The sequence below is a fragment of the Scyliorhinus torazame genome, chromosome 5 (assembly GCF_047496885.1).
Source record: "Scyliorhinus torazame isolate Kashiwa2021f chromosome 5, sScyTor2.1, whole genome shotgun sequence".
Classification (NCBI taxonomy): domain Eukaryota; kingdom Metazoa; phylum Chordata; class Chondrichthyes; order Carcharhiniformes; family Scyliorhinidae; genus Scyliorhinus; species Scyliorhinus torazame.
The window spans coordinates 168,596,508-168,668,407 of record NC_092711.1 but is presented as its reverse complement, the minus strand read 5'-3'; the positions used below and the strand labels follow the sequence as shown (position 1 = coordinate 168,668,407).

The following is a 71,900-nucleotide window of genomic DNA, read 5'->3' as shown; positions in this document are numbered from 1 at the left end:
ATGCTGGCTGTACTATAAATTGGATCTTTATCAATGCACAAAACCATGTTCCTTACCGCTTCTATGTTCCAACAGCTCTGGCAAACACCACCGTTAATTTTCACCATGAGAGTTGGTCAGCCCGTCAAACCCAGCACAGCACCTTCACAATTATTTTCCTTACAGTTTACCTCCTGCCTCCACTCTGGCTGGGTTCAGTTCTCAAGCCTCTTTGCAAAGTGAGAATAAAATCAATTAATCACTCATTTTCTGTCCTGGTCACTGGGACCCTGATGCCCGCTTCACTTGGGCACACAAGAAGTAAACAAGCCCCGGGAGCTGCAAACTCGGGACCTGCAGGTTCCTATTGGGGGTTTGGGGCCTCCAGCGGGTGTTTGTGAATCCTCCCCGCCCACCTCCCAGCGTTTCCTTCCTTCCCAGAGATCAGAATCCTCATTGATTTGAGTCCAAAGTGTCAGCTCTTATTTACTGTCCCCCTCCTCTGGTGTGAACCATCCTCCAGTCGCTGAAGTAGGAGGGTTAACCTGGGCCTGTTCCCGGCAGCTGCAAATCAGGGAGCTGACAATGATTCTGAAGGGTTTGCGGATCCTCCCACCCACCGCCTGACGCTGACTCCGCTTCTCCAGGACAAAGGAGTCCCTTCCCGAGGCCTACACTGGAATTGCGCATGCTCCAAACTCCGTTCCCGCGCCTGCGCACTGATGTCGAACTATAGCAGCCACATTGCGCATGCACTGCATCACAATGCCAGGTTGACTGACGGCAGCCCCCGACCAATAGAAAGAGGGGACGGACCTGGATGACTGAACGGGAGCAGCTGGTCCTCCAACCAGTCGGAGTGCGTGAGGGGCGGGGATCAGCTGGAATCTCCCACATTGGCTGAAACTCTGTGTCATTTTAAGCTGATTTGTCTGAAACTTCAGGAGAAAACTGGACCTTCCTGTTTGTGGCTTTAAACAGATGAAACCCTGTGGATCTGGAGCAAATATTTCAATGTTTGTTCCTCAAATGTGGAAATCTGAAACTGTGTCCACACAATTCAGGGGCTGACTTCAAAATAAAGCTGGGTAGACAGGGAATGTCTACAGTACCATAATGTACTGGACAATCTCAGCAGGTCTGACAGCATCTGTGGAGAGAAAAGGGAGCAAATATTTTGTCTGGATGACTCTTTGTCAAAGCCATCCAGACTTGAAACATTAGCTCCCTTTCTCTCCACAGATGCTGTCAGACCTGCTGAGATTGTTGAGTTTTTACTGATTTTGTTTCAGATTCCAGCATCTGCAGTAACTTGCTTTTATCTGAATGTTTACAGTATCTTGTTTTTGGGTCAATGTGTATCAGTTTTCTCCCTCTTACCATTACCTGTTTAAATGTGAAGAAGGAGCTTTTAAAGAATGAGAAACAGTAACTGACACCCTATTCAAAATAAAACTAAACTTGCTGTTTGTCTTTACCAAGGAGATAGATGCTACCCAGGCCATGGAGACAGACTAGCAAACTTTGTCCCTAGATGGGTTCAAAATTGATAAGGTGGAAGTATTAAAGTAAGAATATAAATTACAGGGCAGCTGGCAATAATTTCCCAGTCTTTGCTGAAGGTGCCAGAGCACTGGAGAATTACAAATCTTATGCATTTGTTCAAAAAGGATAGCCCCAGCAATTACAGATCAGTTAGTTTAACATCATTGGTGGGCAAGCTTCAAGAATCAATTATTCCAGATTGAATTAAATGCCACATGGAAAATATGGACTGATTTGCAAGAACCAGTATGGAGTTCTAAAGGGGAAATCGTGTTTAACTGACTTGCTGGATTTTTTAAGGAGGTAACAGAAAGGGTTGATGAGGGTAATGCCGTTGATGTAGTGTACATTGACTTTCAGTGAGCATTCAATGCAATGCAACACAACAGATTTGTGGGAAGAATTATAGCTCATGGAATAAAAGAGACAGTGGTACGGTGGACACAAAAAGTGACAGAATAATAGGAAGCAGAGAATAACAGTCAATGGATATTTTTCAGGCTGGAGGGAGGTTTGTAGTGGTGTCCCCCAGGGGTCAGTATTTGGACCCTTGCTTTTCCTGGTGCATATTAATAATCTAGATCGTGGTTGCAGGGGACAATTTCAAAGTTTGCAGATGACACAAAACTTAGAAGCGGATCTGAATCCATGTTCACCCGTTGCTCAGCAGTCAATGGCTTTTCCCAGCTCAAGTGATGAGTGTTCCTTGTCCAACTCAACCATGAGAGGAAGCTGTAGGAGAGTCAGGCAGAGACTGACAGTTCGTCTGTCGGAGCATAGCTGACAGCCATATTAAACCCAGAAGGACATCTGTTTACATCTGTCAGGATGTCACTATCTGCCAATTTGAGGGAAACAAGTTTGGTGATGGTCAGACACAGAGCCCACTTCCTCCCACCACACACAGCACATAGATTTCCTTTATCACAGGCAGTTTAAAATTATTGATGTCGACTGATCCACTGTTTATTTGCACAGTCTCTCTGTCTGGGGGGGTGAGGGGGGGTGTGGGGGGTGGGTGGGGGGTGGGGGGGGGGGGGGGGGGGGGGGTGGGGGGGGGGTGGGGGGGTTGGGGTGGGGGGGTGGGGGTGGGGGGAGCTGGAGAGTGAAGTTGTTTTGGCGATCGATGGTAGGATTATGGCAGAGAACAAGGAGTCCATGAAAAGGATTAAGACCAAGTGGGAGGAAGGGTTTGGGATGGTGTTGGAGGGAGGACTATGGTGTGAGGTGCTGCAGAGGGTTAACGTCTCAACCTCGTGTGCGAGGCTGGGGGTGATTCAATTGAAAGTTGTGCACAGGGTGCACTTAATGAAGGTGAGGATGAGATGGTTGTTCAAGGAGGTGGGAGGATAGCTGTGAGCAGTGTGGGAGGGGTTCAGCCAATCAAGTCCATATGTTCTGGTCCTGCCCAAAGTTGGAGAAATTTTGGGGGTCAGTGTTCAGCACCATGTCTGAGGTTCTGCATGAGCATTTGGAGCCGGGTCCCTTCGTGATCGTATTTGGGGTGTCAGACCTGCCGGAGCTGCAGATGGGTGAGTGGGCAGATGTTTTAGCCTTCGCCTTGTTGATTGCCTGCAGGCAGGATCTGTTGAGGTGGAGACCAACTTGCTCCCCTCCCGCTGCACCGGTGCCTCGACGTGGCTGGAGGATCCAATGGAGTTCTTGTTCTTGTATTTAGAGAAGGTGAAATTTGCTCTGAGAGGGGCAGATGAGGGGTTCCACCAGAGATGGGTTTTATTTGTGTTATATTTTGGGGATCTGGTGGCCTTCAAAGAGTAGGGGGGCAGTTTGTGGTTGGGGAGAGAGGCGTTGAGGTTTGGGTTTGTTTGTTTGTGTGTTGTACAAATGTTAAAATGTTGAAAACTTGAATAAAAATATTTGTTTTAAAAACAAACTTCACTTCAAAATCTGACAACGTTACTCAATTCATTGAATATCAACGGCTTTTAAATCTAGAAGGAGAAATGTTTGATTGTTCCTTGTGCTTCAAAATGTTTTAAACATCAGTGTGACTGGAAAAGCACAGAGACACACACCCGAGTGAGAGTGTTCCAGTTCACTGACTGTGGAAAGAGCCTGAAAAAGCATTGCACCATTCACAGCGGGCAGAGACCATACACGTATCCTGTGTGAGCCTTCAACTGATTGTCTAACCTGGAGGGACAGCAGGAAACACCCGCACCATGGAGAAACAATGGAAATGCACCAGTGCGTTCACACTGGGGAGAGACCGTTTAGCTGCTCTCACTGCACAAAGAAGTTTAGAAGGTCATCCACACTGCGGAGACACCAGCAAGGTTTAGTTGTCCGTCTACAGTGGAAACTCATTGACACATTCACACTCAGGGTGTGACCATTCTGCTGCTCTGTGTGGGAAAGGTATTCAGTGTTCCATTCAACCTGTGGACATACCAGCAAGTTCATACTGACGAGAGGCCGTTTGCCTGCTCTGACTGTGGGAAGAGATTCAATACTTCATCCCACCTAATAATAAAAATCTTTATTAGTGTCACAAGTAGGCTTACGTTATCAGTGCAATTAAGTTACTGTGAAAATCCCCGAATCGCCACTCTACGGCACCTGTTCGGGTATAGTGAGGGACAATTCAGAATGTCGAATTCACATAACAAGCACGTCTTTCTGCACTTTTGAGAGGAAACTGGAGTGCCTGGAGGAAACCCACGCGGACATGGGGAGAACGTGCAGACTCTGCACAGACAGTGACTCAAGCCGGGAATCAAACCCGGGTCCTTGGCACGAGCCAGCTGACTGGAGAGGACAGGAGCTCCCAGTGTGGTCACTGAATACATTGTGGGAACTGCCCATTTAAAGAGGCTGCCTTGACTCGCTGGTCTGAGAATCCACCCCTTCCCCCTCTGTGTAACGCTGGCTGAGAATAGAGATCGGGGCTGCTCAATGTACTGAAAGCCATTTGCCTCTGTTCTCTGTCTAAAATCAAATTGGAAGGAAAGGGAGACAACTGAAACGGGGAAAGGGGAATTCCAGACATTATTGACATCACTATACATATTGCAGACACACATTTATTCATCTTTGATCACAGAATCTCACCACACAGGTCATTCGGCCCATCGTGCCTGTGCTGGCTCTTTGAAAGAAGTACTCAATTAGTCCCACTATCCTCCCTTTCCCCATGAACCCTGAAAACTAGTCCCTTTCTAATATTTATCCAACTCCTGGTGTTGAATCTGCTTCCACCAGCCTGTCAGATAGTGCATTCCGGATCACAGCACCTCACTGTGTACAGATTCATCGTCCTCATTTCCCCTCTGGCTTTTTTGTGAATAACCTTAAATCTTGTCCTCTGGTTAACAATCCTTTTGTCAGTGGAAACAGTTTCTCTTTATGTACTCTATGCAAACCATTCATGATTTTGTCTGAACTCAGATATTAGAAAGATCCTGAACAGTCCCATTATTCTGCTCCATGGAACAATTTACATCAATGGTTAAATCCAATAAAATTAACCCAGTGACAATCATGACCAATTGTCTGATTACAACAGGTCTTATTCAAGATGAGGTCATGTTAATTCAAGAGGTAAAAGTGGGATTTGTGAGTGATCCTGGGTTTTGTAAGTTGGACTCTAGTCGCGGAGACACTGAGTGCTCCTGGGCAGGAATTTAGGAAATCACTGTTGGTTCAGGAACCTGAAGAAGATTCACACTTCTACCAGAACAGGTCACCCAATTTTGGTGGTGAACGTCACTTGTGTACTTCATCAGTATACTGCTTTAAAAAAATAAACATTGACATTTCAGAGTCCTCTCTTGCCTGATTGTTAAGCCTCTTTCGAATTGAAGCATTTTAGAGGGTCAGTTTGGAACTGAGTAAATAAGGCACCTTCAACCAAATTAAACCAAATCTAAATATTAATTATATACCCTTTAAAACAGAGATAGGGTCTCCAGGATGTGCAAGAAAGATTAACAAGGATGATATCAGAACTGAGAATGTTTAAGTTTCAGGAGATATTGAACAGGTTGGGGATATTTCCCCTGGGGAAGAGAAGGTTGAAGACTGACCTGATAGAGACTTTAATGGGTGTGATAGGATTGACATCATCAGGGTGGCATAGTGGTCAGCACTGCTGCCACACGGTGCTGAGGACCCGGGTTCACTCCCGGCCCTGGGTCACTGTCCATGTGGAGTTTGCACATACTCGCCGTGTCTGCGTGGGTCTCACCCTCACAACCCAAAAAGATGTGTAGGTTAGGTGGATTGGCCATGCTAAATTGCCCCTTAATTGGAAAAAAATAATTAGGTACTCTAAATCTATATTAAAAAATGTTTTTTTTAAAGTCATCGCTGTGATTACAGAATAGAAATTCACAACTGACAATTCTAGTTGTTACGGAAAATCCTTCTTCCTCTCAAACTATAAATATTTGACCCCCACCCATGCTCTCCTCATTATTGATTTTAACACTAATGTATCCTTCTGTCCTCCTGCTTTCCCCCAAGTCTCCTCCCGTGAAGATGCTGACTCTCGGATTCAGTTTCACACTCACCTATTGCCCTCCCCAGGTGCTAAGGGCGAACGTCACAATCAATCCCCGTGACTACTAACATGTACTTTGTGTCAGGGTGAGGTCACTGCCCCTCCTCCACTTTTCATCCCAGTCCCAGGAGTTTGGACAGTGTCGGCCGCAGCTCCCACAATCCCCCGCGCTAGGGAAACCGCTCTATTCACCGCACGGGCGGGTGATCAGGTACTGCGCATGTCCAAGGCTGAGGGGAAGCTGCGCATGTGTGGAGGAAAGCCCGCCCCTGGCCTTCCTGCTGAGGTATTAATCAATGGGAAACTGGGAGGACCGGAAGGACTCTGGTCCTCCAGCCAATCAGAAGGCAGACGTTGTGTTAATGAAGATTGACCATGACACAGACTGAAACCTCTTCCTGTCTCCAACATCTGTGAGTAAAACACTTTCCTTTCTCCCCCTTTCCATTTCTTTTCTCATTCTCACCTTCAATTGGTCACTTGCAGCAACTGAAGGGAAAGGAAGTGAATCCGGGGAGGGTGCAGACTCTGGAAAGCTTGGCCCAGATCTCTCTCTCTCAAAGACATTGACATCCTTTGCTCCCTCAGCTTGACACATCTATTTGTTTGGCTAAAAGGGTGGTTTCTTTCCTAATGTTCACAATTAAAAGGGTTGGTTTCACCAGAGTTCTCCCTGTGTCTATGCGGGTTTCCTGCAAGTGCTCCGGTTTCCTCCCACAAGTCCCGAAAGACGTATGTCTGGTAATTTGGACATTTTGAATTTTCCCTCTGTGTACCGGAACAGCACGGTAGCATAGTGGTTGGCACAATTGCTTCACAGCTCCAGGGTCCCAGGTTCGATTCCCGGCTTGGGTCACTGTCTGTGCGGAGTCTGCACGTTCTCCCCATGTATGCATGGGTTTCCCCTGGGTGCTCCGGTTTCCTCCCACAATCCAAAGATGTGCAAGTTAGGTGGATTGGTAATGCTAAATTGTCCTTAGTGTCCAAAATTTCCCTTAGTGATGGGTGGGGTCACTGGGTTATGGGAATAGGGTGGAGGTATAGCCTTGGGTAGGGTGCTCTTTCCAAGAGCCGGTGCAGACGCGATGGGCCGAATGGCCTCCTTCTGCACTGTAAATTCTATAACAGGCGCCGGAATGTGGCGACTCGGGGCTTTTCACAATAATTTCATTGCAGTGTTAATGTAAGCCTACTTGTGACAATAAAAATTATTATTATTATTGGAGATGGCTAAAATTTAAAGGAACAGTAAATACATGTCGGACAGAGATATGTCGAGTGTTTTTACATGGTACAGATTAGATATATTATGAAAATAAATTACTGTGGATGCTGGAATCGTAAACAAAAACAGAAAATACTGGACAATCTCAGAAGGTTTGACAGCATCTGTGGAGAGAAAAGGGAACTAATGTTTCGAGTCTGGATGACTCTTTGTGACAGTTAGAGAGAACTGGAAATGGGGTCAGATTTGTACTGTAGTGGGGGAGGGGTGGAATGGAGCGGTGGGGGTGGAATGGAGCGGTGGGGGTGGAATGGAGCGGTGGGGGTGGAATAGAGCGGTGGGGCTGGATAAGGACCAGCAATAGGTGGAGATATAGACAAAGATGTCGAGAACAGAAGATAAAAGGAATGCAAATGGTGGTAATTAAGGCTAAGAAGGGTGCTGATAGTGGTACATAAAAAGGTTAGAATGTGTGAATGGCAGAATAAAGGTGAGCAGTGTGTAAAGGGCAACTTGAAATAATTCGAATGGGGGGAGGGGAGGAGAATAATGGGGAGGGAAAAAACGATCAATGGAAGAAATTAAAACAAAAATAAATTGATAGATAAAAATGGGGTAAACGTGGTGGAGAGTCTGAGGTTGTTGAACTCAATGTTAAGTCCGGAAGGGTGGAACATGCCTAATCGGAAGATGAGGTGCTGTTCCTCCAGTTTGCGCTGGGCTTCACCTCAACATTGCAGCAGGCCAAGGACGGACATGTGGACTGAGAGCAGGGCGGTGAGTTGAAATGGCAAACGACAGGAAGGTCTGAGAACTGCTTGCGGATGGACCGGAGGTGTTCTGCAAAGTCTGGAAAAATATATTCATTTTGCTTCGGTTTGCACCCCTCTATCACCTCCACATGGTCTATCTCCGACACTTCCCTTTCCTTCCTTGACCTTTCTATTTCAATTTCTGAGATAAGACAGTCCACTAATATCCACCACAAACCTACCGACTCCCACAGCTACGCCGACTACAGCACTTCACATCCCACATCCTGTAAGGACTTCATCCCATTCTCTCAGTCCCTTCACCTCCATCGCATCTGTTCCGATGATGCCACTTTCCAAAACGGTGCTGCTGACATGTCTTCATTCTTCCTTAACCGTGGCTTCCCACCCACTGTGGTCGACGGGGCTCTCAACCGTGTCCGACCCATCTCCCACACCTCTGCCCTCCCCCTCACTCCTCTCTCCCAGAACCAGGGAGTGAAGGTATCGAGAGATATGGGGGATAGTTTTGGAAAATGATGCTGAGGTAGATCGGCCAATGCTCTCATTGAATGGTTGAGCAGGTTCAAATGGCCGACTGCAGCTCCGATTTGTTGTGGTCCCTGTGTCCAGGCCAGGAAGCAGTGAGCATGGATCTGTCAATCAGCCTGAATCAGCACCTTCAGGAGAATTGGGAGGGTGAATATTAGGTACAGCAGAGTGAGAATGGATGGAGAATGTGTGGGACGGAGATTTACAGATGTTGCGGAATGCAAGAGAAAAGAAAGTTCCAGAGAAACTAGAATAGTTTGTTCTGAATTTCTATCCTGTACTGACAGTGATATCTTTTGTAAATTGTTCAACAGGTGATTCAAAGAGGCCAAATGACAGACAGAAATCTAATACATGTCGTCTGGATCTGACAGTCCCTCAATTCCTTGGGACCTGAATATCATTGGCCTTCGAATCTAAAGGAGAAATGTTTGCCTCATCTGTCAACTTGAAAAGATTTTAAACACCATTGTGACTGGAAAAGCACAGAGACACACACACCCGAGTGAGAGTGTTCCAGAGCACTGACTGTGGAAAGAGCCTTAACCAGTTACACAGCCTGAAAAAACATCGCACCATTCACAGCGGGGAGAGACTGTACACGTGTTCTGTGTGTGGACGAAGCCTCAACTGATTGGCCGAACTGGACAGACATGAGACGACCCAAAACATGGAGAAACCATGGAAATGTGAGGACTGTGGGAAGGGATTCATAGCACCGTCTGTGCTAGAAATTCATCGACGCAGTCACACTGGTGAGAGGCCGTTCACCTGCTCTCAGTGTGGAAAAGGTTTCACTCTATTATCTGACCTGCAGAGACACCAGCGAGTTCACACTGGAGAGAGGCCGTTCACCTGCTCTCAGTGTGGGAAGGGATTCACTCAATTATCTGACCTGCAGAAACATCAGCGAGTTCACACTGGGGAGAGGCCGTTCACCTGCTCTCAGTGCGGGAAGGGATACACTCAGTTATCCCACCTGCGGAGCCACCAGTGGGTTCACACTGGGGAGAGGCCGTTCACCTGCTCTCAGTGTGAGACGGGATTCACTCAATTATCTGACCTGCAGAGACATCAGCGAGTTCACACTGGTGAGAGGCCGTTCACCTGCTCTCAGTGTGGGAAGGGATGCACTCAGTTATCCCACCTGCAGGCACACCAGCGAGTTCACACTGGGGAGAGGCCATTCACCTGCTCTCAGTGTGAGAAGAGATTCTCTCGGTTATTCACCCTGCAGCGCCATCAGCGAGTTCACACTGGGGAGAGGCCATTCATCTGCTCTCATTGTGGGGAGGGATTCACTTGGTTATCCAGCCTGCGGACACACCAGCGAGTTCACACTGGGGAGAGTCCGTTCACCTGCTCTGAGTAGGTGAGATATTCAGTGATCCATCCCAACTATGGAGACACCGCCAAGTTCTCAATGGGGCGAGGCCGTTCTTCTGCTCTCAGTGTGGGAGAGACTTTGTGTTTCATCGCACATGCTCACACACCAAGTTCACAATTGATTACAGGGGTTGGATTCCGCTGGTCTGCTCTCAATCGCATCCAGGACTGCATTTTGTTAATTGTGTCAGTTGATCAATAGGGATGGGCGGAGGGTTTCTTCCTTGCTGGACTGGTTTGTCTCACAAAATTGCCTCCAGTCGGCTGATGATCATTGAGCCATGTTGTGAATTCCTGGCTTCAACTTTCACGAGCATCACAGAGCGAAATAGTGTTTGGTGGTGTAGCCATCTGGGATGGCCACTTACAAAGAAACATGGACATTTGCAAAGCCTCAAGGGAAATATGGCCAATGTAAGATTCAGGCAGGCTCAGAGCCTAAATGTATATTTGTAAGCAGAAGCAGACGGGATCGAAACCGCCAGCCGATTTGCATGCTAATGACCCATTTCCCTAAGATAAAGGAACTGGTACTCAGGTATCCAATACAATTCCAGACATTTCGGTGCCACTCCCTTTACTCGGGAAGCATAAACTCAGGACCCGCCCAGCCATCAAAGAACCCGCCCCTTTATTGGCTCAGATCGAAGGCAGTGATCGAGGACTGCCGAATTATTGGGTCCAAACCGGAGGACCGCCCAAAAGAGTGCGAACCCCCCCCCCCCCCCCCCCCCCCCCCAAGGATAAAGAGAGACACTGCCATGTGTTCGGTCTCTTTTGGACCTGGCGCTCCGGCAACGTCGGACTCCATCTGCAGCACCTCGACCAGAAGCAAGTTCAAGTTCAATGCTCGCTACCATGCGGATGAGCCTAGCTGAACCACAGTTACTTCTCCAGACCCAGCAGATCCAGATTCGAACAAAGACCACTGTTCCTCTGACCTAAGCCGGATGCCTGAAGTTAAGTACAGGTTGTCATAGTGATAGGTGTAATTTAGCTCGTAGTGTTTATGTTGCATGCGTAAGTTAATCTTGTGTGTAAATAAAGTATTATTGATCTTGAACTAACTAACTGGTTGTTTGGGTCTTTGATCGATATCCGATTGAACCTTGTGGCGGTATCATTTGATACCTGGTGACTCTGAAAGCATATCCTATTCATATCTAGATTAAGAAGGGCAACCTTATTAGCTGCCATATTTATAGCAAGTAAATATAGCAACAGTGGTTGGAAGATATTTAGTTCCCATTTCTGTTTGGATCCCCCTAAAGCATGCCACCTTGCCATGGAGATGGGCAATGGAGGGTACATGGATCTTTTGTTTAATTTATCTCGGTGTTTCTCGCAGAAGAAAATTATCAAGCTATGGGGCAGGTTGTCTGACATGGACTGAGAAACAACATTAAATGGTGTGATGGGAGACAGGCAATAACTAATATTACAAGGGATTGGTTAGCTCAGTTGGCTGGATGGCTGGTTTGTGATACTGAGCGACACCAACAGCGTGGGTTCTACTCCATACCAGCTGAGGTCATCCAAGAAGGCCCTGCCTCCTCAACATTGCCCCTCGTCTGAGGTGTGGTGACCCTCAGATTAAATCACCACCAGTCAGCTCTCTCTCTCTTTCTCACAAAGGGGGATGCTCTTACGAAATTCTGACAGTGGTACCAGCCAGTAACAAGGTTAAGATAAGTGAGTTATGTATACTCAAGACCCAAGGACAGTCGATGAGGGGGTCTGGAAGGCATCATGAGTTCATGAGTAACCCCCTAGCTGTCCATGAGCTGATCACTCAGTTCCCTGCTGCCCAGTAACCACTTTCATTGGATCTACCAGTCAATGTGTGCAACCTACAATCATTGTGATTGGATCGTGTCCGGCTGAGTTGGGCTGACTAACTATTTGAAATTGTATAAAAAATGATGATTCCCTTTGTTCAGTGGAGAGGTATCTGCCTTTGCCCAGAGAATTACTCCCCGCCGGCGTTACAACAATAAACTGTGATGTTTGAAGCAGACCTGAATGTCGAGGGATTCTTTTGGATTCATTCATGCGAACAGAAGCATAACCTACTTTTGTATTCAATTCCCCCACAATAAACAATAACATTCTATTAGCTTTCCTAATTACTTGCTGTACCTGTATACTCGCCTTTTGTGATTCATGCTCTTGGACACCCAGATCCCTCTGAATCTCAGAGCTCTGCAATCTCTCACCATTCAGATAATAAGCTTTTTTATTCTTTCTGCCAACATGGACAATTTCACATTTTCCCACAATGTTCTCCATTTCCCAGATCTTTTCCCACTCACTTTCCATCCTAAGTGGCTTCCCCCTTATTTTGAAATTGTGTCCACTGGTTCCAGACTCCCCAACCAGGGGAAACATCTCACCTGCATCTCGCCTGTCTATTCCTTTATGGATTTTGTAGGTTTCATTGTGATCACTTCTCATTATTTGACACTAGAGAACACAGGCCAGGTTTCCCCAATCTCTCCTCAAAGGGCAGTCCTGCCATCCCCGGAACAAGTCTGGTGAACCTTTGTTGCCCTTTCCCTCTGGCGACCAGGGCAGTAAAACTGCACACAGTCCTCCAGCTGCGGTCTGACCAAGGTTCTATACAACAGGTACATTCTGGACAGTCTCATGACTTTGCATTTATTTTATCCTGGATAGTATGGGGGAGGCGGTGGCCTAGTGGTATTGCCGCTGGACGAGTAATCCAGAGACCCAGGTATTATTCTGGGGTTCGAATCCCACCAGGGCAGATGGTGAGATTTGAATTCAATAAAAATTTGGAATTCAAAGTTTAATGATGACCATGAAACTATTATCAATTGTTGTAAAAACCCATCTGTTTTACTAATGTCCTTTAGTGAAGGAAATCTGCCATCCTGACCCGGTCTGGCCCACATGTGACTCCAGAGCCACACAGATGTGGTTGACTTTTAACTGTCCCCCACTGTAATGACCTAGCAAGCCACTCAGTTCAAGGGCAATTATGATTGGGTAACAAATGCTGACCCAGCCAGTGATGCCTACATCCCAAGAATTTTTTAAAATCATACTTCTACAGGTAGATCTAAAATAAATACATTTGTCTCTGTTCCATTGAGTCTACAGCACAGGGCCAGGCCAGTCGGCTCAATTGGTCTCTGTCAGTATTTATGTTCCACATGAGCCTCCACCCAGCCCTCTTCATCTCCCCCCATCAGCATATCCTTCTATTCCTTTCTCCCTTGTCAAGATACAGGAGTATTCATGTTGTTCACCTCAACCACTCGCTGTGGTAGCGAGTTCCACATTCTCACCACTCGCTGGGTAAAGAGGTTTCAGTTGAAATCCCTATTGGATTATTGAACCCCTGAAAATGGATTGAAAATGCACGCAGCATTTGACAGAGTTTGGATGAATTGTCAGCGCAGATGGGGCAGCACGGTGGCGCAGTGGTTAGCAGTGCTGCCTCACGGCGCTGAGGTCCCAGGTTCGATCCTGGCTCTGGGTCACTAACATGTGGAGTTTGCACATTCTCCCCGTGTTTGCATGGGTTTCACCCCCACAATTGAAAGATGTGCAGGCTAGGTGGATTGGCCACGCTAAATTGCTCCTTAATTGGACAAAATGAATTGGGTACTCTAAATTATAAAAAAAGAATTGTCAGCATAGAGAGAGATAAATGTGTGTCCCGATAGACATTACAGAGACTTGTTTGAAAGGTGACCAAGGCTGAATCTAAATGTTGAAGGGTATTTGACATATTGGAATGCATGAAGCTCGGAAAAGATGATGGGATTGCTCCTGTTCATTAAGGATTACATTAGTTCAGTACTGAGAGACCAACTTAGCCTGAAGGTTCAGGGTGTGGAATCAGCTTTGCTCGAGAAAAGAAATAATAAGTTACAAGGTCTCATGTGAGTAGTTAATGGGCCTCCTAACAGTAGTTACATTGTAGCTAGAGTGTACAGGAAGTATTAAATAAGGCTTGTAATTAATGTACCACAATAATCATGGGTGACTTTAATCGAATATAGATTGGGAGAGTCAGATAGGCAGATAGCCTGGAACATCGGTTAATATTTTTGGGGAGAATTTCTTGGAGCAGTTCCTTCTGGAGCCAACCAGGGTGCAGTCTATCCGAGACCTCCGTGTGCAGTGAGACAGGCTTAATCAATAAATATGTGGTGATGGAGCATCTATGTAACAGTGATCATAATATAGAACATAGAACATAGAACAATACAGCGCAGTACAGGCCCTTCGGCCCACGATGTTTCACCGAAACAAAAGCCATCTAACCTACACTATGCCATTATCATCCATTTGTTTATCCAATAAACTTTTAAATGCCCTCAATGTTGGCGAGTTCACTACTGTAGCAGGTAGGGCATTCCACGGCCTCACTACTCTTTGCGTAAAGAACCTACCTCTGACCTCTGTCCTATATCTATTACCCCTCAGTTTAAAGTTATGTCCCCTCGTGCCAGCCATATCCATCCGCGGGAGAAGGCTCTCACTGTCCACCCTATCCAACCCCCTGATCTTTTTGTATGCCTCTATTAAGTCTCCTCTTAACCTTCTTCTCTCCAACGAAAACAACCTCAAGTCCATCAGCCTTTCCTCATAAGATTTTCCCTCCATACCAGGCAACATCCTGGTAAATCTCCTCTGCACCCGCTCCAAAGCCTCCACGTTCCTATAATGCGGTGACCAGAACTGTACGCAATACTCCAAATGCGGCCGTACCAGAGTTCTGTACAGCTGCAACATGACCTCCCGACTCCGGAACTCAATCCCTCTACCAATAAAGGCCAACACTCCATAGGCCTTCTTCACAACCCTATCAAACTGGGTGGCAACTTTCCGGGATCTATGTACATGGACACCTAGATCCCTCTGCTCATCCACACTTTCAAGAACTTTACCATTAGCCAAATATTCCGCATTCCTGTTATTCCTTCCAAAGTGAATCACCTCACACTTCTCTACATTAAACTCCATTTGCCACCTCTCAGCCCAGCTCTGCAGCTTATCTATATCCCTCTGTAACCTGCTACATCCTTCCACACTATCGACAACACCACCGACTTTAATATCGTCTGCAAATTTACTCACCCATCCTTCTGCGCCTTCCTCTAGGTCATTGATAAAAATGACAAACAGCAACGGCCCCAGAACAGATCCTTGTGGTACTCCACTTGTGACTGTACTCCATTCTGAACATTTCCCATCAACCACCACCCTCTGTCTTCTTTCAGCTAGCCAATTTCTGATCCACATCTCTAAATCACCCTCAATCCGCAGCCTCCGTATTTTTTGCAATAGCCTACCGTGGGGAACCTTATCAAACGCTTTACTGAAATCCATATACACCACATCAACTGCTCTACCCTCGTCTACCTGTTCAGTCACCTTCTCAAAGAACTCAATAAGGTTTGTGAGGCATGACCTACCCTTCACAAAGCCATGCTGACTATCCCTGATCATATTATTCCTATCTAGATGATTATAAATCTTGTCTCTTATAATCCCCTCCAAGACTTTACCCACTACAGACGTGAGGCTCACCGGTCTATAGTTGCCGGGGTTGTCTCTGCTCCCCTTTTTGAACAAAGGGACCACATTTGCTGTCCTCCAGTCCTCTGGCACTATTCCTGTAGCCAATGATGACATAAAAATCAAAGCCAAAGGTCCAGCAATCTCTTCCCTGGCCTCCCAGAGAATCCTAGGATAAATCCCATCAGGTCCCGGGTACTTATCTATTTTCAGCCTGTCCAGAATTGCCAACACCTCTTCCCTACGTACCTCAATGCCATCTATTCTATTAGCCTGGGGCTCAGCATTCTCCTCCACAACATTATCTTTTTCCTGAGTGAATACTGACGAAAAATATTCATTTAGTATCTCGCCTATCTCTTCAGACTCCACACACAATTTCCCATCCCTGTCCTTGACTGGTCCTACTCTTTCCCTAGTCATTCGCTTATTCCTGACATACCTATAGAAAGCTTTTGGGTTTTCCTTGATCCTTCCTGCCAAATACTTCTCATGTCCCCTCCTTGCTCGTCTTAGCTCTCTCTTTAGATCCTTCCTCGCTACCTTGTAACTATCTATCGCCCCAACCGAAACTTCACACTTCATCTTCACATAGGCCTCCTTCTTCCTCTTAACAAGAGATTCCACTTCCTTGGTAAACCACGGTTCCCTCGCTCGATGCCTTCCTCCCTGTCTGACCGGTACATACTTATCAAGAACACGCAGTAGCTGATCCTTGAACAAGCCCCACTTATCCAGTGTGCCCAACACTTGCAGCCTACCTCTCCACCTTATCCCCCCCAAGTCACGTCTAATGGCATCATAATTGCCCTTCCCCCAGCTATAACTCTTGCCCTGCGGTGTATACTTATCCCTTTCCATCATTAACGTAAACGTCACCGAATTGTGGTCACTGTCCCCAAAGTGCTCTCCTACCTCCAAATCCAACACCTGGCCTGGTTCATTACCCAAAACCAAATCCAACGTGGCCTCGCCTCTTGTTGGCCTGTCAACATATTGTTTCAGGAAACCCTCCTGCACACACTGTACAAAAAATGACCCATCTATTGTACTCAAACTATATCTTTTCCAGTCAATATTTGGAAAGTTAAAGTCTCCCACAATAACTACCCTGTTACTTTCGCTCATATCCAGAATCATCTTCGCCATCCTTTCCTCTACATCCCTAGAACTATTAGGAGGCCTATAAAAAACTCCCAACAGGGTGACCTCTCGTTTCTGGTTTCTAACTTCAGCTCATACTACCTCGGAAGAAGAGTCCCCATCTAGCATCCTCTCCGCCACTGTAATACTGCTCTTGACTAGCAGCGCCACACCTCCCCCTCTTTTGCCTCCTTCTCTGAGCTTACTAAAACACCTAAACCCCGGAACCTGCAACATCCATTCCTGTCCCTGCTCTATCCATGTCTCCGAAATGGCCACAACATGGAAGTCCCAGGTACCAACCCATGCTGCCAGTTCCCCTGCAATACTGCACATTCTCCCCGTGTCTGCATGGGTTTCGTCCGGGTGCTCCGGTTTCCTCCCACAAGTCCTGAAAGACGTGCTGGTAGGTAATTTGGACATTCTGAATTCTCCCTCTGTGTACCGGAACAGGCGGTGGAATATGGCGACTAGGGGCTTTTCACAGTAACTTCATTGCAGTGTTAATGCAAGCCTACTTGTGACAATAAAGATTATTATGTAAGTCAATGTTTATTCATTTTAATAGTTTTGTTTTAGTTATGTTCAGTTATCACAGAATCAAAGTGTATGAATCAATTCACTCAATACGGTATCTCACTCTGAGTCTCTGTATTCAGGTGCACTCGTCCTTGACAAGTGACTTGTGCCATATTGTCTTCGGCTAAAGTAGGTTTAATTTTATGGTTTTACCACAAGACTAATGATGAATGAGAATCTCTGTTATTGCAGGATTTGACTAAACAGCTGGCTTGTAATGCAGAACAAGACCAGCAGCGCGGGTTCAATTCCCGTAACGGCCTCCCCGAACAGGTGCCGGAATGTGGCGACTAGGGGCTTTTCACAGTAACTTCATTGAAGCCTACTTGTGACAATAAGCGATTATTATTACTACGTGTCGATGCTAGAGAAATGCTGTCTTAAATTGTATTTGCTTTTTAACTTATTGCAAAAGAGTCACTTTCCTTCAAATTGTACAACAGATTTTCTGCATTATTGTGGTTTTATCAGTTTCTGTGATGGTGTTGTAGTTATGTCTTTTCTGTGACTTTTATTTCTTGTGAACATGTAATTTATGAACAGAAAATGATATTTTGTAACGTGTATCTTGCTACATGAACTGTAGCACACCGATCACCGTTACAAATTTATTTTGTGTTCAGTAGGAATTGCTGTATTAGTTTAAGTTTGTGTATCTTGTGGACTTTCAGTTATTTGTATTTAAGTAACTTGCTTCAGTCATTGACAATCACGAAGAAGTTACACATGACACCTGAAGATGTATCATCTCAGCACGGTGACACAATGGCTAGCACAACCTCTTCACAGCACCAGGGACCCGGGTTCAATTCTGGCCTTGCGTCAATGTCTGTGTGGAGTTTACACATTGTCCCTGTGTCTGCGTGGGTTTCTTCTGGGTGCTCCAGTTTCCTCCAACAGTCCAAGATGTGCAGGTTAGGTGGGGTTATGGGGATAGGGTGGGGGAGTGGGCCTAGATAAGGTGCTCTTTCAGAGGGCCGGTGCAGACTTGATGGGCTGAATGGCCTCTTTCTGCACTCTAGAGATTCAGTGGTGCTATGGTATCAGTTAGGACGATGAGCCTGACGAATATTAATCATGAGAAAGTGACACCACAATGAGAAAGTGACATCACACATCAGCAAGGTGACCAATATCCTTCAGAGACCAATCAGACATTGATCGTACCCCATTTAACCAATCAGGGACTGATCATGGGCTACTTGGGCCAATCAGAACCACAGGATACTACCAGCCATGCGTAGAGGTAGGTACTAGAAAGGGTTAATGAGCTACAATTTTCTGGAGCTCGGTGCACAACACAACAAGAAGTAAGAGGATAGACTTCAGCCAATAGAACAAGAGACAGCTCCACAGTCACCTGGAAGCTGAGAGCTGGTGATCCAGAGTGAACGGACTGATCCACTGCCTTTGTTAATTATTGTGATTTTGTACTTATTACAGTTAACTTAATAAATTCTGTGACAATATTCTTGTACCCGGAATGGTCTGCAACTTGTCAGGAGCTGCAGGTAACTTTCACAACACAGTCTGACGTGTAATTGATTTGAGTGTTACAATTCAGATTGGAGCCAAACCCGGATCTTACAATAGGATCGAATTTCACATTCCTGCACTAAGTGATGGCTTTTGTAAATTCCTTTTACAAGATATTAGAAGGGGAGGAGTTACAGACAGAAATTTCACACCAAACATCACATCAAGATGTGACAGAGTCACTCGATTCATGGGAGCTGAATATCATCGACCTTTGAATTTAGAATGAGAAATGTTTGTCTGTTCTTCTGCTGAAAGAGATTTTTAAACATCACTCAGTGTACAGACACTGAGCCAGGCTCATCCGAGTGAGGCATCACTAAAAAAATCCATTTTATATCTTGCAGCTCACCCAAAGATGGAAATTTCAGCACACATTTCTCCATCTTGTATTTTTTAATGTTTTGTTCACCCGTTAAATATCCTCGACCTCTGGATGTTTCATTACAGAACTCAGCTCGAAGACATCAAAACTTGTATCCGGCCTTGCCTGTGTGCCCCATTCGTCAATTCAACTTTGCAGCAGCTCAGTCCCAGCTTTGGAAACACCTTCATCTTTCTGTGAGGCCCCGACCCCATTGACTGTGACAGGGTTCATACTGTCTCCCTGAGATTGTTGATGTAAAGTCACGTCAGACCCACACTGCCCGATTTCCAATCCAATTTATTTAAAGGTCCTAGAAGCCTGACTCCAGCCTTAAGTGTTGTTCTGATCCTGTCAGTAACATTGTTTTGGAACTCACTCGTACCACCACATAGGCAGTCATCAACATGCATCATAAAGATGCCCGAGAGTTTCCTGCCATGGTACCAATAAAGCACGGCAGCTTCTGCCTTCAGGTAGAGACAACCCGACTTGGACAAAACTGATCTAACTGAGAAGTGCCATACACTCTGAAACATTGAACAAAACATCGTTCAAAACATAGACAAACTTATTGAACTTCTTCAGTCTTCCATACATCTGGCACCTTGGGAGGTTGCAGAAACACTGCCCTCTGGAGGTGATCCCCCAGCGCAAATGCAGCTTTTATGTTTCTTGACTGAAAGTTCCGGGAAAATGTCACGAAAAGGGCCAAAGAAATTTCAAAATTACCTTTCCCACTGTGGGTGAGTCCACTCTGACCTCTTTATCTCCCAAAGCTTCTTCAAATCCCTGTGCCACTAACCTCACCTTGGGCCTTATAAGCGCCATCCGGTTGGACCTTTTCTGTGCAGATCCATTGATGTGATGATGCTGGCTGACCCCGATCTGGGACCTCGGAACACACGCCAAACTCTGTCCAACTGCCTAACTCTTTCTGTTTCACCTCCCGTATGGCTTTATCCCCTCATTTTTCAGCAGCTACAAAACCCTCTCGGTCACGGGGACTTCAGTATCGCCCCCAAACACATCCTTGGTGTAAAACCGACAATTTCCTGCCTGAAATGTTCCAGTTATTGAAATTACATTGAATGAATGTCAAAGAAACAGACCAGAAACAGATCCCTGAAGTTCTGAGGTGTCCCCAGTGGTCAGTCTGACTGAACTAAACACGGGTGGTATAAAACAAACAATACTCACCCCGGTATCTGCTGTCCACTCACCCCGGTATCTGCTTTCCACGGGGACTTTCCTTTAATCAGAGCCGTCAGTGGATCCTGTTCCTGACACCAGGTTGTTGTGGGACAAATATCACTCGGAGTCCAGAGTTGGTTAAAGTTTAGGAATCTTTATTACAAACATGCAGGGAATGCTTCAGCGAACTGAAGCATCTCTGGGAGTAGTTACAATAACACACGTTTATACACAGTACAGGTGCTGCTGTTTTGTCTGTAAGTTAGTGGGAAAGTACAGGACGTCAAGGAAACAACTCAAACAGCTCACTTATTGGCTATAGTGACTTCATCTCTCACACAATACATCTCGGGAAACAATAGCCAGACTAGCAATCCAGAGTCCCAGGGTAATGCAATAGGGATCCAGGTTCGGCAGATGGTGAAATTTGAATTAATTAAAAATCTGGAATTAAAAGTCATCGCTGACCATGAAAGCATTGTCGATAGTTGTAAAAACCCATCTGGTTTCTTTTAGATCCACCTGTAGTGGGGGAATAACACTATTTACCATCCAGGATAAAATAAATGTACTTCAGCCTTTGTGGATCATTCCAGTGGAAACGTGCTCTCCCCCAGGCTCAAAGAGCATCAGCCCACTGGAAGCAAAGTCGTGAGACCGGCCAATCCAGCAGAAAGAAACCCTCCGACCCTCCCACTTCACCAAGTGTCAGAATGAACAAAGTTTGATTTGATTAAATTTATTCACATGCACCGAGGTACAGTGAAACGTATTGTTCTGTGTACAATACAGACAGATAATTTTATGCATGAAAAAACATGGGACATATGATAAATACACAATTTAAATACATAGACATCGGGTGAAGCATACGGGTCATTCAGGAGTCAGGTAACAGCGGAAAGAAGCTGTTTAGAATCTGTTATTACGTGTTCTCAGACTTTTGTATCACCTGCCCAAGGAAGAGATTGGAAAAGAGAATAACCTCGGTGGAAGGGTCTTTGATTTTGCTGCCCGCTTTCCCAAAGCAGCGGGAGGTATTGACAGAGTCAATGGATGGGAGGCGGGTTTGTGTGAGGGACTGGGCTGTGTTCACAACTCTCTGTAGTTTCTTAGTCTTGGGCTGAGCAGTTGCCATACCAAGTGTCATGAGAGTCCCTTTAAGAAATGTTTTTGTCTTATCACATGGCTTCAGTGATGTCATTGTGTGGGTGGAGCTGGGCTGTGGCTCTGGGAGTTGGTTTTACTTTCACTTTGGTTTGGGGCTGTTTTGTGACTCTGTGTTTTTTGCTTTCGCTTTCACATTTTTGGCTGCTGTACTCAGAAAGAGGAGTATTTTGGCCTCTCTCTCTATCTTCATTTTAAAAGCTGTTTCCAGACTGCTTGATAACTTGAAAAGAAATAATTGTTTTCTGGAAGGAATTCAAACCTGCTGTTTTGGAAAGGAAACAAGAGCATCCAAACCAGGTCTTGAGTGCTGTGTGCTGGGCCACACCTTTGAAAAGGAGGTACTGGTTTATGGGATTTTGTTATTAAATTGGAACAGTTAAAGGGGGGAATTTATTAAGGGTTATACATAGATTACTGTAGCTGTGTGGGGTATTTATCTTTGTAATTTATAAAAATGCTTACTGTGTGTGTTTATAAAAATGTTAACTAAATTCGTCGAATAAAGCTTGTTTTGATTAAAAGTGCTTGAGGCTTCTGTTGAATAACACCTGAAAGGCAGCCCTTGTGCTCATCGGAACCAAAATCAATAAACAATTGTAGGTCAGGTGAACCCCATGATATACTTTGGAGTTTTCTAAACTCTGGCCCATAACACAAGCTGTGATGCAGCCAGATAAGATGTTTTCTATGGTGCTCCTGTAAAAGTTGGTGCACCTGTAATAATTGGTAAAAGTCAATGATAATAATCTTTATAATTATCACAAGTAGGCTTACGTTAACGCTGCAATGAAGTTTCTGCGAAAATCCCCTAGTCGCCACACTCTGGCTCCTGTTCGGGTTCACGGAGGGAGAATTCAGAACGTCCAATTCACCTAACAAGCACGTCCTTCGGGACTTGTGGGAGGAAAATGGAGCACCCGGAGGAAACCCACGCAGACAAGGGGAGAACATGCATACTCCACACAGACAGTGACCCAAGCGGGAATCGAACCTGGGTCGCTGGCGCTGTGAAGCAACAATGTGTTACCGTGCTGCCCATGTGGCAATCAATGTGGGCATGCTGAATTTCCTTAGTTTCCTGAGGAAGTATATGTTTCTTGGTCATAGCGTCGATGTGGGTAGACCAGGACAGAATGCTGGTGATGTGCACACCTCGGAATTTGAAGCTAACCATCTCCACCTCGGCCCCATTAATGCAGAAAGGGGTGTGTACAATGCTTTGCTTCCTGAAGTCAATGACCAGCTCCTTACTTTTGCTGACATTGACGAAGAAATTGTTGTCATTACACCATGCCACTAGGTTCTCCATCTCCCTCCTGGACTTTGACTCATCGTTGTTTGATATCCGACTCATTACGGTCGTGTCTTCAGCAAACTAGTAGATGGAGCGGGAGCCAAATTTTGCCACAGTCTTGTGTTTATCATGAGTGTAGTAGGGGGCTAAGTACGCAGCCTTGTGGGGCCCCGGTATTGAGGACTATCATGAAGGAGGTGTTGTTTATCCTTACTGATTGTGGCTATGGGTCAGGAAGTCAAGGATCCAGTTGCAGAGGGAGGAGCCAAGCCCTAAGTTTTGGAGTTTTGATATGAGCTTGGCTGGGATTATGGTGTTGAAGGCGGAGCTGTAGTCAATCAATAAGAGTCTGATGTAGGAGTGCTTGTTTTCGAGATGATCCAGGGGTGAGTATAGGGTCAGGGAGTTGGCAGCTGCTGTGGACCGGTTGTGGCGGTGTGCGAATTTCAGTGGATCAAGGAATGCTGGGAGTATGGAGTTGATGTCTCCAACATCTCGAAGCAATTCATAATGATCGATGTCAAGGCACGTTGACTGCTTCTTCTTTGGCACCGGTATGATGGTGGTCTTCTTGAAGCAGGTAGGAACCTCGGAGTAGGGAGAGGTTGAGGATTCCGCAAAGCCAGTGGGTCAACGCAGGATCTGGGTTCATGACCTGGGTTCTCGTCTGGACCCATCGCTTTACGAGGGTTCACTTTCAAGAAGGCCAATCTGACTTTGGAGGCTGACGGTGGGTATGGGTGTGTCCAAGGCTGCTGGTACAGTTGACAACAGTTTGTTGGTTTCCTGCTCAAAACAAGCATCGAATGCATTGAGTTTGTCGGGGAGGGATGCGCTGTTGCTGAAGATTCTACTCAGCTTTACTTTGTAGCCTGTTATGTTGTTTAAGCCCTGCCACAACCGACGAGAGAGTCCACGTCATTAGTCTGTGACTCTAGCTTAGTCTGGTATTGTCTCTTGGAGTCCCTGATGGCTTTGCGGAGGTCGTATCTAGATTTCTGTATAGATCCGGGTTGCCTGAGTTGAACGCCTCAGACCTGGCGCCCTTGATGTTTGTGTCGCAGTGGTCAAGGATGTTAAGGATGTTGGGGTCCCTTTCGGGACAGGAGATGTGTTGGTGGAATTTTGCCAGCACACTCTTGAGGTTGGCCTGGTTAAAGTCCCCGGCCACTATGCACAAGGCCTTCGGGTATTCTGTTTCACTGTTATTTATAGTGGTGTACAATTGATCAAGCGCCTTCTTCTAATCAAAGCCCCCTCCCTCCCGGCTTACTCACTCTTCCAACTTCTTCCATCGGGCAGGAGATACAGAAGTCTGAGAACACGCACAAACAGACTCTAAAACAGCTTTTTTCCTGCTGTTACCAGACTCCTAAATGACGCTCTTATGGACTGACCTCATTAACACTACACCCTGTATGCTTCATCCGATGCCGGTGCTTATGTATTACATTGCATACCTTGTGTTGCCCTATTATGTATTTTCTTTTATTCCCTTTTCTTCCCATGTACTTAATGATCTGTCGAGCTGCTCGCAGGTAAATACTTTTCACTGTACCTCGGTACACGTGACAATAATCAAATCCAATCCAATCCACTTCACTTCCGCCTGGGGTGGGATGTAGACCGCCATGATGATGGCAGAAGTGAACTCCGTGGAAGGCAGTATGGACGGCACTTCACAGTCGGGTATTCCAGGTCCAGGCAGCAGTACTTCGCCAGGGTCGCCACATCCGAGCACCAGGAGTTGACGAGGAGACAAACCCCTCCACCCACTCCAGGTTCAGTCCTGGATGTGGTTAACAGCAGGAAAAACAGCAGAATCTAACCCAACATCACTTGTGAACCCTTTGGTGTCTCAGCATGTTGGACGACTGAGTGAATCCCTCCCCACAGTGAGAGCAGGTGAATGGCTTCTTTCCAGTGTGAACTCGCTGGTGTCTCCGCAATGTGGATGATGTTCTAAACCTCTTTGTACAGTGAATGCGCTGGTGTTCCATCAGTACCGGAGAGCTTTTTGAAACCCACTCCCACAGTCAGAGCATTTAAAGGGTCTCTCATTGGTGTGAGTGACATTGTGGCTCAGCAAGTGATGACCGAGTGAATCTTTTCCCAGTCGGAGAGGTGAACGGGCTCTGCCCGGTGTGACCTTGCTCGTGTTTCATCAGGTTGGATGAGGTTCTAAAGCTCTTTGCGCAGTGAGAGCAGCTGAACGGTCTCTCCTCAGTGTGAATGCGCTGGTGGGACATCAGTAGCTGTGAGCTTTTGAAACCCCTCCTGCAGACAGAGCATTTAAAGGGCCTGCTCTTGGTGTGAGTGACATTGTGGCTACGCAGGCCGGATAATTGAGCAAATCCCTTATCACACACAGTGCAGATGAAGGGCTTCTCCCCGGTGTGAAGTCGCTGGTGTGCCTGCAGGTTGGAAAACTGAGTGAATCCCATATCACACACAGTGCAGATGAATGGCCTCTCCCCGGTGTGAACACGTTGATGTGTCTGCAGGTGGCATAACCGAGTGAATTCCTTCTCACATACAGTGCAGGTGAATGGCCTCTCCCCGGTGTGAACTCTCTGGTGTCTCTGCAGGTGGGATAACTGAATGAATTCCTTCACACAGTCAGAGCAGGTGAATGGCTTCTCTCCAGTGTGAACTCGTTCGTGTCTCCGCAAGTTACCAATGTCAGTGAATCCCTTTTCACACTGAGAGCAGGTGAAAGGCTTCTCTCCAGTGTGACTGCGTTGATGCCTTTCCAACCTGCATGGGGCTGTGAATCCCTTCGCACACACAGAGCAGGTGAATGGCCTCTCTCCAGTGTGACTGCGTTGATGCCTTTCCAGCCCGTACGGGCCTTTGAATCCCTTCCCACAGTCCTCACATTTCCATGGTTTCTCCATGGTCCGGGTGATCTTGCGTCTCACCACGCTGGACGATCAGTCGAAGTCTCGTCCGCACACATAACACCTATACAGTCTCTCCCTGCTGTGAATGGTATAGTATTTTTTCAGGCTGTGTAACTGGTTAAAGCTCTTTCCACAGTCAGTGCACTGGAACAATCTCACGTGGGTTTGTGTGTGTCTCAGTGCTTTTCCAAACAAACTGATGTTTAAAATCTCTTGAAGCAGACAGAATAGACAAACATTTCTCCTTCTAGATTCAAAGGTCGATGATATTTGGTTCCCAGTTCTTGACAGGATATTTAGTTTGAGATATCCACCTCAAACTCCTCTCGTTCTAACTTCCTGCAAAAAGATTTTACAAAAATCATCACTGTCAGTACAGGATAGAAATTCAGAACAGACAATTCTAGTTTCTATCAAACATTGTTAGCTCTCTCTCTTTCCCTCAAATGCTCTAAATCTCGATTCCACACACTCTCCCTCCAGTCTCACTCTGCTGTATCTAATATTCACCCTCCCAATTCTCCTGAAGGCACTGATTCAGGCTGATCGATCTCTCCAAGCTCACTGCTTCCTGTCCTGGACACAGAGGCTGCCAGACAGATATATGTCTCTGTTACTGGATGATAAATGTGTGCAATATACAGACTGGATTCACTTCCTTCCCCTCCCAATTGTTATGAAGGTGCTGATTGGTGCTGATCAACAAATCTAAACTCACAAACAACCTGTACAAGAGTAGAGACTCTCCATTTAAGTATATTTACTGATTAGAGATGGGGTGATTCTGAGGAAGAATTTGATTTAGTCATGGAGTGGGCATGATCAGGAACCCACTGCCCACAAGGATTGTGGAAGTCGAGATGATCAATAATTCAAAATAAAATATGAAGAAAATAAGCTTTCAGGGGAACAGGGATATCGAAGGGGAATGGGACTGACTGGATTGCTGTACAGAGAGTCAGCATTGACTTGAGCTACCAAATGGATTCTGTCAGTGCTGCAATGACTGTATGACTGGAAATATATAATGTAGGTACAGTACTATATTACAAAACTAGAAATAATAATACATGTATTTTGTTACAGAACCATCAATAATATATATAATACATTCCATATAACACTAGATATATCTCTGTCCGATATAAAAAAATTTAAAATTCATTTACGGGGTGTGGATGTCGATGATGAGGCCAACATTTATTGCCCATCCCCAGTTGCCCTTCAGAAGGTGGTGATGAGTTGCCTTCTTGAACCGCTGCAGTCCTTGAGTTGTAGGTACATCCCCTGTGCTGTCAGGGAAGGAGTTCCAGGATGTCGCCCCAGCAACAATGAAGGAAGGGTGATATATTTCCAAGTCTGTCTGGTGAGTGACTTGGAGGTGAACCTCCAGGTAGTGGGGTTCCCAGTTATCTGCTGCTCTTGTCCTTCTAGATAGTAGTGGTCATGGGTTTGGAAGGTGCTGTCGGAGGAACCTTGGTGAGTTACTGCAGTTCACATTGTAGATGGTATACATGGCTGCCACTGTTCGTTGGTGGTTCGGAATGGGGAGCAGTCAAGCAGGCTGCTTTGTTCTGGATGGTGTAGAGCAGCATCTTGAGTGTTGTTGGAGCTGCACTCAACCAGGCAAGTGGTGATTATTCTATTACACGCCTGACATGTGCCTGGTATATGGTGGACTGGCTTTGGGGGTCAGGAGGTGCGTAACTCGCTGTAGTCTTTGGCCTGCCCTGGTGGTGACCATATTAATATGGCTAGTCCAGTTCAGTTTCTAATCAATGGTAACCCTCAGGATGTTGGTTGTGGAGGATTCAGCGATGCTAATACCACTGAAGGAGATGGTCATTGTCTGGCACTTGGTGCAGCACAAATGGAACTTGCCACTTATCAGCCAACATCTGGACACTGTGCAGGACATGCTGCATTTGGACATGGACTGCTTCATTATCTGAGGAGTCACGAATGGTGCTGAACATTGTGCAGTCATCCACAAACCCACTTCTCATCTTATGATGAAAGGGAGGTCATTGATGAAGCAGCTAAAGATGGTTGGGCCTAGGAGTGTGCCCTGAGGAACACCTGGAGCAGAGATGATTGACCTCCAACCACCACAACCATCTTCCTTTGTGCCAGGTATGACTCCAACCACTGGAGAGTTTTCCCCGATTCCCATTAACTTCAGTTTAGGTGGGGCTCTTTGATGCCATAGTCGGTCAAATGCTGCCTTGATACCAAGGGCAGTCACTCTCACCTCACCTCTGGCATTCAGCTCTTTTGTCCATATTTGAACCAAGGCTGTAATGAGGTCAGGAGCTGAGTGACCCTGGTTGGACCCAAGCTGAGCATCTGTGAGCGGGTTTTGCTGAGCAAGTACCACTTGATAACGCTGTTAATGACTCCTTCCATCACTTTGCTGTTGGTGGAGTATTCCGACAGGGAAGTAATTGGTTGGGTTTGATTTGTCCTGTTTACTGTTCCCTTTAATGTCAGCCATCTCCTGGGGAAACCAGCCCTTTAAATGTGAACATTAGGAAACAGACCATCATTTTCGCCAGACAAATAAATGTGTCAAGCCCAGGGAGCAAAGGATGTCAATGTCTTTCAGACAGCCAGAGAGAGAGAGACCGCCACGCTCTCCAGAGTCTGCACCCTCCCTGGATTCACTTCCTTTCCCTTCAGTTGCTGCAAGTGACCAATTGAAGGTCAGAATGAGACAATAAATGGTAAGAGGAAGAAAAGAAAGTGTTTTACTCACAGATGTTGCAGACAGGAGGAAGGTTCAGTCTGTGTGCAGCTCAAGCTCACCCAGGGTTGGCGGAACAACAGCTTTGCACGGCAGAAACCTCCATGTCCAGCTTCCGCATTGAGACAATGGGGGAGCTCTGATTGGTGGAGGAGCAGAATCTTTCCGGTCCTCCCATCTTCCTATTGGTCAACACCTCAGCAGTAAGGTCAGCGGAAGTGAGCTCCACTTCACATGCGCAGCGTCCCCTTCCCTTAGACATGCGCAGTCCCGGGTTAGAGGACGGGTGGATCATCGACGGCCGGAACTGTCAGCCGGTTGCCTGGAAACCTTGTCTCGAGGATATGTGGGGGAAGGGGAACAATGGGTGGGGGCGGGACTCCCGCCTCTGCGCGCTGGGCAGTGACGTCACCTCGGAGCAGACTTATTGATTAAGAGGACGTACTCCTTTGTAATGTCACAATGTGGAGGTTGGACAATGTGTTTCAGACTAAAACTTCCTCCTCTGGGCAACATCTGGGAGCAAATCAATGTCTCCCCCTTTCATAAGGTCATAAAATATAGGAGCAGAATTAGGCCATTCAACCCGATGAAAAATCTGTCTAACTCCTTCCTAAATGTACTCACTGTCCCAGCTCCACCGCACTCTGGGGTAGTGAATTCCACAGATTCACAGCCCTTTGGGAGAAGCAGCTTCTCCTCAACTCTTCAGATTTTCCTCCCTCTTTTTTAAAATAATCTTTATTGTCACAAATAGGCTTACATTAACACTGCAATGAAGTTACTCTGAAAAGCCCAACTTCCTTTTCGACCACACACGGAGAATTCAGAATGTCCAAATTATCTAACAGCATGTCTTTCGGGGCTTGTGGGAGGAAATTGAAACACCCGGTGGAATCATAGAATTTACAGTGCAGAAGGAGGACATTCAGCCCATCGAATCGGCACCAGCCCCTGGAAAGAGCACCCCAGCCCAGCCCACGCCTCCACCCCAACCCCGTAACCCAATCAACGCACCTAACCTTTTTGGACACTAAGGGGAATTTATCATGGCCAATCTACCTTTTATCATGGCCAATCCACCTAACCTGCACATCTTTGGACTGTGGGAGGAAACTGGAGCACCCGTACAAAACCTACGAAGACACAGGGAGAACATGCAGACTCCACACAGCCAGTGACCCAAGCCGGAATCGAACCTGGGACCCTGGAGATCTGAAGCAACTGTGCTAACCACTGTGCTACCATGCCGGCCATCTTATCCTAAGACTTATCCTTATCCTAAAGTTCTTATCCTAAGAACCTCTTGTTCTGGAATGCCTGAAAGACGTGCTGTTAGGTGAATTGAACATTCTGAATTCTCGTTCAGTGTACCCTAACAGGCGCCAGAATGATGCGACTTGTAACTTCATTGCCGTGGTTTAAAAAAAAATTTAAAGTACCCAATTCATATTTTTCAATTAAAGGGTAATTTAGCATGGCCTGCATATCTTTGGGTTGTGGGGGCGAAACCCATGCAAACACGGGGAGAATGTGCAAACTCTGCATGGACAGTGACCCAGATCCAGGATCGAACCTGGTACCTCTGACCTGGGCTTGCAGAATTCTACCAATTGTCCTGGCTTGAGACAATTCACACCTCTTTAACCTGTGATTATCCCTCTCTCCAGTCACTCAGTCTGGACCTGTAAAGATTAATTACCTGCAAAGACTCGCATTCAAAAGTAACGTCTTGTATCATTGACTTTCTCTATGTATATGTTTCTGGAACCCACCTCTTCATTCACCGGAGGAAGGAGCTGTGGTCCGAAAGCTAGTGATTCGAAACAAACCTGTTGGACTTTAACCTGGTGTTGTAAGACTTCATACTGTGCTCACCCCAGTCCAATGTCGGCATTACCATATTAAAGTAAAGGGGCAAAGTGGCAGCCCGGTGGCACAGTGGTTAGTGCTGCTGCCTCACGGCGCCGAGGTCCCAGGTTCGTTCCCGGCTCCGTATGGAGTTTGCACATTCTCCCTGTGTTTGCGTGGGTTTCACCCCCACAACCCAAAGATGTGCAGGGTATGTGAACTGGTAATGCTAAATTGCCCCTTAATTGGAAAAAATAAATTGGGTACTCTAAAAAAAAAATTTAAAGTAAAAGGGCAAAGTCTATTTATTGTTTAAGGGATACATTCCTAATAAAAATAGTGTTTATCCATTATTGCTTCTAGTTTTTTGCAGTAAAAGATATAAAACCTGAAGTTTTTGCCTGATGACTCTTTAATTTGTTCACTGGGTTTAGAATTTATTTAAAGTTACTTATCTTTTCAGAAATCTTAAACAGTTGATTTAGAGCTACAAGTTTCAACTTCCCATTAAGCCTAAGGCAACTTCTGTCTCTCTATTGCCCATGTCAATGACAGCCCAGTAACAGAGCGGAGGACTGGATATGCCGTCACTCCCTGTAGGAGCTGGAATCAGTAGAAAGAAGAACCATAGTTTCTGGTTGAGCTTTGTGTTATCTGTCTGACCATGATGACCATATATAAATAGCTAACCAGGTAATATGTTGTGATGAGGGTTTAGAAACAAACCCTGGGTAGACCAGTTCATTGAAGCTGTGGGCTTGTCAGCTGTACAGTGAAACCAGGCATCCAACAGCCACAGAGACCTCTAATATTGGACACTGGGTTTAACCCTGTTCTGTATTAAACAGACCTATCTGATACTGGCGGTGATATAGTTAATCTGACCCTTCATTCAATTCCAAAAGTGAATAACATTGATTCAAGCACAGTGATTACTCTGTTAATCTGTGAACAAAGTGGTGTCAGTTCATGCAGATCTCTGTCTGAACTCAATTTCATTACTTATTTTTGTTACTGACTGGTCTAGTGTCCAATCTAAAAGGACGGTAGCACAGTGGTTAGCACAGTCACTTCACAGCTCCAGGTTCAATTCCCGGCTTGGGTCACTGTCAGTGTGGAGCCTGCACGTTCTCCCCGTGTCTGCGTGGGTTTCCATCGGGTGCTCCAGTTTCCTCCCACAGTACAAAGATGTGCAGGTTAGGTGGATTGGTCGTGATAAATTGCCCTTAGTGTCCAAAAAAGATTAGCTGGGGTTACTGGGTTACGGGGGTAGGGTGGAGGCATGGGCTTAAGTAGGGTCTCCTTCCAAGAGCCAGTGCAGACTCGATGGGCCAAATGGCCTCCTTCTGCACTGTAAATTCCATGATTCCTTCTCTGACACAGCTCAGAATAAGGATGTTTGATTTGTGTTTCCTGTCTGCAAAGCCTCTCTGCTCATCGCCTGGGAAAGGTGATTACAAAGGACATCGCTGTAAGTAAAGGGTAGAAATCCAGAACTGACAATTCTAGTCATCAGAGAACATACTTTTCCCTCTCAAACTATAAATCGCTGTTCCCCACACACTCCCTATTGATCATTGATCGAATACATCCTCCTATCACATTACCATGGGCACCTCACCAACAGAGAGACAGGAAGGTGCTGGAGGATGGACTGGAAATGGGGCTCTACCAATCAGGGCATGAGGTTTGGGACGATGTGTGGGGATGGGGGGGTTATGGTATCGTGACCCACAGGGTTCAGCTCTCATGTCCAAAGCAAGGAGTCATGGGAACAGGGTACAAAGAGAAACAATTTGGATCCTGAACATTGTGAACATCCTTTTACTCTGGCTGTCTTTGACCCTCAAGTCATTCTGTCTTTATCATCTTGTTTGTTTCATTAATTAATATTTATTATAAAAATTTTGATTTTTCGGACTTTTCATGATTAGATTGATGCACTTTCGGGAAAGTGGGTGAGAGGGGTTGACAGGCTCTTATTAAAAATAAACTTAGAGTAGCGAATTATGTTTTATCCAATTAAGGGGCAATTTAGGAGAGCCAATCCATCAATCCTGCACATCTTTGGGTTGTGGGGGTGAGACCCACGCAGACACGGGGAGAATGTGCAAACTCCACACGGTCAGTGACCTGGGGCTGGGATTGAACCCGGGGCCTCAGCGCCATGAGGCAGCGGTGCTAACCACTGCGCCATCCCTGACAGACTCTTTTATCAGAAAGTGAGTCCCTCCAATGTAATTGGCAAAGGAGCCAGAGAGAGAGATGAGATTTTATTTTTGACACATTAAGTGTGTGTGATTCTCTAATTTTGGAGATGCACTCATCCAGGTAACTGGAGAGTGATCCATCACACTCCTGACCTCTGGATAATGGATAGGCTTTCAGGAGTTCGGAGGTGAGTGACTCACAACAGGATTCCCAGCCTCTGACCCATCCTTGTAGCCACAGTATTTATATGGCTAGTCCAGTTCAGTTTCTGGTCAATGGTAACCCCCAAGATGTTGATAGTGGGGTAAATGGGGTGATTAGATTCTCATGAGGGAGGTGGTCATTGCCTGCCATTTGTGTGGCTCAAAGTTACTTGCAGGACTGCAGAGCTCAGATCTGATCCATTGGTTGTTGGATTGTTTAGCTCTGTCTGTTGATTGCTGCTTTTGATGTTTGACATGCAAATAGTCCGGTTTCATTCTTAATAACACTCCTGCCTCGCAGTGCCAGGAACCCGGATTCAATTCCAGCCTTGGGTGACTGTCTGTGTGGTGTTTGCACATTCTCCCCGTGTTTGCATGGGTTTCCTCCATCGCTCTGGAGTCCTCCCATAGTCCAAAGATATACAGGTTAAGTGAGGTTATGGGGATATGGCGGGGGAATAGACTGAGGTAGCTGCTCTGGGTATGGTTGGTGCAGTCTCGATGGGCCGATTGGTCCCCTTCTGTACTGTAGAATTCCATTCTATGGAATAAACATCCTTGCAGATTCTTACAGCTTTGTGGCTGGGCCATTTCAGAGTCAACCACATTGTTGTGGATCTGGAGTCACATGTAGTCCAGACCAGGGAAGGAGGCAGATTTCCTTCCCGAAAGGGCATTAGTAAACCAGATGGGTTTTTTCACCAACAATGGAGAAGATCATTAGACTTTTAGTTCGTGTTTTTAATGTATGTATTTTATACCAAATACAATCAATTATACAAACAACAACCAAATACCGTTGGCTTTCAAACAGTTTCTCATTTTCCCCCTTTTCCTCCCTAAACTACCCCAACATCCCTTTCACAACTGACCAGCCCCCCCCCCCCCCCCCACCGGGCGACAAACATCCTTAAATAGAGACAGAAAGACCCTCCGTCTTACGCAGAACCCTCTTCACCCTCGGAGAACCCTTCCCCAACTGCAGAAATTCCGCCAAATCCCCCAACCATGCCGATACCTTCGGTGGGGCGACCGACCTCCAACCCAGTGAGATTCGCCGCCGTGCAATCATAGTGGTGAAGACCCACTTCCCCTCCAGCAGCTCTGGCTGATCCGAAACACCAGAAAGCCCCACCTCGGAAATCAATGGCCAGAATCCCCCAACTTCGGGCACACCCAAAACATGTGAACATGATTGACAGGCCCCCTCCTGTACCTCTCACATCTGTCCTCAACCTCAGGGAAGAACCCATCCATACCAGCCCGAGTCACAAATGCAAAAAACAACATAACATTTACAAAACTTGTATATACACGTCGAGACAGAAATTTAGAAGGATTCCCAAGGCAGCGGGAGGTGTTGACAGTCAATGGATGGGAGGCGGGTTTGTGTGATGGACTGGGCGGTGTTCACGACTCTCTGAAATTTCTTGCAGTCTTGGACCGAGCAGTTGCCAGGCAAGGCTGTGATGCAATCAGATAAGATGCTTTCTATAGTACATCTGTTAAAGTTGGTAAGAGTCAATGTGGACGTGCCGAATTTCCTTAGTTTCCTGAGGAAGTATAGGCGCAGTTGTGCTTACAGCAGAAGCCATCCCCTGTCATCACTCGTGAACTTGCTGGTGCCTCACCAGGTATGTTGACCGAGTGAATCCTTTCTCACACACGGTGCAGCTTAATGGCCTCTCCCCGGTATGAAGACACTGGAGTGCCTGCAACGTGGCTAACTGAGCGAATCCCTTCCCACAGACCGAGCAGGTGAATGGTCTCTTCCCAGTGTGAACTCGCTGGTGTGCCTGCAGATTGGGTAACTTAGTGAATTCCTTTCCACACACAGTGCAGGGGAACGGCCTCTCCCCGGTGTGAATTTGTTGGTGTACCTGTAGGTGGGATAACTGAGTGAATGCTGTCCCACACTGAGAGCAGGTGAATGGCCTCTCCCCAGTGTGAACTCGCTGATGTGCCTGCAGGTTGGATAACCGAGTGAATCCTGTCCCACAATCAGAGCAGGTGAATGGCCTCTCCCCAGTGTGAATTCGCTGGTGCGTCAGCAAATAGGCTCAGGTTCGAAATCTCTTTGTGCAGTGAGAGCAGCTAAACGGTCTCTCCTCAGTGTGAATTTGTTGGTGTGTCAGCAGTTGGGATGAATAACTGAACTCCTTTCCACACGTGGAGCAGGTGAATAGCCTCTCCGTGTCGTGGACTGGCTGGTGCCTGTGTAGGTTGGATAACAGAGCAAATCCCTTCCCACACATGGAGCAGGTGAATGGCTTCTCCCTGACGTGGACTGACTGGTGTGTGTGCAGGTTGGATAACAGCGCAAATCCCTTCCCACATGTGGAGCAGGTGAAAGGCCTCTCTCCAGTGTGACTGCGCCGATGAGTTTCCAGTGCAGATGGGAATCTGAATCCCTTCCCGCAGTCCCCACATTGCCACCGTTTCTCCATGGTCCAGTCACGCTTATGATTAAAACCTTCTGAAGCAGAAAGAAGATAAACCTTTATCCTTCTCGATTCAAAGGCCGATGATATTCAAGTCCCGGTGAATTGAGTGACTCAGTCAGATGGAGACGTGAGGTTTGGTTTGAGATTGCTGTCTGGAATTCTTCCTCTTCTAATATCCTGTAATGGAATTTACAAATGTCATCACTGTCAGTACATGCTAGAAATTCAGAACAGACAATTCTAGTTTCTCTGGAATATTCTTTCCTCTCTCATTCCCCAAAAGGTGTAAATCTCCATCCCACACACTCTCCCTGCATTCTCACTCTGCTGTGTCTAGTATTCACCCTCCCAATTCTCCTGAAGGTGCTGATTCAGGCTGATTGACAGATCCATGCTCACTGCTTCCTGTCCAGGACACAGACATCTGAAAATATTTGTGCAGGCTGCCAGCCTAACGGAAATATGTAACTGGACTAAAATTGTGTTTAATGTACAGGATTGTTTCAGATGGTTAAGATACAGGGGGCTGTGATTGATCACGATCTTGAACTTGCTGCCAGTGAGGGACCTCAAGCAGAGCTGATCAATAATTTCTAACTGAAATTGGATGGATGCTGCAGGGTTACAGAATGGGACCCACTCCAGACTGACAGAATTGGTCGACATCAACTCGAGTTGTCCTTCTGTGCCACAACGACGTTATGACTGGAAATCTGTTGGGTGAAAATATTCACGAATAGACCTTTCTGGTGAGCAAGAGAAGCAATGTATTGTTACAGAGCTCTGGGAGAAGAGTCCCAGAACCCGTGGAAACTTCTTCCCGTTCGAGCCAGGGCTTACGCTGGTTTAATATACAGTTTCAAAAAGCGGAATTAGTTTGTGTACTCATTTACATGTAGCCAATCGATTCCCCTATTAACACATTCAGATCACATTTCTCCAATCAGGTCCTTACACATTAGGTTTGTAATTGATAATGTGGAAAGATGTGTCATTTGAAACATGGAAGTCTGACAATACCTGATTTAAGAAACATAAGAGGATGCAGGGAAAGACCCCACGAATGGTTAATAGCAGCTGCAAAGAGCAGGATTATAAAATGCAGATTCCTTCTTCCAAACAGACTTAGCAAACAGACAGGATTTTTGTAAGCATCTGGAAAAGCATGGATGAGGGTTTCACTTGAGTTAGGTGATAAATGTAAACCTTTCAAGTTATAACCAAGTGGATTTTTAGCATACAGCTAAAAGCAATGTTTCACACCTTCATTGAAATTAACTATCTTAGTAAGCAGCTGGAAAGGAAAGGATGAGATTCAGTTGAATTTGGTGACAATACCGTGTGAAATGTTGCTAATATCAGGTAAATTAAAGAAAATTGGAGACTATCAGTCTACGAGAAACATAATTTAAAGCTAAAATCAAAGTGAAAATTATGAAAATTATGGGGACACAATTGGAAAATAAAACTATAGAAATGACAGGGACCAAGATTCACACCCCTCTTGAAATCAAAGCATTTTGAATATCACAAAGGAACTTTGAACATCACAAAGGAACTTTGAACATCACAAAAGACGATGTAATCAGATCTGAGGGCTGAGGCCATGCCCAAAATGAATACTTAGTCGTGTGTTAGAAAAATTCAGATTAAAGGTACCTTTTACAATCCAAGTGAAATAAAAGTTACTTTACAATAAAGACATAAAAACTTAATAACTGTTTGAAAAATATATAAACCCAGAGACCAGAGCAGGAACTACAAGAACCAGAGGGAGAGAGAGAGAGAAGGGACAAGAGAAGCAAGCAGAGTCAGCTTACAGTCAGCTCGGTCATGGGGCAAAGCAAGGTAGCCGAGCTAAAACAGCTAATACATCTAAGGAAGACTAGAATTTAAAGAGGAGGCAGAGTCAGCTCAGAGACAGCCAGCAGAGCCAGCTCTCACAGCTCGGTACATGGGAAAGATAGGACATAGCAACCGAGCTAACCAGCGAATACATCTAAAGAAGACCAGATTTTAAAAAGATTGATTGTCAAGTTGGGCCTGAAGGTCCCTTCAACCAACCAAAAGGATCCAGAAGAAAGATCTTTTTACTTTTCTGTAAAGACAGTGATTGCATCTTTTAAAAGAAAAAAATATATAATAATAAATTAACTTAAAAGTTTTAACCTGAAATAGTGGTTATTCCAAAGTCTACTTTACTTACTTTACAATGCGTGACCCAGGATCGATACTACTAAGTGGTAAGTAAATGAAATCTTCAGTGAAGGTATGGGTTATACCGGGGGATAACTTGAAAATATAGTTTGACCTGACTTCCGGGTGCGGCGATGACCAGCTGAGTCGCACGTTTCGGCAGCTCCCTGTGAAACGGACTTTTGGGCTCTTGATAGGAGCCCCAACGGCAATTTTAAGGGCTAAAAACACCGTGCGGTAAACCAGGAGGGTGTTCCCCCTGGACACGGATGGAAAAAGGAGAGGAAAGTGGCCGGATTGCAGCGGATCCTTTGGAACAACGGCAAGGAAGGCAAGCAAAAACCAAGATGGCGTCGGAAGGTGGCAGTTTCATATGGGGCCCTGAACAACAAGAGTTCTTGAAATGCTGCGTGGAGGAGATAAAAAAGGAAATGAAGAAAGAGTTGTTGGCCCCAATACTACAGGCGATCGAAGGGCTAAAGGAGGAACAAAAGACCCAGGAGCAGGAGCTTCGGGTCGTGAAGGCGAAAGCAGCCGAGAATGAGAACGATATACAGGGCCTGGTGGTGAAGTCGGAGATACAGGAGGCACACCAGAAACGATGTGTGGAGAGGTTGGAGGCACTGGAAAACAACGCAAGGAGGAACAACCTGAGGATTCTTGGCCTTCCTGAAGGTGTGGAGGGGGCGGACGTCGGGGCATATGTGAGCACGATGCTGCATTCGTTAATGGGTGCGGAGGCCCCGACGGGTCCGTTGGAGGTGGAGGGAGCGTACCGAGTTATGGTGCGAGGATCGAGAGCAGGAGAAACTCCCAGAGCCATAGTGGTGAGATTCCTCCGTTTTAAGGATAGAGAAATGGTCCTTAGATGGGCGAAGAAAACTCGGTGCAGGAAATGGGAGAACGCGGTGATCCGCGTTTATCAAGACTGGAGTGCGGAGGTGGCGAGAAGGACGGCGAGCTTTAATCGGGCCAAGGCGGTACTTCACAAAAGGAAGATAAAATTTGGAATGCTGCAACCGGCAAGACTGTGGGTCACATATCAAGGGAGGCACCACTACTTTGAGACGGCGGATGAAGCGTGGACTTTTATTGTAGAAGAAAAACTGGAATGAGTGGAGTATGAAAAAGAACGTTTGGACAAAGTGGTGGGGCGAATGGGGGGGGCGAAGAGGGGTTTTATGTTCTAATCCTGCGGTATGGTAACTTTTCTTTGTCCCACAGGTGGTGATGGGGGGAGGTGGGGAGGGAGAGGAGATGAGGCGTTGGCCATGGGAGGCGGGGCCGAGGGAGAGGCGCGGGCTTGGTTCCCGCGCTATGATAATTATGGCGGGAATAGAGAAGCAGGAAGGAGGGGGCGTCGCACGGTGCGAGCCGTGGTCACGGGGGGAAGCCGAGGTCAGCCAGAGTTTGCTGACTTCTGGGAGCAACATGGGGGGAGTAATTACGCTAGCGGGGGGTCTAGCGGGGGGGGTGGGAGGGGGGAATTACTGGGTTGCTGCTGCTGGGGAAAGGGGGGAGTGGGTACAGGAGAGGATGGGCGGGGGGGCACCGCCTGGGGGTGATACAGCTGCGTGGGAACTGGGTGAGAAGCTGGAAAAAGATGATGGCTAACCGGCAAGGGGGGGGGGGGGTGGGAAGCCCCCCAACTCGGCTGATCACGTGGAACGTGAGAGGGCTCAACGGGCCGATAAAGAGGGCACGAGTACTCGCACACCTTAAGAAACCTAAAGCAGATGTGGTTATGTTACAGGAAACGCACCTGAAACTGATAGACCAGGTTAGGCTGCGTAAAGGATGGGTGGGGCAGGTGTTCCATTCGGGGCTGGATGCGAAAAACAGGGGGGTGGCTATATTAGTGGGGAAGCGGGTAATGTTCGAGGCAAAGACTATAGTGGTGGATAACGGGGGCAGATACGTGATGGTGAGTGGCAAATTACAGGGAGAGATGGTGGTTTTGGTAAACGTGTATGCCCCGAACTGGGATGATGCCAACTTTATGAGGCGAATGCTAGGACGCATCCCGGACCTAGAGACGGGAAAGCTGATAATGGGGGGAGACTTTAACACGGTGTTGGAACCAAGGCTGGATAGGTCGAAGTCCAGGACTGGTAGGAGGCCGGCAGCAGCCAAGGTGCTTAAGGATTTTATGGAGCAGATGGGAGGTGTGGACCCGTGGAGATTCAGTAGACCTAGGAGTAAGGAGTTCTCGTTTTTCTCCTATGTCCATAAAGTCTATTCGCGCATAGACTTTTTTGTGTTGGGTAGGGCATTGATCCCGAAGGTGAGGGGAACGGAATATACGGCTATAGCCATTTCGGATCATGCCCCATACTGGGTAGACTTGGAGATAGGGGAGGAAACAGGAGGGCGCCCACCCTGGAGAATGGACATGGGACTAATGGCGGATGAGGGGGTGTGCCTAAGGGTGAGGGGATGTATTGAAAAGTACTTGGAACTCAATGACAATGGGGAGGTTCAGGTGGGAGTGGTCTGGGAGGCGTTGAAGGCGGTGGTTAGGGGGGAGCTGATATCAATAAGGGCACATAAAGGGAAGCAGGAGAATAAGGAACGGGAGCGGTTGCTGCAAGAACTTTTGAGGGTGGACAGACAATATGCGGAAGCACCGGAGGAGGGACTGTACAGGGAAAGGCAAAGGCTGCATGTGGAATTTGACTTGCTGACTACAGGCACTGCAGAGGCACAATGGAGGAAGGCGCAGGGTGTACAGTATGAATATGGGGAGAAGGCGAGCAGATTGCTGGCACACCAATTGAGGAAAAGGGGAGCAGCGAGGGAAATAGGGTGAGTGAGGGATGAGGAAGGAGAGATGGAGCGGGGGGCGGAGAGAGTGAATGAAGTGTTCAAGACATTTTATAAAAAATTGTATGAAGCTCAACCCCCGGATGGGAAGGAGAGAATGATGGATTTTTTGGATCGGCTGGAAATTCCCAAGGTGGAAGAGCAGGAAAGGGTGGAACTGGGAGCACAGATTACGGTAGAAGAAGTGGTGAAAGGAATTAGGAACATGCAGACGGGAAAGGCCCCGGGACCGGACGGATTCCCAGTTGAATTTTACAGAAAGTATTTGGACTTGCTCGCCCCGGTACTGACGAGGACCTTTAACGAGGCAAAGGAAAGGGGACAACTGCCCCCGACTATGTCTGAAGCAACGATATCGCTTCTCTTAAAGAAGGAAAAGGATCCGCTACAATGCGGGTCCTACAGACCAATTTCCCTCCTAAATGTGGATGCCAAGGTCCTGGCCAAGGTAATGGCAATGAGAATAGAGGAATGTGTCCCGGGGGTGGTTCACGAGGACCAAACTGGGTTTGTGAAGGGGAGACAGCTGAACACGAATATACGGAGGCTGTTAGGGGTAATGATGATGGCCCCACCAGAGGGTGAAACGGAGATAGTAGTGTCGATGGATGCCGAGAAAGCATTTGATAGAGTGGAATGGGATTATCTGTGGGAGGTGTTGAGGAGATTTGGTTTTGGAGAGGGGTATGTTAGATGGGTGCAGCTGTTGTATAGGGCCCCAGTGGCGAGTGTGGTCACGAATGGACGGGGATCGGCATATTTTCGGCTCCATAGAGGGACAAGGCAGGGATGTCCTCTGTCCCCATTACTGTTTGCACTGGCGATTGAGCCCCTGGCGATAGCGCTGAGAGGTTCCAAGAGATGGAGGGGAATACTTAGGGGAGGAGAAGAACACCGGGTATCTTTATATGCGGATGATCTGCTACTATATGTGGCGGATCCGGCGGAGGGGATGCCAGAAATAATGCGGATACTTGGGGAGTTTGGGGATTTTTCAGGGTATAAATTGAACATGGGGAAGAGTGAGCTGTTTGTGGTGCATCCAGGGGAGCAGAGTAGAGAAATAGAAGACCTACCGTTGAGGAAGGTAACAAGAGACTTTCGTTACCTGGGGATCCAGATAGCTAAGAATTGGGGCACATTGCACAGGCTAAATTTAACGCGGTTGGTGGAACAGATGGAGGAAGATTTCAAGAGATGGGATATGGTAGCACTGTCAATGGCAGGGAGGGTGCAGGCGGTTAAGATGGTGGTCCTCCCGAGATTCCTCTTTGTGTTTCAGTGCCTCCCGGTGGTGATCACGAAGGCTTTTTTTAAAAGGATAGAAAAGAGCATCATGGGTTTTGTTTGGGCCGGGAAGACTCCGAGAGTGAGGAAGGGATTCTTACAGCGTAGTAGGGATAGGGGGGGGCTGGCATTACCGAGCCTAAGTGAGTATTATTGGGCCGCTAATATTTCAATGGTGAGTAAGTGGATGGGAGAGGAGGAGGGAGCGGCGTGGAAGAGATTAGAGAGGGCGTCCTGTAGGGGGACCAGCCTGCAGGCTATGGTGACAGCCCCATTGCCGTTCTCACCGAGGAACTACACCACGAGCCCGGTGGTGGTAGCTACACTGAAGATTTGGGGACAGTGGAGATGACATAGGGGAAAGACCGGAGCATTGGGGGGGTCCCCGATAAGAAACAACCATAGGTTTGCCCCGGGGGGAATGGATGGGGGATATGGAATGTGGCAAAGAGCAGGAATAACGCAACTGAAAGATCTATTTGTGGACGGGAAGTTCGCAAGTCTGGGAGCGCTGACCGAGAAATATGGGTTGCCCCAAGGGAATGCATTCAGGTACATGCAATTGAGGGCTTTTGCGAGGCAACAGGTGAGGGAATTCCCGCAGCTCCCGACACAAGAGGTGCAGGACAGAGTCATCTCAAAGAAATGGGTGGGGGATGGTAAGGTGTCGGATATATATAGGGAAATGAGGGACGAAGGGGAGACTATGGTGGACGAACTAAAAGGGAAATGGGAAGAAGAGCTAGGGGAGGAGATCGAGGAGGGGATGTGGGCAGATGCCCTAAACAGGGTAAACTCGTCGTCCTCGTGCGCCAGGCTAAGCCTGATTCAGTTTAAGGTATTACACAGGGCACATATGACTGGAACACGGCTCAGTAAATTTTTTGGGGTGGAGGATAGGTGTGCGAGGTGCTCGAGAAGCCCAGCGAATCATACCCATATGTTTTGGTCATGCCCGGCACTACAGGGGTTTTGGGTGGGGGTGACAAAGGCGCTTTCAAAAGTAGTAGGAGTCCGGGTCGAACCAAGCTGGGGGTTGGCTATATTTGGGGTTGCACAAGAGCCGGGAGTGCAGGAGGCGAGAGAGGCCGATGTTTTGGCCTTTGCGTCCCTAGTAGCCCGGCGCAGGATATTGCTAATGTGGAAAGAAGCCAAGCCCCCGGGGGTGGAGACCTGGATAAATGATATGGCGGGGTTCATAAAGCTAGAGCGGATTAAGTTCGTCCTCAGGGGGTCGGCTCAAGGGTTCACCAGGCGGTGGCAACCGTTCGTCGAATATCTTGCGGAAAGATAGATGGGGGAAAAAAGAAGGCAGCAGCAGCAGCCCAGGACTTGGGGGGGGGGGGGGGGGGGGGAGGGGAGGGATGGGGTGGGGGGGGGTATAGCCTGTGACAAGGCAGTTGCCAATTAGGGCTAGTTTTCATTTTTGTTATTTAATATTTATTTATTTGTTGTTTTTTGTTGATATAAAAAAGGTCATTATTATCTGTATTGTTATAATGTTGTGTAAAGGATGCACAATGTACTGTGTTGGTTGACCAAAAATTTTCAATAAAATATTTATTTAAAAAAATATATATATAGTTTGACCTGAATAGCACCCACCGAATCCCTGTTCACTATTTAGAATGTCGGCCCTTTTTGGTATAGGGGGACTTCGAAGAATAGTGGTGAGTTTTCAACAACAGGTTACATTGTTCCAATCAGCTCTTTACATTTGTGATTACATATTGGTCATGGTGTCTCAGGTAGTGATGCACAAAGAGGGCCTCTTCCTCTTTTGGTTGCTATTTTGAGTTTGGTCACTCGCTCCTGTGGTTGTGGAGCAATGGGTCAGTTACATACACAGGATGCACCTGGTCAGGGGACACTTGTTTTCATCAAAGTTTGTGTTCAGCAGAATTCAGTGTTCATACATTCGAAGGTGACAGGGTGTGTATTATACGGCCTTTGGGGCATGCGGCTTCACAGATGTTCCGTATCTACACCTTACCTGTAGCTCATCAACTACCCTTCACATGAAGTCCTCCGCACATTGCTCGATATTTCTGTCATCTTTGTTGTTGCCAGGTGCACATATCAAAGGGTTCAATGTTCCAGTCTCATCGTCTGTCACTGCGCTAGCAACAGGCATCATCTGAGCCACCATGACTTTACAGCAAGTATTAAAACATCCAATAATTAAACAACATATTACAAGGATTATGGCTCGCCCATGTGTCAGGTATGATCACAAGGATCCTCCCAGTAACCAATCTAACCATCCATTCCCCGGTGATTCGTGTAACTTTTTAACCTCCTGGTGGATACGATCCGCAAGGTTAGTGATGTTCTCCGAACTGTCAGGAATATAGGTACAACATTTGGAGCCAATTCTGGTACAAGTCCCACCCTCACTAAGCAGGAGGTAATTTAGGGCCATTCGGTTTTGCAGGGTCACTGTCCTTATTGCTACCATTTCGGTGCTTATCTCGATCAGTGCCTCGGTAGTATCGTTTGCCACTTCTTCCAGAATGTTAGCAACCTTTCGTAGTTCTTTTATGGCAAAGGCCACTCCTATGGTGGTGGTGGTGGTGGTGGTGGTGGGGGGGGGGGGGGAGTAAAATTCCAAAGTATCGCTGTGTCTCGGTCTCTTTTCTGTAAGGCCTGGGTTCTCTCTCAGGGTCCGTATGTGGTGTACATAGGGAACAACATATCCTAAGTAGCAGGATCCTGTCCACTTACTGGGAGCCATGGGTAAGCTTTGTGTCCACAAATAAAGTGGACATTATAATGTACCGTTATATGCTGTGTATTGCATCGGATTAGTTCCCATTGTCACTACCCAGATCCACTCTCTTGCCCCTGGGTATGTGTTATTGGGCAACTCTTTCAGCTATGCATATCCCTTGGAGATGTCATATGTCCATCGGCATGTGCTGTGTCCCACGCTAATCACCCCGGGCCATCCCGTTGGGGTTCTTTGCAGACATAACACCTCATTAGTCCACCTCATATCAGTGATTGCGAACCATGGTGGAGCTTGGGTGAAATTATACCGGGGTTGGTAAAACCCGGTGAACACCCCTGAGATGGTACCCTGCCTTCTTCCATTGTTCTAGATGTATGGCGTATATATCTATCCCCGCGATATCGTCCATCGATTTCCCCCCCGTCTCGTTCTGCTTAATTATTCACGCTGCCACCTCCGTTATATTAAAGGGCACTGATCTCAGGGGTATTCCCCCTTTTGCATGGATTGGCACATGGGCACACACCCAACAGCTAGAGACATCTATGCCTTTCGCATATAAACATGACATGTACAAGTAGGTATTTACATGCAAGTCCCGTTAATTCTGCGTTGGGAGTCTACTCCCGGTTACTACCATCAAACATATTATCATTCTTACAGCAAACATCATGGGTCTTCTGCAGTTTTTCGGAATTTTGGTTGTGTGGAGTTACCTGATTTGAACATAAATACATATTTTTACTCTCGGTATACTTTTAATTGTGCCCAATGTTTCCATCGTCCCATACCCTTTATGTTCACACATACACAGGTATCCCCACTGATCAGGACTTGATACGGTCCTGTCCATCGGGGGCAAACCCAGGCTTTACCATCACCTTTGTCTCTGCTGTAGGGACATCAGGGAATGCAGTCCAAAATAAGTCCAGATTTTTCTCCTTTGTCTCCTGCCCAGTCCACACTGGCTGCCGCATTTCCTTTAACTGATTACTGAGCTCTAATATGTATCTACGCGTCCTGTCCCTTATCGGACTATTTCTTCTCCCCGTTATTATCCCCTGCACAGTTGCATAGCTCATCCCGTCGTCACCTCATAGGATGATAATCCAGTTGTTCGGTTTGGGCTCGCTCTTAACTTCATTAGGACAATGAGCAGCACATCTACCCATTGCTGCCGATTCTCCCCTAGAGCCTTTGTCAGGGCAGGTTTTTAGGGTCCTATTCATCTGCTCTACCATTCCTGAGCTTTGGGGATGGTCAGGGATGTGGAATTTTTGTTCGATCCCCATCGACTCACATGTTTTCTTCATTACTGTTCCAGTAAAGTGTGTTCCTTGGTCCGAATCTAGTTGCAAAGGTATCCCCCAGCGAGGAATCGCATCCTTGTCTAATATTCGTGCCACGGTTGTGGCTGTGCAGTCGCGGGTTTGGAATGCCTCCACCCATCTGGTAAATTGGTTAATTATTACTAGGCAGTATCGTTCTCCCTGGCTCGGGGGTTGTGATCCGGTAAAGTCAATTTGGAGATTCTCCCAGGGTCCCTTTGGTCTCGGCTGATGTGCCACCCAGATCTTTACGGGGCACCCCGGGTTGTACTGCGCACATGGGATGCATCTCTGACAGTGCTTAGCTATATCTCTCCCCATTCCTGGCCACCACCATTAAGTAAGTAGTCTTACAACATCAGGTTAAAGTCCAAAAGATTTGTTTCAAATCACCAGCTTTCGGAGCACAGCTCCTTCCTCAGGTGACGGAGCTGAATTTTCCTCAGCTGAAGGTGAACTTTCACCTGAGGAAGGAGCTGAGCTCCGAAAGCTAGTTGGACTTTAACCAGGGGTTGTAAGACTTCTTACTGTGCCCACCCCAGTCCAACACCGTCATCTCCACATCATTAGGAATTAACACTGTTTCCCAGTGGGCCTGTTGTAGGTTTGAGACTGATCTGAGCTTACTGTTGTTCAACATTTCTACAATGGTATGCCTGGTGTGCAAGATAATATCTCCGTTCATTACTGTAGGTTCGCTGACTCTGACCGCCCATGCTGCGCAGTCCAGAACTGCCACGCAGCGAGCCAAGCCCGTCTTGTTGAGTAATATGCCACTGGTCTTCGCCTGTCCCCGTGGACTTCGGTCACTACTGCGGCATGGAACTCACCTTCGTTCCTGCAATGTATGTAGGTCGGCTTTCTCAGGTCTGGTGGACCGAGGCCGGGGGCAGAAGTCAATGCTTGTTTTAACTTCCCGTGTGCTTCTTCCTGTTCCGGTCCTCAGTCTATGGAGCAGACTGATTCCTATTGGCTGATTGCGGCAAGGCTCCCCGTGACGTCACAATGCGGAAGTGACATTTTGAGCCTCACAGTTATTCCTATTGGACAAGTGATCCACTGTGACGTCTAAAGGACGGAAGTGACATTTTGAGCTTCAGAGTGATTTCTATTCAGAGTGATTCGTACAGGATTGCATTGTGACGTCACAGGAATGGAGGGGCGTTCGCAGTCAGTTTGGGACAAACAAAATGCTGCAGATTGGAAATGAGCTCAGTGCGTCCGGCGGTGAAAGCCCCGCCCACTCCCACGTGAGGCCCGAATCCACCCTCTATTGGCTACAGGAACAATGGAAACCTGGGGAGGACCGGAAATACGCTGGGCCTGCAGCAGATCAGTGTCCGGTCTTTGTGTCAATGGCTGCACGGAGCTTCCTCCACTGGTCTGCCCAGCAAAGCTGCTGCTCCTCTGTCTGAGTGAATATCGATCTTCACACAGACTGAAACTTCCTCCTGTCTCCAACATCTGGGAGTAAAACACTTTCTTTTCTTCCCCTGTCCATTTCTTTTCAAATTCTGACCTTCAATTGCTTTTTAAAAAAAATAAATTTAAAGTATCCAATTATTTCTTTATTCCAATTAAGGGGCAATTTGGCATGGCCAATTCACCTACCCTGCATATCTTTGGGCTGTGGGGGTGAGACCCACGCAGACATGGAGAGAATGTGCAAACCCCACAAGTATAGTGACCTGAGGCCAGGATCAAACCTGGGACCTCAGCGCTGTGAGGCAGCCATGCGATCCATTGTCACCGTGTCACCCCTGACCTTCAATTGTTGACTTATTTAAATCCCCAGGCCTCCATGGGAGGCAAGGGAGGAGATTGAAGAGGATCTGACAATTTCAAATCTTCTCTGGTCACAGGAGCGGAGCTAGAGGACAGGAGGACAGATAATGTAGTACCATTATTCAAAAGAAGTAAGAAAATACCAGGAAATTACAGACCAGTGAGTCTAACTTCAGTGTGTGGAGATGCCGGCGTTGGACTGGGGTGAGCACAGTAAGAAGTCTTACAATACCAGGTTAAAGTCCAACAGGTTTGTTTCAAATCACTAGCTTTCGGAGCACTGCTCCTTCCTCAGGTGAACGAAGAGGTGGGTTCCAGAAACATATATATAGACAAAGTCTAAGCTGCAATACGATGCTTTGAATACAAGTTTTTGCAGGTAATTAAGTCTGCAGGTCCAGACGGAACAAACTGGGGAGAGGGAGAATTACAGGTTAAAGAGGTGTGAATTGTCTCAGGCCAGGAGAGTTGGTAGGATTTTGTTTCGATTTGGATTTTGGTCTGACATCAGTGGTCGTTAACTATTGGAAAAAAAACTCTGGGGCAGAATTGATCAAGGATAGTCAATATGGTTTTGTCAGGGGGAGATCGGGTCTTTCAAATTTGATCTGAATTTTTTGAGGAGGTGACTAGGTGATGAAGGCTGTACAGTTAATGTAGTTTAAGTGGACTTCTGTGAGCCTTTTGATAAAGCCTGACACAGAAGACTAGTCAGGAAGATAAAAGCCCTGGGGATACAGGGCAATTTGTCAAATTGAATCCAAAATTGGCTTTGTGGCAGGAGGCAGAGGGTGATGGTCGAAGATTGTCTTTGTCACTGGAAGTCTGTGTCCAGTGATATTCCGATGGGATCAGTACTGGGTCCCTTGTTGTTTGTAGTGTACATTAATGATCGGGTGTGAACGTAGGAAGTAAGTACGTTTGCAGATGACACAGAAATTGGTGGTGTGGGAAATAGTGAGGAGGAAAGCCTTAGATTACAGGATGATGTGGACGGACTGGTTAGATGGACAGAACAGTGGCAAATGGAATTTAACTCTGAAAAGTGTGAGGTCATGAATTTTGGGAGGATTAACAAGGCAAGAGAATATACAATGAATGGTCGGACCCTAGGAAGTACAGAGGACCAGAGGGACCTTGGTGTGCATGTCCATAGGTCCCTGAAGACAGCAGGACAGGTAGATAAGGTGGTCACGAGGGGATATAAGAGTATAGGTCAAGAGGAGCAGAATTAGGCCATTCAATCAATCGGGTTATGGGATTCATGCTTCTATTGGCTGAGGTATAGAATATAAGAGCAGGGAGCATTTGATCGGCCAAAGCATACAAGGCTGTGGACCAAGTGGTGGGAAATGGGATAAGAATAGATAGGTAATAGATAGCTGATGCTGAAATGATGGGCTGGAGGGCTTCTTGTTCTGCTGTAAAACTCTGATTCTATGAGGACAGAGAGATGTCTGGTGTTGTTTTATTGCACAGATTAGATATATTATTGGTTGTTCTGGAATAAAGTACATTGATTATTCTGGTTTTGTAATATAGTCCTGTAGCTACGTTATATATTTCCAGTCAGATTTATAACAGAAGACGAGGAGTCCATTGGACGTTTCAAGTCGATGCCCACTCTGTTGAGCAATTCTGTCAGTGTCGAGTGGGTCCCATTCTGTGACCCTGCATTGCCCATCCAATTTCAGTCAGAAATTATTCATCATCTTTGCTTTAAAAATAAAGTTTTTCAGTTTTACAAATTCTTACAGAACATGCAAATTTTTATAAAACCCCAAAACATCCACCAAGAAAAAAAGAAACAAAACACAATCCGACACAAGACAACTCCACCCCCCCACCTCCCAATCCCCCCCACCTCCCAATCTCTTCCTCCCCCCCCCCCCCCCCCCCCCCCCGCTACAGCAACTGATAGTGACCAACTCCTTGAAGTAAGTAATAGAAGGCCACTACCTTGAGTAAAACTCTGGACTGATTCCCTCACGGTGTATTTAATCTTTTCAGTATAAAAATTTCATTAGATCCCCACACCATGCTGGGGCAATTGGTGGGGTTGGAGACCTCCACTGAGCAGGACTCACCTCTGGGTGATCAACGAAGGGAAGGCAAGGACATCGGCCTCCGCTCCCCCGTCTGCAGCCCCAGCGAGTCCGACACCCCAAATATGGCAACCAAAGGCCAGGGCTCCAGTTCGATATTGATAATCGCCGACATGGTACGAAAGAAGGAGACCTGAAAGCTCACTAGTTTGGGACAGGACCAGGACATGTGTGTGTGGTTGGCCGGCCGGACCTCTGGAACACCGCTCACACCTATTGTCCACATCCAGGAAAAAACTGCCCATCCTCTCCTTGGTTAGCTGTCCCCTAAACACTACCTTTAGCTGGACCAAGCCCAGTCTCGCACACGATGACGTGGAGTTCACCCTGTCAAGGACTTCACTCCACACCCCATCATCTCCTACAGGCCCCACATCCTCCTCCCACTTTCACTTTCACTCCATCCACTGAGCTTACTTCTTCTGAAAGGATCCGCCCATAGATTCCAGACGTGTTACCCTCCTGCGATCCCGCAAGTAAAAGGATTCTTTCCATTAGAGATGCTGGCAGAGCTTGCCCTTGTTTCTCAAAGTACTTCCCAACCTGCTTCTCAAACTCCGACGCCAGTGCCCCCACCAGCATATCCACCGTGATAGGAACGGCTGCACCCACTGGAGTCAATTCCACCAACCTCCCTCCTGGTGAGCCACACGCACTCACCAAATCCGTCGAAGGGTTTCCTCTCGTAACTTCCTTCCATCAGACTTTTTTAAATTTTCAGCATGATTTTGTCGACGTGTTCACTGAACCTTCAGCTTGACCCAAGTTTGTTCACATAAATTCCCCGGGAATTGGGCAAAAAGGACGAAAAAAACCAACCATCCTGATGGTGCGACGTAGTGTGTGACCTTCTCCAACATACAGCCACCGGAGATCTGACAGGAAGCAGTGAGCATGGATCTGTCAGTCAGCCTGAATCAGCACCTTCAGGAGAATTGGGAGGGTGAATATTAGATACAGCAGAGTGAGAATGGAGGGTGTGTGTGGGATGGAGAGTTACAGCTTGTGGGGGATGAGAGAGGAAAGAATGTTCCAGAGAAACTAGAATTGTCTGTTTTGAATTTCTATCCTGCACTGACAGTGATGTCTTTTGTTAACTCCTAGTCCAGAATATTCAACAGTGAGGATTTACAGAAAGAAATCTCAAACCAAACATCACATCAAGATCTGACCGAGTCACTCGGTTCATTAGGTCCTGAATATCATCGGCCTTTGAATCTGGAAAGAGAAATGTTTCCCTGATTTGTCAGCTTCAAAAGATTTTAACCATCAGTGTGACTGGAAAAGCACCAAGACACACACACCCGAGTGAGAGTGTTCCAGAGCATTGACTGTGGAAAGAGCTTTAACCAGTTACACAGCCTGAAAACACATCACACCATTCACAGCGGGGAGAGACCGTACACGTGTTCTGTTTCAACTGATTGTCCGACCTGGAGAGACACGAGGAGACCCAAAACATGGAGAAACCATGGAAATGTGGGGACTGTGGGAAGGGATTCAGGGCCCCATCAAAGCTCGAAGCTCATAGACGCATTCACAGTGGGGAGAGGCCGTTCACCTGCTCTCAGTGTGGAAAGGGATTCATTCAGTTATCCAACCTGCAGAGACATCAGCGGGGTAACACTGGGGAGAAACCTTTTACCTGTTCTCAGTTTGGGAAGAGATTCACTCAGTTATCCAGCCTGAACTCACACCATCGAGTTCACACTGGGGTGACGCCATTCACCTGCTCTGAGTGTGGGAAAAGATTCACTCGGTTATCCAGCCTGAAGTCACACCAGCGAGTTCACACTGGGGAGAGGCCATTCACCTGCTCTCAGTGTGGGAAGAGATTCACTCACTTATCCAGCATGCGGAGACATCAGCGAGTTCACACTGGTGAGAGGCCATTCACCTGCTCTCAGTGTGGGAAGGGATTCACTCACTTATTCAATCTGCAGACACACCACCGACTTCACACCGGGGAGAGGCCATTCACCTGCTCTGACTGTGGAAAGGAATTCTCTCGACTATCCCACCTGCAAACACACCAGCGAATTCACACTGGGGAAAAGCCATTTAGTTGCTCTCAATGTGGGAAACGATTCAATGATTCATCCGCCCTGCGGAAACATCAGCGAGTTCACACTGGGGAGAGGCTGTTCACCTGCTCTGTGTGTGGGCGGGGATTCACTCAGTTATCCATCCTGCAGACACACCAGCAAGTACACACTGGGGAGAGGCCATTCACCTGCTCTGGCTGTGGGCAGAAATTCTCTCGGTTATCCAGCCTGCAGAGACACCAGCGAGTTCACACTGGGGAGAAGCTATTCACCTGTTCTCAGTGTGGGAAGGAATTCACTCGGTTATCCAGCCTGCAGACACACCAGAGAGTTCACACTGGGGAGAGGCTGTTCACCTGCTCTGACTGTGGGAAGGGATTTACTCAGTTATCCACACTGCGAGTACACGAGCGAGTTCACACTGGAGAGAGGCCCTTCACCTGCTCAGTGTGTGGGAAAGGATTCAGTCAGTCATCAGACCTGCTGAGACACCAGCGAGTTCACAAGTGATGACAGGGGTTGGATTCTGCTGTTATTGCTGCTGTTAATCACACCCAGGACTGAACCGTGTTGATTCTGACACTTGGTGCAGTGGGAGGGTGGGAGGGTTTCTTTCTGCTGGATTGGCCATGACTTTGCTTCCAGTGGGCTGATGATCATTGAGCCTGAGAGAGCACATTTCCACTGAAATAATCCACAAAAGCTGATGGAAGGACATTTATTTTATCATGCAAAGTAAATAATGTTTTTCCTACCACTACAGGCAGATCTAATATAAATACATTTGTCTCTTTGGGAAGGATGCATCATCAATGGGTGCACACTCTCCCCGTGTCTGCGTGGGTTTCCTCCGGGTGCTCCGGTTTCCTCCCACAAGTCCCGAAAGATGTGCTTGTTAGGTGAATTGGACATTCTGAATTCTCCCTCCGTGACCTGAACAGGCGCCGGAATGTGGCGACTAGGGGCTTTTCACAGTAACTTCATTGCAGTGTTAATATAAGCCTACTTGTGACACTAATAGAGATTATTATTAAAGAAGGAAGTAAAGGATTAAACTGAAAGTGCTGCACAAATTTGAAAAGGTTTGTGTTCGGTCAAAGGTGGGACCGATTTTAAGAAGCAGCAAAAAATGAACAAAAATATAATAAAGAGGTAGGAAGGAAGTAGAGTCTGAGGGTAAACTAGCTCGAATATATAAATAGATAGAATCAGATGTGGCATGATTTATACAGTTGGGAGTTAAGGTCAGAACTTCAGCTTGGAACTGCCAACAAACAGCCTCGTCCATAGTACTTGAGGAAAAGGACAGTCACATTGCTGGGTGTTTATTGTAGACCCCCAGATAGTCAGCGGGAAATTGAGGAGCAAATATGTGCGCAAATCATGGAGGTGTGTAATAATAATAATAGGGTAATTATCTAAGGTGATTTCAACTTTCCCAACATTAATTGGAATAGTCATCAATAGTCATCATGTTAAGAGTTTAGTTAATAATCTTTATTAATGTCACAAGTAGGCTTACATTAACACTGCAATGACGTTACTGTGAAAATCCCCCAGTCGCCACATTCCGGCTCCTGTTCAGGTACACTGAGAGAGAATTCAGAATTTCCAATCCACCCAACAAGCAGATGGAGTAGAGTTCTGAAAATGTATGCAGGAGAACGTTTTAGCTCAATATGTAGAGGGTCCAACAAGGGATGGTGCAGAGCTGGACCTAATTCTGGGGAATGAAGCCGGCAGGTGGTTGATGTGTTGGTGGGGGAGCATTTTAGTGATGGCGACCACAACATGGCACAAAATAAAATGGACAAGTTGCAAAAAAAGGTTGTGTATTGGGAGAGAGCGGATTTTAGTAAAATAAGACCATGGAAGTACAAGAGTTACTTGTGGGAAAATCTACAGAAGAGCACTGGGGTCATTCAAAAAGGAAATGGGGAGGGTATAGGCCCAACATGTTCCCTCGAGGGTAATAGGAAGGAATAACAAGCACAGAGAACCATGGATGGCCAGAGACATTCAGGATAAGATGAGAAGGAAAAGAGAGTCTTTTAGCAAGTACAAAGGGAGCAATCAACAAAGGCATTAGTGGAGTATAGAAAGTGCAGGGTGGAGTTTAAGAAAGCAATTAGGAGAGCAAAGAAAGGACATGAGAAAGTTCTGGCTGGTAAAAGTAGGGAAAATCTCAAGATATTCTCTAAGTATATCAATAACCGGGGAAAGAGTCGGGCCCATTCGGGATGAGGGGGAGTCTGTGGGTGGAGCCAGAGGACATTGGCAGGATGTTGAACAAATTCTTCACATCTGTCTTCACCCAAGAGAATGAGGAGGTAGATATGGAACTCGGGGAGAGAGACTGTGAGGTTCTTGAGCAAATAGGGAATGACAAGGTATTGGAGGTGTTGGCAGGCTTAAAAGTGGACAAATCTCCATATGCAGATGATGTATGTCCCAGGATGCTGTGGGAGGGAAGGGAGGAGATTGCACGGACTCTGCCCCAAATTTTTAACTGCTCTCTGGCCACAGAGGACTGGAGAATAGCTAATATGGTCCCACTATTTAAGAAAGGTTGTAGAGATAAGCCAGGGAACTACAGAGCAGTGAGTCTCATGTCAGTGGTAGATAAACTGTTGGCGAAAATTCTGAATGAGAGAATCTATTTCCACTTGGAGAGGCAAGGATTGATCAGGATTTGTCAGCATGACTTTGTCAGAGGGAGGTAATGCCTAACAAATTTGATTGAATTTTTTGAGCATGTGACCAAGTGTGCAGATGAGGGTAGTGCAGTTGATGGTGGTTAGGGGCTGTTTAGCACAGGGCTAAATCGCTGGGTTTGAAAGCAGACCAAGGCAGGCCAGCAGCACGGTTCAATTCCCGTAACAGCCTCGCCGAAATGTGGCGACTAGGGGCTTTTCACAGTAACTTCATTGAAGCCTACTTGTGACAATAAGCGATTTTCATTTCATTTTATATGGATTTCTGCAAAGCCTTTGACAAGGTCCCACATGGGAAACATATTACAAAGACAAATGCACATGGGATACAGGGTAACTTGATACGGTGGATTCAAAATTGACTTGGCTGTAGGAGACCAAGGGTGATGACAGATGGCTGCTTTAGTGACTGGAAGCCAGTATCCAGTGGTGTCCCACAGGGATCTGAGCCGGGTCCCCTATTGTTCATCATTTATATAAACAACATAGATGACGATGTGGGGGGTACGATCAGTAGGTTTACAGATGACACAACGATTGGCCGGGTGGTTAACAGTGAGGTGGAGTGTCTTGGGTTGCAGGAAGATACAGACGGGATGGTCAAGTGGGCAGAAAAAAGGAGATGGAATTGAACCCTGAAGTGTGAGGTGATACACTTTGGAAGTTGAAATTTGACTGGGAAGTATTCACTGAATGGCCTGACAGTGGGAAGTTCCAAGGAACAAGGGGACATTGGCGTGCTGTCCATAGATTTCTGAAGGCAGAAGGGCAGGTTAATAGGGTGGTGAAAAGAGGCATATGGGACACTCGCTTTTATTAATTGGGGCATAGATTACAAAAGCAGGGAGGTCATGTTGGAGTCGTGTAGAGGTTTGGTGAGACCACAGCTGGAGTACTGTGTACAATTCTGGTCACCACATTATAGGAAGAATGTGGTTGTACCGGAAAGTGGAGCTGAGTCCACAAAAGATCAGCCATGATCTCATTGAATGGTGGAGCAGGCTCGAGGGGCCAGATGGCCTACTCCTAGTTCTTATGTACTGGAGGGGTGCAGAGGTGATTCACCAGGATGTTGCCTGGGATGGAACATTTTAAGTTGTGAACAGAGGTTGGATAGGCTTGGGTTGTTTTCGTTGGAGCAGAAAAGACTGAAGGGCAGCATGATTGCACAGTGGTTAGCACTGTTGCCACACAGCGCCAGAGACCTGGGTTCGACTGTGTGGAGTTTGCACGTTCTCCCTGTGTCTGCGTGGGTTTCCCTCGTGTGCTCCAGTTTCCTCCCACAGTCCGAAGATGTGCAGGTTAGATGGATTGGCCATGCTAAATTGCCTCGAGGTGGGGAATTGGGCCGAGATAAGGTGCTCTTTCAGAGGGCCGGTGCAGACTCGATGAACTGAATGGCCTCCTTCTGCACTGTAGGGATTCTATGACCTGATCAAGGTGGACAAAATTATGAGTGGCATGGACAGGGTGGATCCAGGGTGGACAGCAGCTGTTCCCTTTAGTTCAAAGGTCAGCTACGAGGGGACAGAAGTTCAAGGTGAGGAGCAAGAGGCTTAGGGGGATTTGAGGAATAACATTTTTACCCAGAGGGTGCTGACAGTTTGGAATGCACTGCCAGGGAGGGTAGGAGAGGCGGGTTGCCTCACAGCCTTTAAAAAGTATCTGGATGAATACTTGGCATGTTCTAACATTGAAGGACCAGGTGCTGGCAAATGGGATTGGGGAGGCAGGTCAGGTGTCTTTCATGCTTCGGTGCAGACTCTGATGGGCTGAAGAGCCTCTTCTGCACTGTATTATTCTGTAAAGATCTGGATGAAGGTTTTGAACTTCAATCGCTTTAATTGATGGGCGGGGGGGGGGGGGGGGGGGGCTGGAAAGGACTCTCGCTGGAAATCACATGAGAGAGGAAAAAAAGACCAGTCGTCAACCTGCTAGTTGTGAAGGCAGTCTCATTGGGGAACAAGCTGAGGAAGGAAGGCTATGTTTGCTGGCTCTCTCTCTCTGCCTTGTCTAAAATTGTGTGTGGCTCTCACCCTGCAGTCAGAGAACTCTCAGTGTGACTGGTCTGCATTTAAACCTGCAAAGCTGGGACCAGTTGGTGATAAATCCCAGATTTATCCACCTGGACCAGCTTTACATGGGAAACTCCAGGTCAACAACCTGGAGACCCTGCAAACTTTATCCTTTGTTTTGTAACAGCCTCTGAAGCGAGACTCTATCTGTTTGTTGTTTGTTTGTCTATGCGTGTACTCGAGGAATTCTTCAGGAAGACATTGATAGTTTTACTTCCCAATTACAACCGTGCGTTTATCAATGCTTGCAACTTGTTAAAAGTACTTTGTTATATAATAAACAGTAGTTTATTGAAAGAAGCCTTGATAAAGACCTTTTTTGGGGAGATTGGGAGAGAAGTTGAACCGTTGGCCATTTTGGTGAGTAAATTGAAGCTTTAGGTGAATGGTACAACCTGCGGAGTTGTGGGGCGAGATACTACTCACACTCCTCCCATCCCGATTGGAACAATTTGAAGAGGAAAAGAGTAACTAAAGCTGGCATTTGTCCTCTGGAGAGTGAGTCTGGGGAATTGATAGTGGAAAACAACAAAATGGAGGAGGCTTTAAACGGGTATTTTGTGTCTATCTTCATGGTAGAAGCCTTAAAAAAATTCAGAAAGGTAATTGAAAATCAAGAGATGATAGAGAAGGATGAACATCGAACAATCACTGAGAAAAGTTCCAAGGAAACTATTGGACCCAAAGGCTGACAAGTCCCCAGGGCCAGATGACTTGTATCCTAGGGTTTTAAAAGTAGTGGAGGCACAGAGAGTAGATGCATTGGTTATAATCTCCCAAAATTCCTCAGATTCTGGAAGGGTCCCAGTGGATTGGAAAATAGAGAATGTAACACTTTTGTTCAGGAAAGAAGGGAGGAGAAAGCCGGAAACCATAGGCCAGTTAGCCTAACATGTGTGTCATAGAATCATAGAACATACAGTGCAGAAGGAGGCCATTCGGCCCATTGAGTCTGCACCGACCCACTTAAGCCCTCTCTTCCACCGTATCCCCATAACCCAATTACCCCTCATAGAAATGATGTAGAGATGCCGGCGTTGGACTGGGATGAGCACAATAAGAAGTCTTACAACACCAGGTTAAAGTCCAACAGGTTTGTTTCGATGTCACTAGCTTTCGGAGCGCTGCTCCTTCCTCAGGTGAATGAAGAGGTATGTTCCAGAAACATATGTATAGACCGATTCAAAGATGCCAGACAATGCTTGGAATACGAGCATTAGCAGGTGATTAAATCTTTACAGATCCAGAGACGGGGTAACCCCAGGTTAAAGAGGTATGAATTGTGTCAAGCAGGACAGTTGGTAGGATTTCGCAGGCCAGATGGTGGGGGATGAATGTAATGCGACATGAATCCCAGGTCCCGGTTGAGGCCGCACTCATGTGTGCAGAACTTGGCTATAACTTTCTGCTCGGCGATTCTGCGTTGTCGCGCGTCTTGAAGGCCGCCTTGGAGAACGCTTACCCGGAGATCAGAGGCTGAATGCCCTTGACTGCTGAAGTGTTGCCCGACTGGAAGGGAACATTCCTGCCTGGTGATTGTCGCGCAATGTCCGTTCATTCATTGTCGCAGCGTCCGCATGGTCTCGCCAATGTACCACGCTTCGGGACATCCTTTCCTGCAACGTATGAGGTAGACAATGTTGGCCGAGTTGCACGCGTATGTACCGCGTACCTGGTGGGTGGTGTTCTCACGTGTAATGGTGGTATCCATGTCGATGATCTGGCACGTCTTGCAGAGATTGCCATGGCAGGGTTGTGTGGTGTCGTGGTCACTGTTCTGAAGGCTGGGTAGTTTGCTGCAAACAATGGTTTGTTTGAGGTTGCGCAGTTGTTTGAAGGCAAGTAGTGGGGGTGTGGGGGTGATTCCCAAGATGTTCATCTTCATCGATGATGTGGTAAACACTGTGAAGAAGATGTCGCAGTTTCTCCGCTCCGGGAAGGTACTGGACGACGAAAGGTATTCGGTCGGTTGTGTCCCTTGTTTGCCTTCTGAGGAGGTCGGTGCGGTTTTTTGCTGTGGCGCATTGGAACTGTCGATCGATGAGTCGAGCGCCATATCCCGTTCGTACGAGGGCATCTTTCAACGTCTGTAGATGTCTGTTACGCTCCTCCTCGTCTGAGCAGATCCTGTGTATACGGAGAGCTTGTCCATAGGGGATCGCTTCTTTAATGTGTTGAGGGTGGAAGCTGGAGAAGTGGAGCATCGTGAGGTTATCAGTGTGTTTGCGGTAAAGCGAAGTGCTGAGGTGACCGTCCTTGATGGAGACGAGTGTGTCCAAGAATGCAACTGAATTTGGAGAGTAGTCCATGGTGAATCTGATGGTTGAATGGAACTTATTGATGTCATCGTGTAGTCGTTTCAGTGATTCTACACCGTGGGTCCGAAGGAAAAAAATGTCATCGATGTATCTGGTGTATAACGCCCTCATAGAAATGTTCCAGCACAGAAGGCCATTCAAACCATCTTGTCCGTGCCAGCCCGAGGACTCCCAGGTGCCCTTTCTAATCCAACCTTCCTGCACCCGGTCCATAGCCCTGTAGCTCAGAGCACTTAAGGTGCAAGGCCAGGTACTAACAGTTTAGGGTCTCTGCCTCCTCAAACTCGTGCAGCGAATTCCAGATTCCTACTAACTACCCTCTGCATAAAAAAGTTCTTCCTCATGTCCCCTCGACACTTTCTGCTTCTTATCTTGAATCTATGTCCCCTGGTTCTAGAATTCTCCACCAAGGGAAACAATTTTATCCTGTCCACTCTATCTCTCCCCCTCATAATTTTGTACGCCTCAATTAAGTCATCCATCAGCCTTCGTTGTTCCAAGGAAAATAACCCCAACCTAGCCAATCTCTCCCCGTAGCTACAAGTTTTTCTAGGCCCAACAATATGCGTACTTGTACACCAAGATCTCTCACTTCATCTACCCCTCTTCATACATTCCCATTTATTGTGTACTCCCTACAACTGTTTGACATCCCTAAATGCATGACCTCACACATCTCTGTGTTAAATTCCATCGGCCACTTTATCACCCACTCCACCAATTCATCTTCATTCAGGAGATTGTATCTGTCCTCTACACAGTCCACCACTCGGTCAATCTTTGTGTCGACTGCACATTTCCCAATCGTGTTTCCACGTTCACGTCCAAATCGTTAATCTATAACACAAACAGTAAGGGTCCTAAAATCGAACCGTGTGGAACATCACTTGAAACAACTTTCTAATTGCAAGGGAAGCCATTACCCTTTGTTTCCTGTTCCTAAGCCAACTTTTTATCCAGTTTGCCACATACCTCTATATCCCATGGGCTTTCACTTTCTTGACCAATCTGCCAACTGGGACTTTGTCACACGCCTTGCTAAAATCCATGCATACCGCATCCACTGCACTACCTCTATCAACCTTTCTTGTTTGTCACTTGCTCAAAGAATTCAATCAAATTTGTGAGGCAAGACCTTCCTGTAACAAATCCATGCTGACTATCCTTGACTAGTCCATGCCTTTCTATGTGACAGTCAATCCTATCTCTCAGGATTGATTCTAGTAATTTGCCCACCAATACACAAGACTAACTGGCCTATAATTGTTTGACTTTGTGATAGGGAAAGTCTGAGAATCCATTATTAAGGTTACAGTAGGTTACTTATAAAATCATAATGTGATCAGGCAGAGCCAACATGGCTTTGTGAAAGGGAAATTGTGTATAACTAATCTGTTAGAGTTTTTGTGGCGCACAAAGACTCCGTGAGACAAACAGAGTGAAGTCGATGAGGCTTTATTAAGCGTGTCTGTTCCCCAGCAGCCCGATAGTAAACTGGCATGCGGGGGAAGGCACCGGCTTCTTATACTTCGCCTTCAGGGCGGAGTATGAGGTCAACGGCCAACCAGGACCCGGGATCTGTCAGCCAATGACATTAGGGCTTCCAGTCCCACATGACCCCCAATACATACTACCACAGTTTTTTCATGCAATAACATTCAAGGTGGATAAAGGGGAACCGGTAGATGTGGCAGACTTTAAATTCCAGAAAGCATTTGATAAGGTGTCACATCAAAGGTTACTGCACAAGATAAGATGCCATGGTGCGGGGGGGGTGGGGGGGACGTATTTACACGGATAAAGGATTTGTTAGCTAACAGGAAGAAGAGTAGGGATAAATAGATCCCTTTCTGATTGTCAAGCTGTAACTGGCGGAGTGACACCGGGATCAGTGCTGGTTCCTCAAATATTTACAATCTACATCAATGAGTTAGATGAAGAGATCAAATATATGAAAGTTAAATTGAGCAATGACACCAGGGTAGAGAGGAAAGATGTCAACAGGAGGTGGAGATTCTGCAAATGGATGGGGCCAGGTTCAGTGAGTGAGCAGACATCTGGCAGATGGAGAATAACGGGAGTAAATGTGACCTTGTCTGTTTTGGCAGGAGGAATGGAAAAGCTGTATATTAGTCAAATGGAGCGAGATTGCAGAACTCTGAGGTACAGAGGGATCTGGGTGTCCTGGTACAGGAATCACAAAAGCTTAGTGTGCAGGCACAGCAGGTGATTGGGAAGGGAAATGGAATATGGACATTTATTGCAAAGGGAAAGGATTACAAAAGAGGGGAGTTTCACTGCAGCTGTACAGGGCCTTGGTGAGACCACATCTGGAATACGGTATACAGATTCAGTTTCCGTATTTGGGAATAAAGATATAATTGCTTTAGAATCAGTTCAGAGAAGGTTCACTTGACCCAATCCTGGGATGAGGGGCTGATTGGATGAAGAAGTTGAATAGGTTGGGCCCAATCCCACTGGAGTTTGGAAGAATGGGAGGTGATCTTATTGAAACATGGAATATTCTGAGGGGACTGGACAAGGTGGATACCCAGAAGATGTTTCCCCTTGTGGGGGACAAGGGAACTCAGAGGCAGATTTTAAGAATAAGAGGTTTCCCGTTAAAGACAGAGATGATGATTTTTATTTTGTGCCTCAAGAGGGTGATGAGAGTGGAATTCTCTTCCCAGACAGCAGTGGATCATTGGCTCACTGAATCTACTCAGGGCTGAGTTCCACAGATTGTTGACAGACGAGTCCAGGGTTATGGGGGTGGGAGCAGACAGGAAGGTGGAGCCAAGACCACAGTCAGATCAGCCACAATCTTATTGAATGGTGCAGCAGGCTTGAGGGGCCGAATGGCCTACTCCTGCTCCGAAGTCCAATGTTCCCCTGTTGCTTTGCAAACTTCAAACTACCATCAGGTCACCCTTCAGTCTTCTCTATTCTAGGGAAAAGCCCCAGCTTTTCCTGAGGGTGAAATGCTCTCAGTTCTGCTATTATTCTTGTGAATCTTTGTTACACCTTCTCCAGTGCCTCGATTTCCTTTTTCTGAATGGAAATCATAAATGTTGTCAGTGCTCCCAGTGTAATCTAACCCTGGTTCTAAACAACATAACCCTGCTTTTCAATTCTCTCCCTCCAGAATGGAACCCTATATATGGGCCCCACATCGCAGGAAAGATGTGAAGTTCTCAGAGAGATTGCAGGGAAGATTGACGAGAATGGCACCAGGGATGAGGGACTTCAGTGAATTGGAAAGACTATAGAGGCTGAAATTTTCTCTTTAGATCAGAGCCATAAGGACAGAGAAGGAGGCCATTTGGCCCATCGAGTCAATGCCAAATTTCTGTAGAGCCAACCAGTCGGTCCCACTGCTCTATTCTCTCCCCCAGCCCCACAAAGTGAAATTGAGTGAGGGGTCGGAGAGAGTTTCCCTCCCGCTCGAGGTGTGGGCTGGAAAAACCCTGGGGGAAGCCCTACTTCAGGTTTTCTTGCTAATTAGTGAACATTCAATTAAATTCAATGACTGGCTGGGAATTATTTTGAATTTGATTGTTACACTTCTCCTGTTTTTATTCCTGTTGTGATTACGCTCTGGGTAAGGATGGTTGACAGGTGACAGGATGGGAAATTGTGGTTTGGGTCTTCACTGACCAAATGTTTTATTGATCTGAACTGTGTAAAAGGGACCAAACTGCAGCAGAAATCGAGCAGAGCTGAGAACAGACGACTTGCTCTGTGGGAACAGGGAGATAAACAGCTCCCAGAGGACAGAGAAAACAAGAGTGCCTGGAATCCTAGACAACACCTGGGTATCAAGGCCATCATGTTTTCACTGCTTGGCATGGGAATGCTGACTCCCCGTACCGGGGACGGAGCGTGGGGAAGACAATTGTTTGCGAGTTTGACGTGGTTTGGGCGGGTACAGACGGTTCAATGACAGGCTTTATAATTGGTCCGTTCAAATGTTAGCTCAGCAATGATTGGGTTAAATCTGTCTCCATAGACTTTGTGATGTAATAAAGTATAAGAAGGGATTCCCCGAGCACAGAGATTTGTTGAGGTTTTACATATTCCACTGGCTGGGACCATGGCATCTGGGGCAGAACAGGGAGCATTAACCTGGAGATGGTGCTTCCACCCAGAGTGTAATGGGAATGCTGCTGCACTTTGATACTACTGCTCAGACATTAGCATGTGTCAGCTCTTATTTATACTGAATAACATCTAACCACTGTCACCAATAAGGGTTATCACTGTGAATCATTTCAGAGTTTGGGGAAGCGGGTGTTAAGGGTCGATACATACAAATTAGGAGAAGTGGGCCATTCGGCCCCTCAAGCCTGCTCCACCATTCAATAAGATCAGGGCTGATCTGATTGTGGTCCCAACTCCACTTTTCTTCCTTCACCCTTTCACTCCCTCGTCAATCAAGAATTTATCAAACTCAGCCTTAAAACCTATTCACTGCCCCTGCCCCTCCACTCTCTTGGGAAGAGAGATCCACAGTACCAGGGCCCTTAGGAGAACAAATATCCTCATCAGCATCTTAAATGGGAACCCCCTTGGGCTGGATTCTCCGCCTTGCCAGCAGCGCACCCATGCTGGGGATTTCCTGGCGGCATGGGGCTGCCCACAATGGGAAACCCCATTGACCGGCTGGTGAGACGGAGAATCCCGCAGCCAGCGGGGCGCACTGCACCAGAAAACTGAATCACAGCCCCGGTTTTTAAACAGTATCCCCGAGTTCTAGTCTCTGCCACAAGGGGAAACATCCTCCCAGCATTCTCTCTGTCAATTCCACTCAGGACCTCGTGTTTCAATAAGATCCTCTCTCATTCTTCTCAACTGCAATGGATACAGTCCCAACCTGTCAAACCTGAGGATAACCCCCTCATTCCAGAATCTGGGGGTCAACCTCTTATGAACTGCTTCTAATGCAACTATCTCATTTCTGAAATAAGGAGACCCAAACTGTACGCAGTGCTCCAAATATGGTCTCACCAAGGCCCTGTACAACTGCAGCAAAACATCCCGACTTTTATGTTCCAGTCCCCTTGCAATAAACAACAATATTCCATTGTGCTTCCCAATCACTGGCTGTACCTGCAAACTAATTTACTGAGATTCCTGTATCAGGACACCCAGATCCCCCTGTACCTCAGAGTTCTGAACTCTTTCTCCATTTCTATAATATGGTGTTTTATTTAATCCTTCCTGCCAAAGTGGATACGTTCACATTTTTCCACATTATGCTCCATCCTTAACATTTTTGTCCATTCACTTAACCTATTTGTTGTCCTTTGCAGACTCCTTAAGTCCACGTCACAAATTACTTTCTGACCTATCTTTGTGTCATCAGCAAATTTCGCTGTCAAGGACGTCATGGTGGTGCAGTGGTTAGCACTGCTGCCTCACAGCTCTGAGGACCCAGGTTTGATCCAGGCCGGGTCACTGTCCATGTGGAGTTTGCACATTATCCCCGTAATTGTGCGAGTCTCACCCCCACAACCTAAAGGTGTGCAGGATAGGTGAACTGGCCACACTAAATTGCCCCTTATGTGGAAAAAAAAGAGAATTGGGTACTTTAACTTTATTTTTGTATAAATTAGCCGCCATGCATTTGGTTCCATCATCCAACTCATTATTATCGATTGTAAATAGTTGTCAATAGCACTGATCCTTGTGACACTCCACTTGTCACATCTTCCCACCCCAAACATGACCCTTTATACCTACTGTCTGCTTCCTGTCAGCAACCAATCCTCTATCCATCCTGAAACGTCAACCCCTACACCAGGGTTTCTCAAAACCTTTTTGCCCGGGACCATTTTTACTAACCGACCATCCTTCGGGACCCACGCTGGCCGACCTTTTTTCTTACCTTTAATGCGAGAGGTGAGCCTGGGCTTATATTCTATACTCTAGATTTCATTGAATTTACAGCTCAGAAGGAGGCCATTCGACCTATCGAGTCTGCACCGGCCCTTGTAAAGGGTAGCGAAGAATGAGAAATGACCTCATCGAAACAGGCATTATTCTCTCAGGACTCTACAGAGCAGATGCAGGATGTAAGTTTTCCTCACACAAGTGGTTTACAGCCTGGGGATATAGTCTGCAAATTACAATGCGACTATTTTAGATATAGATGAGGAGGAATTACAACTCAAAGTATTGTGAAACTTTTTAATCTCTAAAATTCACTATCAAAGAGAGTTCTGCATGCTCAGCCCTTGAGCATGTTCAAGACCAATCCAGGAAGACTGAATTGAATTTAAAAAAAAAAATCTTCTCCTGGGTCAGGAGGAGGCGGTGTTTCTCTCTGGGCTCCGCGTGCCCGTATTTCTAAAGCCTCTTGCAGCCGCCATTTTTAAAAGCTGGACGCTGCGGCTGTTGCGCCTGAATTAACGCAATCGGGAACGCCGCGATTGATGGCTCCGTGACCCTCCCGATACCCGCCTGTGACCTACCTGCAGGTTGCGATCTCCACTTTGAAAATTCCTGCCCTATACCATGAGCTCTTATTTTGTGCAGTAACCTTTGATGTGGCACCTTGAGAAATACCTCCTGGAAATCTAGATAAACCACATCTACAGGTACCCCTTTATTGACATCCCTTGTTATTCCCTCAAAGAACCTTGATAAATTGGTCAATCATGATTGGCTCCCTGAACCCCATTTTCAAACACTATGTGTCAAAAGAAAATCTCATCTCCCCCTCTGGCTCCTTTATCCATTACCTTTGAGGGACTCACTTTCTGTTAAAGAGCCTGCCAACTCCTCTCACCCACTTTCCCTTAAGTGAATGAATTTGAAAAGACCAGAAAAAAAATCAAATATTTTTAACAAAACAAGTTTATTAATGAAACAGAACATGGTTTAAAAAAACAATACTTGTTGATCAAAGACAACCAGAGTAAAAGAGTAACCAGAGTAAAAGGATGTTCACAATGTTCTGGACCCAAATGGTTTCTCTTTGGCGCCTCTGTTCCTGTGACTCCCCGCTTTGGCACAGGGGTACTGAACTCCGGGGGTCACGGAACCATTAGCCCTGGTCACCCGCTCCAATTCCCAGTCCATCCTCCAAGCACCTTCCTGTTTCTCTGTCAGTGTGATGCCCACGGCAGTTTCCCAACTAGGGCACATTATTCCAGCTAAGGATCACACAACAGGATTTCAAGTTTTATGCTACAAGTGTGAAGTGATGCACTTGGGCAGGTCAAACAAGGCAAGGGAATACATGATAAACGGCAGGACCCTGGGAAGCACCGAGGATCAGAGGGACTTGATGTGCATGTACACCAGCCCATTAAGGTGGCAGAGCAGGAGGATCCAGTGGTTAAGAAGGCATATGGCATACTTGTCTTTATTAGCTGAGGCAGAGAGTTTAAGAGCAGGGAGGTTATGCTTGAACTGTATTAAACATTGGTTAGGCCACAGCTAGAGTATTGTGTGCAGTTCTGGAATCCACATTATAGGAGGGTTGGGATAGCACTGGAAAGGGTGCAGAGGAGATTTACCAGGATGTTTCCTGGGTTGGAGAGTTTTAGTTATGAAGAGAGATTGGATAGACTTGGATTGTTTTCCTTGGAGCAGCGGAGACTGAGGGGGACATGACTGAGATGTAAAAAATTATGAGAGACATAAATAGAGTAGACAGGAAAAAACCTTTCCCTTTCCTGGAGGGATCAGTGACCAGGGGGCACAGATTTAAGGTTAAGAGGCAGGAGGTTTAGAGGGGATGTGAGGAAAAGCTTTTTTACCCAGAGGGTGGTGGGAGTTTGGAACTCACTGCCTGAAAGGCTGGTGGAAGCAGAAACCCTCATAACATTTAAGAAGCATTTAGATCGGCACTTGCGATGCCCAGGCTATAGGCCAAGTGCTGGGAAATGGGATTGGAATAGTTAAGAGGTTGTTTTGGACTGGCGCAGACTCGATGGGCCGAAAGGCCTTTACTGTGCTGCATGACTCTATGACCCATGTGAAGTTGAAGTTACAAGCAGATCAACTGGTGTCTCTGATGGATAATCGAGTGATTCACTTCTCACATTGAGAGCAGGTGAACGGCCTCTCCCCAGTGTGAATTCGCTGATGTTTCCGCAGGATGAATAAATGTCTGCATCCATTCCCACATTGAGAGCAGGTAAACGGCCTCTCCCCAGTGTGAATCCGCCGGTGTCTCTGCAGGCTGGATAATTGAGTGAATCCCTTCTCACACTGAGAGCAGGTGAACGGTTTCCCCCCAGTGTGAACTTGCTGATGTCTCTGCAGGGTGGATGAATGTCTGAATCCCTTCCCACACTGAGAACAGGTGAATGGCTTCTCCCCAGTGTGAAGTCGCTGGTGTGTCTGTAGGTGGGATAACTCAGTGAATCCCTTCCCACACTGAGAGCAGGTGAATGGCCTCTCCCCAGTGTGAACTCGCTGGTGTGTCCACAGGTTGGACGAACAACTGAATCCCTTCCCACACTGAGAGCAGGTGAACGGCCTCTCCCCAGTGTGAACTCGCTCGTGTGACTTCAGGCTGGATAACGCACTGAATCTGTTCCCACATTGAGAGCAGGTGAATGGCTTCTCCCCAGTGTGAATTCGCTGATGTTTGTGCAGGCTGGATAAATGTTTGAATCCCTTCCCACATTGAGAGCAGGTAAACGGTCTCTCCCCAGTATGAACCCGTTGGTGTCTGTGAAGGTTGGATAACTGAGTGAATCCCTTCTTACACTGAGAGCAGGTGAATGGCTTCTCCCCAGTGTGAATGCGTCGATGAGCTTCCAGCAAACATGGGGCTCTGTATCCCTTCCCACAATCCGAACATTTCCACGGTTTCTCCATGTTTTGGATCTCCTTGTGTCTCCACAGATTGGATAATTGAAGCCTTGACCACACACAAACACGTGTAGTCTCTCCCCGCTGTGAATGGTGCAATGTAACTGGTTAAAGCTCTTTCCACAGTCAGTGCTCTGGAACACTCTCACTCGGGTGTGTATGTCTCGGTGCTTTTCCAGTCACACTGATGTTTAAAATCTTTTGAAGTCAACACTTGGGGCAAACATTTCTCCTTCTAGATTCAAAGGCTGATGATATTCAGGTCCAAAGGAATCGAGTGACTGCCAGATTGAGATGTGACGTTCGAGATTTCTGTCTAATTCGTCCTCTTCTAATATCTTGCAGAAACAATTTACAAAAGACATTACTGTCAGTACAGGATAGAAATTCAGAACAGACAATTCTAGTTTCTATGGAACATTCTTTCCTGTCTCATTCCCCAAAAGCTGTAAATCTCTGTCCCCCCCAGACCTAAAACATGGAGAAACCATGGAAATGTTCGGTTGTGGGGATACAGTGACCCATCTTTGCGAGAAGCTCATCGACGCATTCACACTGGGAAGAAGCCGTTCACCTGCTCTCAGTGTGAGAAGGGCTTCACTCAGTTATCCAACCTACACAGACACCAGCAAATTCACACTGGGAGACCATTCACCTGCTCTCAGTGTGAGAAGGGATTCACTCAGTTATCCAGCCTGCTGAGACACCAGCGGATCCAATACAATCCAAATTTTCTCAGGGAATGTATAGGGCATCCATCGCACTATCAGAAGGAAAATGATTGTCTCCTTTCTCAAGGAGAAAGTCGACATAGCTTTATTCCAGGAAACTCATCTCGATTAACCTCAATTGGGGCGACACAGTGGCACGGTGGTTAGCACTGCTGCCTCACCGCTCCAGGGTCTCAGGTTCAATTCTGGCCTCGGGTGACTGGCTATGGGGAGTTTGCACATTCTCCCAGTGTCTGTCTGGGTTTTCTCTCAGTCCAAAGATGCGCAGATTAGGTGGATTGGCCATGCTAAATTGCCCCTTAGTGTTCAAAAAGGTTTGGTAGGGTTACTGGGTGACTGGGATAGGCTGGAGCATGGGCTTAAGGAGAGAGCTCTTTCAAAGGCAGATGCAGACTTGATGGGCCGAATGGCCTCCTTCTGCACTGTAGGGATTCTGTGATGAGGAACACTTTAAATTGAGGCAGGATCGGGTGGGGCAGGTTTTTTTGCCTCCTTTTCATCAAGTAACAAGGGTGTGGCAATCCTTATTAATAAAAATATCCCTTTTGTCATGATATTCAAACACACACATCATGATGGACACACCAACAGGCAAATCAGAGCACACAACACCACAACCAATCACAGACAAGAACACCAACCACATAAAAAGCACGAGCACGACACCTGGTGGTCAGTAGGTCTGGGGACAAAGAAACAAGGAAGAGCTGTTAAAACATCACAAGCAGGGAACCCCCACGTGCAGAGTGCAAAGACAAAACTGTACATAGTAAGTTTAAATAAAATAGCGTTGTACCATATACAACCGTGTTGGCTCATCTGTGTGTCAGAACACCCAACACCACATGGTACAGGAGTGGATCGATACCTGCCTACTAACCTGCCATTCTGGACATGGACCACACCGACGGACCGCAGCCGTTGCAAGTCGCGGGGAACCTAGGTACCAATTGGAAGCTCTTCAGGCAGCGATTTGACCTGTACATCCGTGCCACCGAAAAACAGAGTGCCTCGGATGAAACGAAGATGGCAATGCTCCTCTTCTACGCAGGTCAGCACGCCACCGACGTCTTCAACTCACTGGTGTTCGAAGAGGGCGAAAACCAGTCCAAATATGACACGGTCATCCTCAAGCTGGACCAGCACTTTCAAGTTGAAGTAAATGAAAGTTTTGAAAGATACCTCTTTCAGCAACGCCTGCAAGGTAAGGAGGAGCTTTTTCAACCCTTCTTGACGCACCTCCGGATTCTAGCGCAGTCCTGCGGTTACGGCACCATCACAGAGTCCATGATCAGGGACCAGATTGTTTTTGGCGTTGCCTCTAGTGGCCTACGCCAGCAGCTTCTTAAAATAAAAAGCCTCACCTTAGCGTCTGCTGTGGAAGCCTGTGTCCTCCACGAAAATGCTACCTGCCGTTTTGCCCAATTTCAGGCGTCTGAGTTGGCACGGAGGGGGTCCCCAGCCGTCGAATCGGCAAGGCAGGCCGCCCACGACGTCGAACGCATCCAGGCCGTCGATTACTTCCCGACCCACGGCCCAGACGACAGCGGCCGCTTCCCGCGCTTTTCGCGGTCTCCCGCGCAGGTGCGCGCCAAAAATAACGGCCACAACGAGGGACGCACTGCGCAGGCGCGCCCACCGCAAGATCGCACTGCGCATGCGCAGTGGCGCAACGAACGCCGTGACGTCATGACGTGCGGCAATTGTGGAGCTCTACATTTAAAAGGGCAATGTCCTGCAAAAAACCGACAGTGCCTCAGATGTGGCAAGATGGGCCACTACGCAGCCCACTGTCGTTCGGCTCAACCCATGGATCCGGCGCATCCTCGACAATCTCGCAGACAAGTCAGGACCGTCCAGCCCACGCATCAAGACTTCCAGTTAAGTGATGCAGATGACCAGGATGCCTTCCGCGTTTCCGTCATCGATGTCAACAAGGTCAATGCCATCAATCCAGCCGATGAGTGGTGTGCCACCCTGACGGTCAACCGATCGCGCGTCGCCTTCCGTCTGGACACCGGCGCATCCGCCAACCTGATTGCATATTCTGCAGTCCAGGCCATGAAGGTCAAACCACCCATCACGCCATCCCGGCTCAAGATGGTTGACTATAACGGGAACGTCATCCCGTCCATAGGATCTTGCCAGCTACAGGTGACCCACAAGATGTACACGGCCACACTCCCCTTCGAAGTTGTCGGCTCATCAAAGGACTCGTTACTGGGCGCACAGGCGTGTAAGGTCCTTCACCTGGTACAGCGCATTATGTCTCTCTCTCCAGATGAGATATCCGACTTCCCGGATGCTGAGTTCCACGCAAATCTCCATTCCCTCCTTGCTCACAACCAGGAGGTTTTTGAAGGCATGGGGACATTGCCATACACGTACAAGATTCGACTCAGACCGGACGCCATCCCTGTCGTTCACGCACCTCGCAGGGTTCCTGCGCCACTCAAAGACCGCCTCAAGGCACAACTGCAGATTCTTCAGGACCAAGGGGTCCTATCCAGGGTCACGGAGCCCACGCCATGGGTCAGCTCCATGGTCTGTGTAAAGAAGCCCTCTGGCGAGCTCCGTATATGTATAGATCCTAAAGATCTGAATAACAACATCATGCGGGAACACTATCCCATCCCGAAACGAGAGGACCTCACCAGCGAGATGGCGCGAGCCAAAATATTCACCAAATTGGATGCGTCCAAAGGATTCTGGCAGATCCAACTGGACCCGGCCAGCCGAAGACTATGCACATTCAACACCCCTTTTGGCAGATTCTGCTACAACCGGATGCCATTCGGCATCATTTCAGCATCTGAAGTTTTCCACCGCATTATGGAGCAGATGATGGAAGGCATCGAAGGGGTACGTGTATATGTGGACGATATCATCATTTGGTCCACCACTCCGCAGGAACACATGCATCGTCTACGACGTGTCTTCACCCGCATACGACAAAATGGCCTGCGTCTCAACCGTGCGAAGTGTGCCTTCGGCCAGACGGAGCTGAAATTCCTCGGGGACCACATCTCAAGGTCAGGGGTCCGTCCCGATGCAGACAAGGTTAGCGCCATCACAGCCATGCCACGACTGGCTGACAAGAAGGCTGTCTTAAGATTCCTGGGCATGGTCAACTTCCTTGGGAAGTTCATTCCCAACCTGGCTTCTCATACAACAAATATGCGCCATCTCGTAAAAAAAATCGACAGAATTCAACTGGCACCAATCGCATCAGCGGGAATGGGAGGAGCTCAAGCACAAACTGGTCACGGCACCAGTGCTGGCCTTCTTTGACACGACTCGCCCTACAAAGATCTCAACAGACGCCAGCCAATCTGGTATTGGAGCGGTACTCCTGCAAAAAGACAGCACGTCGTCATGGGCCCCGGTTGCATATGCCTCACGAGCCATGACCCCTACCGAACAGCGCTACGCGCAAATCGAAAAAGAATGCCTGGGCTTGTTAACTGGACTGGACAAGTTCCACGACTATGTGTATGGCCTGCCACGATTTACGGTCGAAACTGACCACCGCCCCCTGGTCAACATCATTAACAAAGACCTGAACGACATGACTCCTCGCCTCCAGCGCATCTTACTTAAACTCAGGAGGTACGATTTCAAACTGATCTACACTCCGGGGAAGGAGCTCATCGTGGCGGACACTCTTTCCCGAGCAGTGAGCACACCACCAGATGCGGAGGGGTTCGTGCGTCAAATTGAGGCACACGTAACTCTGACAGCAGCAAATCTGCCAGCTGATGATCCTAGTCTGGCCCACATACGC

General features: G+C 47.1%; 1 protein-coding gene and 3 long non-coding RNA genes across 8 annotated transcripts in view; 2 read left to right on the top strand and 2 right to left on the bottom strand.

Moving 5' to 3' along the window:
- Window positions 1–6,404: 6,404 nt before the first annotated feature.
- On the top strand, window positions 6,405–11,028 carry LOC140420546 (uncharacterized). Its single transcript, XR_011946437.1, has 2 exons — window positions 6,405–6,459; window positions 8,890–11,028. It is a non-coding gene; the product is annotated as an uncharacterized lncRNA (long non-coding RNA).
- A 9,436-nt stretch (window positions 11,029–20,464) lies between these two features.
- On the bottom strand, window positions 20,465–28,552 carry LOC140420540 (uncharacterized). The gene is made up of 3 exons (XR_011946431.1): window positions 28,453–28,552; window positions 22,275–26,036; window positions 20,465–20,852 (listed from the first exon to the last, which is right to left on the bottom strand). It is a non-coding gene; the product is annotated as an uncharacterized lncRNA (long non-coding RNA).
- Window positions 28,553–46,573: 18,021 nt separating this feature from the next.
- LOC140420535 (uncharacterized) lies at window positions 46,574–53,331 on the top strand. Of its 5 annotated transcripts, none has more exons than XM_072504535.1 (3): window positions 46,574–46,764; window positions 47,377–47,503; window positions 50,509–53,331. In XM_072504535.1, exon 3 carries the CDS (start codon window positions 50,865–50,867, stop codon window positions 51,957–51,959), a length of 1,095 nt encoding a protein of 364 aa, XP_072360636.1. In that variant the 5' UTR covers window positions 46,574–46,764; window positions 47,377–47,503; window positions 50,509–50,864; the 3' UTR covers window positions 51,960–53,331. The 5 variants fall into 5 exon arrangements, with proteins under 5 accessions (XP_072360636.1, XP_072360635.1, XP_072360634.1 ...); XM_072504534.1 differs by having other exon boundaries at window positions 46,574–46,984; window positions 50,514–53,331; XM_072504533.1 differs by having other exon boundaries at window positions 46,574–46,984.
- Window positions 53,332–65,396: 12,065 nt separating this feature from the next.
- LOC140420543 (uncharacterized) overlaps window positions 65,397–71,900 on the bottom strand; it is a 9,519-nt gene continuing 3,015 nt past the window's right edge. Inside the window, exon 2 of the long non-coding RNA XR_011946435.1 lies at window positions 65,397–67,723. This is a non-coding gene — a long non-coding RNA (uncharacterized lncRNA). The remainder of the gene's footprint in view (window positions 67,724–71,900) is intronic.

What these genes read in the sequence shown, in the direction of transcription:
- LOC140420535 (XM_072504535.1), top strand. Translation starts at nt 50,865, where the DNA reads ATGGAGAAACCATGGAAATGTGGGGACTGTGGGAAGGGATTCAGGGCC.